At 44.1% G+C, this 71,764-nt stretch overlaps 2 protein-coding genes across 14 annotated transcripts in view; both read left to right on the top strand.

Annotated features, from left to right (window-relative positions):
* The window catches only part of Carmil1 (capping protein regulator and myosin 1 linker 1), a 289,003-nt gene extending 283,163 nt beyond the window's left edge, over positions 1 to 5,840 (top strand). For 11 of the 13 annotated variants that reach the window (XM_036189086.1, XM_036189080.1, XM_036189081.1 and 8 more), the window contains one exon: positions 4,827 to 5,840. Coding sequence is in view for 10 of the 13 variants with exons in the window: in XM_036189080.1 (XP_036044973.1) it covers positions 4,827 to 4,963 (137 nt within the window). In the remaining 3 variants the exon portion in view is untranslated. The remainder of the gene's footprint in view (positions 1 to 4,826) is intronic. The other 2 variants (XR_004945061.1, XM_036189084.1) reach the window with 2 other exon arrangements.
* A 20,037-nt stretch (positions 5,841 to 25,877) lies between these two features.
* Positions 25,878 to 65,344, top strand: Scgn (secretagogin, EF-hand calcium binding protein). Its single transcript, XM_036188452.1, has 11 exons — positions 25,878 to 26,153; positions 27,328 to 27,398; positions 33,746 to 33,838; positions 36,362 to 36,451; positions 39,729 to 39,785; positions 40,408 to 40,485; positions 49,995 to 50,050; positions 56,697 to 56,742; positions 57,367 to 57,426; positions 59,796 to 59,864; positions 64,801 to 65,344. Exons 1-11 carry the CDS (start codon positions 26,072 to 26,074, stop codon positions 64,927 to 64,929), a joined length of 831 nt encoding a protein of 276 aa, XP_036044345.1. The 5' UTR covers positions 25,878 to 26,071; the 3' UTR covers positions 64,930 to 65,344.
* Positions 65,345 to 71,764: the final 6,420 nt, after the last annotated feature.

The raw sequence follows: 71,764 nt of genomic DNA, 5'->3' as shown, positions 1-71,764 counted from the left end.
AGGCTCTCTACTTACTGCTCAGCTACACTCCATACCTGTGCTTTACTTTCAACTGGTTCCCTATGTTGTACATGCATCTTTATCACAGAGCTGTAAAAATACTTCCCTTTATAAGAAATGTAGTCGGATGTTAACAAACAAAACCAAAACCCAACTCTTGATTTCAATCAGAGGAAAGTTAGTGAACAGCTATGAAATTTGTGAAGAACAAGAGTTATTTTTTGAGACTCAGTAGGACAAAATCTCTATTGTCTCTTTCATTAAGTACAAGTGAGATTACATGGATGTTTCTAGGTCCTGGAAATATACATTTTCAACTATTAGAGCCACTGACTTGCATCTTTTACTAACAAGGCACCTTGGTGCAAAAATAAGAACCACCAAAAGCACTTACACAGCACACAGGATGCCCACCCCTGGGACACATCTACCCACCAATAAGATGTAGAGTCAAAAGGGATGCTTGCAGGGATAGACCAGCTCTTAGAACGCAGTGAGAAGAACCCCTGTGTCTTTCTCTGACTTCCCCCCGACCTCAGTAGTTTACTATTCTCCTTATGATGGGTTGGGTCAAATTTTGGTAGGATTAAATGGGACCATCTTGTATTAGCTTCTCTAGCTTGATTTGTGGAAATAGGGAACCCCAGAATTTTCACAGGTGCTTCAATTAAAGTCATTTCCGTCTAATACGTTTGTTTTGTTTTGTTAGTGCCTATTCTTCTCATGGTACCTTTACCTTTGAGAACGACACAGCCTCTGCTTTTTGAATAGTTTTTAATGTGTTTAGCAAAGCAATTGACAGAACCATGGTGTGCACTCTCAAGTCTTCTAAGAGCAATCTTGGAACACTAAACCAGCTTTCTGAATTTCCCAAGCCTTATATTCATGAAACAAATGGTAGCTGTTGTTCTCAAAGCACGCTGCACATTTGATCATGTTGACATGGTCGAATTGTGTGGCTATTTTGAGACTGATTTTGTGTCCTTTCCTCTCTGGTTATAAGATGTGATATTTTTGTTAGCAAATGTCCTATTTTCTTGAGGAAAATAGTTGCTTTTGTTCGGCTTCGTTTGTGTCGCAGAGCTTTCTGTTTGTGCCATCTGATTCTGGGAGTCCCTTCCTGTATCCCTTGCTGCTTCCATAATCCAGCCTGCAGCCACGGACACTTGCCTGGGCTCACAGTCTGTGAGCCAGTGCTCAGCTCAACTCCTTCCCCTGGATCCAGATCAGGTTCCACTTCCTGTGTAAGAATTCTGCAAGATCAGATCATTGTAGTGGTGTACACCTACTGCCCCAGCACTTAGCAGGTAGAGGCAGGAGGGTCTAGAGTTCAAGGTCATGTTCAGCTACAGAGGGAGTTGAGAATAACATAAAATGCTATCTCAAAACAGTAAACACAATTCTTCAGGGAAAATTTAGCAGTTGCTTGAGATTTTCCAACTACTGCTAGAAAGAATTTTCAAAAAGCAGGGCCAACTACAGAGTATTATTTTAAGGAAATGCCCTGTTTTCTCTTGGTAGATATATATATCTCCCTGGAGTTTATGATGGGGGAATCATTTCCAAGTTTGCATCTGAATCTCTAGTTCCAAGTCTGTCCATGTAGTTCAGAAGGCTTAAAGTTTGCATATATATATATATATATATATATATATATATATATATATATATATATATATATGCATATGCAAAGTTGAATCGTCTTCAAGAACAGAAGACCTTGTGCTTGAGGCTCTCTGCACCACTTATTTTCACCTCAGATAATATGTAAAGATGCAAGCCACTATTTCCACCTACCAAGTTAATGTTTGGTCCATATCCTTGAATATCTTTTATTCATCAATAGCACATGGGATGATAATAATACATGTATAAATGGATAGACTCGTCCACCAGGACCCCCTGACATTCTTAACCAAATTGCGTTGGAGAAGTTTAATCAAACATTGTGGTTTTTCTTTTTACCTGGTATTAAATCAAGGTTAGGAAGAAGTCTGGGTAATTAGTGGAAGTGTAAATTTTATATTTTTTAAAAATTAATTCTGGACTTTTAAGTTTCAAGCAGACATAATCCTATTTAGACCTTCCTTTAATGGAAGCCTGACAAAAACTAGTTCCATATAGTTGTAATTAGCATCTTAATTACATGCAATCAAATAGATGTTCCCTATAGGCTGGAAATGGACTCAACAGATATCATTCTTTATACAAAGTTGTTTGCATCAAGGATCAGGACTAAACAGGCTAGAAGACCAGCAGAGTGCTGAGCTCGGTTCAAGTGTTAGGGGAGGTTCTTTCTGCCACTCTCCAATACAATATGCCAGCTGCCACTAGGATACTTATCCCATGCAATCATATTTTAATCAATGACGGTGAATGTGCTTAGAATGAACTTTACCCTGAGGTAAAGTGGTCCTGAGGATCAAACCCAAGACCTCCCTCAAGCTCCACCTCTGTTATAAAATGTAATTTTGATGTTCTTACCATAGTGAGATGTATTCATAGCCTTCTTGAAATTAGGATATTTTCCCTCTTAGTCACTATGTTGATTAAATGCAGTTCTTACTTTTGTGGCTAAGTCTGACTGTGTTATCAACTAGAAAGGAGCAGATTAGCTTGGTGAGGTTTGCTCTTCCCTCCTCTCCACTGCCCCATTTTGCTGCCCACCACAGCCCCCTAACCTGGAGGACTTGGAAGGTCATGCCTTGCTGGAGATGAGAAGACAGCCTGCCTTTTCCGAGAAGATCCCCATATTGTGTCCCTCTAGATGTCCTCCATTCTTGCTGTTGTGGCCTTGATCTATAAGGCTACTTCTGTTTTTACCTATGACGTAAACTTTTGGCTGCATGAATGTCTCCATATTTAGAAAGTATTTTTGTGTCATCTCATACAAGGTGGATTTGGCCTGGGTTTCCTGGAAGGTAAGATTATTATCTTAATCTAGGGACTCAAATGTGTTTTTCTCTGATGACAGATGAGCACCCCCACTCTTTATTTTCCCTTGAATCTCTCACTGCATTATTAGACATTTCTTCCCGTTCATCTGTGTGTAGAGAAACAAGGTTTTGTTAGAATGCAGAAGTTCTAGGAGACAGCACAGGTCCCCTTTACTTTTGGGGTTGGATTTCTTGCCAAGTATCCTTGGATAATATTATAAGTCTTCTCTGCTCCCCCTGTCCTTAGCACACACTCAGCCTGAAGGATTAAAAGACTCTGGATATGAGCACCAAATTGGTTTTTTGATGAAGGGCAAAATATTTAGAGACATTTATCTTTTTTCTCCAAATCTGGCTTATCAACAGCTTCCAAAGGACCAATCACACAAGTACATTTCCCCCCTCTTAATAAGAGCTTTAAAATGCAACTGTATCCATTTCTTATGTCCCAACCTTCTCTGAGAACTTGCCCCAAACTACTGGCATAAAGAAATCAGAATTTTAAGGGACTGGAAAAATGGCTTAGTATGTTCAGTATTGTAGAGGACAAGAGTTTGGTTACTAGGGCTAGAGAGATGGCTCAGAGGTTAAAAGCACCAACTGCTCTCTCAGAGGTCCTGAGTTCAAATCCCAGCAACCACATGGTATCTCACAACCATCTGTAATGAGCTCTGGTGCCCTCTTCTGTATACATAATAAATAAATCTTTAAAAACAAAAAAAGTTTGGTGACTAAATCCAGCCTCTGTGGGTACCTGCAGACACACACACACACACACACACACACACACACACACACCCCAAATCTTTATAATTTAATTGCCTAATTTTATAATGAGATTGAAAAGGTTGTTTGTGGGTCTCCCCCGCTTCAGGATTTGGGGTAATTTTAATTTAATGTTATTAACTGAAAATCAAAATGCTTATTGTTAAAAGCTAGACTCCAATCATGGCAACTAAATTTACAGGAGAACCTTGACATGTTTGCGTATAGGTTTCGTAAATTCTGCCTTCTTGAAATGGCAGTCATTTAAACTGCAGGCTCCTGACAGGATGAGGTTTTTTTTTTTTTTTTTTTTTTTTTTTGGTTTGTTTAACATAATGTGAAAATCCAAGTGACCAGAAGCATCACATCAGCCCTCTGTCTTTCCCAGGACTGCAGACTCTGTTCTGGGGTTTGAGTGACAGGATGGCTGTGCTTTTTGTTTAAACTGCTCTCCAAATGGCATGGGCTTGGTAGTTTTAGCTCAGGTAGCATCTCTTCAGTAGGCATGGGAGTAATATTTAATAGCTTGATTAAATATCACGCAGGTTTAGACTCTGAACTGAATTTTTCGCTGGTATGGTGGCAGAGGAACCAGGATGTAGGCAGAAAGACCATAGGCTTTAAAGAGGAAAATAGACAAAGCTGCCTGTGTGATTAGGAGGGACACCTGGATGTATGACAAAAGTCCAGGTCCAACTGTCACTGTGAACCCTTCCAGATTACCTGGTACCAGTCAGAAGAGGCCACAGGAGGGAGTACTTTACCTGCAGGGTTGAATCTGTCACATGGCTCAGAGCAGCCTCGGTGACCCCTGATGATTTCTCCCTTGACCTGTCTACCATCTCCCACCTCCGGTTCTCGTCCACATCTATGCTGGGTTCACCCCATCATAGACTGGTCTTGTGTGTGTGTGTGTGTTTGCTTGTGTCCACTTGTTTGTGGCTGCGCTGGTTTGTCCTTGACATCTGTCCAGAGAGTCTCTAAGTGCAATAGCCATTTGTTTCTCAAAAAGTCCATCATGACCACTCCCATCCCCACTCCTCAGGCTCCCTCAGCCCACTGTTGGCCAGGTCCTATTATTACCTTGTCACTTAAACTGTCCTCTTCCTTATCTTCTGGTTTCAGTCTCAAGGAGAAGCTGGGGTCCACAGGCCCAGGAGTGTCAAGAACAAAAACAGCGGTCCTCCGGCAAAGACGGTCACCAGGGGAGCAAATCCAGTGACTCCGGAGAAGAGGCAGAGAAAGAGTTTATTTTTGTGTAATGGTGCCCACCCCAAGCCTTCCCATGCAGGGTGCTCTCCTCAGCCCTCAGAGAGGAGCCACGGGCAGTGCGTCTTCTCCTTCTCTGGTGCTTTCTTCTTTCTCTCCTTTCCTTCTTTTTCTATATATATATCAAAAGTCCACTTCTTGGTTATCAAAGCACATTTTTGGTCTTCCCCATTCTCAGCATTTGATTTCTAAACATTGTTTCTTATGCCTTCTACAAAAAGCCAGCAATTACTCCACGGGCCCTACTTGAATTTCTCTGAGGCAGCTACACATTGCCCTGCATGGTGAGATTTTTGGAAATTAGTGAAGTAACTGGACTCACACCCAAGTAACTGCCCAGGAGACGCTGGGATGCTGCAGGGTGTATTTGCGTTAGACCCACACATGACTCGATATAGCAATTTATTCTTGATGTATGCAATTGCACATTGTAATTATATTAACAGAGCACACTAATAAATAATTTGTATAAATTATATATATTAGATCTTGGGCATTGTTCTTATATTCTTCCATGGGCGGGCACATCCTTCCCCATGGAGAAGTGTACATTTAAATCTTGGTTGGTAACCTTTGTAGACCATCAGCAGCCACAGCTAAGAACAGAGTGTGAGAAGCCCAGATTCGTGTATATAGTTGATTGGAATGAGGTCTTATGAATATTCATGTTTTTGAAGGCTTTTAATTTCTCTCTGCTTATTAGCTTTTAATGTGCGGTTTTTAAGAGAAAATTTTGGCACCTGTAAAAAAAAAAAGATGTCTAAATACTACTCTTTATAAAACATCTCACAAATATTCACTTACATTACAGGCTGAAAGTATTTTATTCATATGTATATTTATACCAATAAAATGATTTTCCAAGTGGAACTGTTGCTTTCTCCAATTCTTTTGTTAGGATCGGCTTGGGTGGTGAGCCTGTGCCTAGTTTCTAAAATTGAGAATAATCACAGTCCACAGATAATCATATCATCTAGAAATCATTACTTTCAAAATAAATACAATTTGATAATCCCATGGTCTGCTCTTCCCACTGGAACACAGATAGAATTTACTAGGTCACAGAATTCATCATCTGCTCTGTACCCAGCTCCATGGAAGTCATGAAAGTGAGGGGTGCTGGCAAGAGTCGGGTAGTGTGCTCACCAGCTAGGAAAACCAGCACAAATGTGGCTTGTGTAGTGTCACTTTGTCCCCTCCTCTTGTCACCCATGGGTGGCTGACCTGGGAGGGAATGCCAGTCCTAAAGGCCGGACCACTTGCTGATGACCTCACGGCAACAGACATGGAAGATTATGTTCTTTAGGTGTGGCTCTGCCGTCAGTTCAGACATGACTATGATGGTGCCAGAGTTGGAGAAGAGTAAGACAGAGATGGATGTGGCAGACCCACAGTTGAGCCCACACTTGGAATAAGCAGTACTATGGAAGGTGTCTTTCCCCTCAACCCCCAAGATGCTCTCGAAGTCTTTGTACAAGGCTTTGAAGCCATACCTTCATAAGTACGAGGACTGTGCCTGATTCTTTAGTATACTGTATTATTATTATTTTTTTAAGTGTGAGGACAATTTTATTAGCTTTTAAAAGAAAAGCTACTGAGCAGGAAGCTGAACATCTTGGCAGCTGCCACAGGAGGGAGATGGAGAAGAGAGAAAGCCATGTCTTTGAGTTTGACATGGACGCTCAGCAAGCAGCTACCTGGCAAAAGGGATGTAGCTTTAGGGAAATTGTGAAAACATCCAAAGTACCAGAGAAAGCATACATCAGCTCAGGCAGGCAGACAAAACAAAACCTCCTGGGGACTCCACAGTGGCTCTGGCTACTCCCTTAGAACGTATATGGCATCAGATGGAGTCACAAGGTAGTGAGGAGGTGCACAAAGAGCTTTGTCAACAGTGATCAAGTTCACATGTACTTAGAATCTTATGTGACATAGGGGGTGCCTGCTGCCCATTATACACTTGGGGTTTCAGAGTAGGAGAAGGCCAGGCTGTGAATAGCCTTGGTGTTTGATCAAGGCCACTGGAGCTTGCCTCTGCAACAGGAACCACTGAGTTTTCAAACAGTGACGAGATCAGAGCAAGGAGCTGTAACCCTGGGAACTGCAGGCAAGTCCTAGGAGAAATGGACAAGCAAGAACTAACTATGCTTCTCTATGGGACAGAAGAAGCCTGATCCTCCTATCATCACAAGGGTAACATGCTGACATGCAAGGCTGACAGCCCACACTGGCCAGCCCCTAGCTTGGCTGAGATGGCCATGCAAAGGACAGCCCTCTACTGGCCTGGCCTGGACCTTTTTTAGATTTTCCCTGGATGTTTTCCTGCTCAAGTCTCCATTGCTCCGTCCTGCTCCTTTCACGGTGATCATCAGCCTGTAAATGTGGACTCCAAGTGTCTCCTGCCTCCTGTTCCCTCCCCTGCAAAGCTTTGCAGCAGTGGTTCTCAACCTTCCTAATGCCGAGACTAATGTTGTGGTGACCCCTGACCACAAAATTATTTGTATTGCTACTTCTTACCTGCAATTTTGCTACTGTTACAAATCGCAATGTCAATGTTTTTGGAGATAGAGGTTTGCCGAAAGGGTTGCAACCCACAGGTTGAGAACCGTTGCTTTACAGGCTTCCCGAAAAGGAAATCTGCAGGCCCATCCCATCTCGAAGAGTATGGATTGATACATTCCTGCAAAACGTGTCACCTTTCATCAGGTCCCACAACAGCATAGGAGAAAGGTCTCGAGTAGCACCTGTGAGCAGAAGCCGTCTGCCTTCATTACTGAAGCTCTTGCCAAGTGCAGTGACGTGGAGAGCAGCGGTCTTCAGCTGGAAACATGGTGAGGGCAAATGCTGGGAGAGCAGGTCTTCAGCTGCAGGACCCAGATCGGGAGCCTGGGGGAAATCAGGCTTCTACAGTCACAAGGCCTCTGAGAGGAGCAAAGACCCGGAGGAGGAGCCTGGGCTTGGAGAGCTGTGCTGAGCTGCACGAGTTTTATTTTGTTCTGTTTGTGCGATGTGCAAAGCCTGAGCTGAGGGGAGATGGAGGGTCACATCCATCTCAGTTGTGTGAAACGGGAGCAGAATAAACAGGAATCGCCTTATTTGGGGATGCTTCCATCGTGTGGCTTTATTGGAAACTAGCTTTCCAATTTTTCCTTTTGGTTTACTGTTGTCAGTTTGGGTCAATTTTCAGTCATGCAAGTGATGTGAATCTCCAATTAAAAATTGGCAACTGAAACCCTGAAGAGGATCCTGGATACCAGGCTCATCAGGAAGAACAATATGGGAGAGACAAGATATGTACATGACTTCGGTCCTTTCCTGTGGTCAGCTCATCTCACTGGTGATTTGTCTTAAAGCTCCATTTACTATCCAGCCCTGGGTTCTAAGAGAAAAGATTTTGCAGAGAAGAAATACAACAGGAAACCTCAGGCCCCAGCATGGCCATGATAGTTCAGAGAAGTCACCTGGTCTCAGTTCACCTGTCAGGAGAGGTTCGGAAAGATGGGTTCTGCTCACTTTTCACTTACTGGATTGGAAGCTCTGCCAAGGCGGGTCTGCAGTGATAGCCATGTGGCCTTCATTCATGGAGACAATGCCTTATGTAACTTATGAAGACACCCCCGAATCCTGTTTAGAAAGCTGCTGACTTGTGATGCTGACCATATCTGCTTTCACAGACCCTCCACTGATGTCCCCTCCATGGCTTTAGACCTGTCCTTTATTATCCCAACAGAAGCATATTTTCTGAAAGGTTTGGGGTTTGGGCTAAACAGGACACCAAGGTGGTTCGCCCTTTTGAGTAAGAGACTTATTAGTGTCATTAAGGCCATGAACACACAGATAGCAATGTACTGGGGATTCTGATTACAGTGTAGGCCCCACTGTATATGTGAACAGCATGCTAAGGGCTCTGATCAGAGTTCAGGCACTCTAGGCAAAGTGGGGTTTCTTTATAGGTCCAAGGAAAGGGAGGTTTTATGCCACATGGTTGATGAATAGCCCATAGCATGAGCTTGCAGTGAGGCTGTCCCTTGGGGGCAGGATGGGAGGAATGGAGTCCTGAATTGGCAAATCCATGACTGAAGATATGGAGGAAGGGAGGAAGATGAGCGTATATGGCTGTGGCCCATTACAAAGTTAGCTTGCTGGTCTCTGAAGTCAGGCAGTCTGAGCCTGTAAACTTCCTCGGACAATGAAAATAGCGGCAGCCGTTCTGGAATCCAGGTATCTCAGAGTCCCAGGCAGGCTCTTGGTAGAGAGCTTGTCATTTCCTCCTCAGCAGCAGCAAGACGGAGGCTACAGGGAGCCTGAGAAGTAGTCTTGTCTGTATTCTAACACCTCTACATGTTTTGAACCCAGAACCCAAGCTTTAGCCAAACTGCTAAAGCAGAGGAGACATCAGTGTGAAGAAGAGCCAGAGCTCTTCTGTTTGCCCATTGTCAACAGGGTCACATTTCCTTTGTCAGCAGTGTCTCAGGGTTAGGCCAGGTGTGGTAATGCACTCCTGTGAGTCCAGTACTCAGGAGGTGGAGTTCAAGGTTATGCTTCACTCCACAGTGTCTTTGAGCTAGCCTGAGCTACATACTCACCCACCCCCTGGCTCAGAAAAAAAAAGAAAAGAAATTTCTCAAAATCAGAAGAAATGGATTGTGTTGCCCGAGACCACTTTTCTTGTTGTCACAGGCTGGTGACAGATTTCAAGGGAGTAGGAAAGTCTAGCTAAGCTTCATCGTTATGGCCTGCACTAGGTCCAGCTGAGCAGGCTGCTGTATCACAGGCCCCGCTGAAGTGGAGGCCTGTTTCAGGCTTCCACACCTAAGCTCTCATACCTCTGCTTCTTCTTTGGGGTGCAGTGATCGTGGGGAGTCTCCATCGACAGTAAAACTATTCCGCTGAACTTCATGTCTGGAGTGAGAAGGCATTCTGAGGGGGAAGACACTCGAGTTGTCCCCCAAGTGACTGGAGGGTGAGGCAGACAGAGAAACCTGCTGGGAAGATGAGCGTGAGCTCCCAGAAACTGAACCGCTGCAAAGATTCACAATAAAAACGCATGAATCTTGCATGCCGGAGGGTTTTAACCACGGTAGTAACCCTGGGGAGGGGACCCTGCAGAAGGGGAAACTCATGGGAGGGGCATTCCTAGACCAGTCCTGGGAAGTCAGCAGGCCTGCTCTTCCCTCAGGAGTGGGCATTAAACACTGGCTACTTACCTCTCCCCAAGAGTGTATGCTCTGCGGCCTGCTGTCTCTCCAGCAGCACCACTCACTCAGAGGCCCTGGCATTCTTCTTTGTAGTCAGGTCACTTAGAGCTTGCTGTTTCTCATTTTTACTGATGTCTCCTGGTCTTCCTGCTGCTCAATGCCAATTCTATAAAATCAGGGCAACTCATGGGCTTTGGAAACTCCCTGGGCCCAGTACAGAAGATCCATGAGTATATAGTGATCCCACACCATTGCCCATGAATGACACACTATCTAGAGATCTCTCTGGGGCTCAAGAGACTCATGCTTCACTGCCAGAAAGGGCCAGAACCACCTCATTCTTTCATCCCTAGAGACAAGGACAGAACCGCCATGGCCTTGCAGCTCTAGAGACAGAGTCACTGTGCTGAAGTTCCTCCCATACATGGGCCTTTATTGTTCAACTGCAGAAGAAGCAGGTGGCCGAGAGGTCAGGGCAGACATCTTTGCCATCAAAGACGATCTGAGGGCCTCTGAGCCACAGCCAGCCCCACTGTGGCCCAAGCAAGCATACTTGGCCGAAGACAACTTTACTGGTGACTTTACTGGTGACTTTAAAGCTCTAGCCGGGGCCCATTGGTAGTCCACAGTCTAAGGACAAGTTGGGGCATTTGAGAGCTTAATTCTCCAAACCAGAAACTGTGATCTTGCTGAACTTCATTCAATACTTAGTGTTCCTTTTTTTTTTTTTTTTTTGGTTTTTCGAGACAAGGTTTCTCTGTGTAGCTTTGTGCCTGTCCTGGAACTCGCTTTGGAGACCAGGCTGGCCTCGAACTCACAAAGATCTGCCTGCCTCTGCCTCCCGAGTGCTGGGATTACAGGCATGCGCCACCACCGCCCAAAGTCTCTGACAGAGATTCATTCCAGAATTCCATGCCCATGGATACCAAAATCTATAGGTTTACCTAAATCCTTTACCTAAATGGACCATATTTGTGTATAACTTATCCACATCTCCTATATTGTAAGAATCTCTAGATTACTTATAATACCTAATAAAGTGTAAATACTATGGAAATAGAATCTATGCTGTGCTGTTTATGAAATAGTGATGTGAAGGTTTATATACATCTTCAGTACCCTGTTCTTATTCAGACAGAGTCTAACAATGTACCCCAGCCTGGCCTCAAACTCTCCATGTAGCCCAGGTTGTCCTTGGACTCAGGATCCTTCTACCTTTACCTCCTAAGTGCCAGGATTGCAGGCATGTTCTACCAATTCCAGCATGTATTTTAAATTTTTCCTAATAATTCATTCTTCATATACTGAATACATAGAAGCAGAAGGCTGACTGTATATGCCACAAACTATGTTATTTGTGCAAGTGTTACAGCTTTGGAGGGAAAGGTACCCTGACTATCTGAAGTCAGGCTGTACCTACATCTGTGAAGGGAAGTTATCCTGACTGTGGGGAAGTCAGGCAGCTGTGAAGGGAAGGTATCCTGGATACTTACAGCTCTGAGGAAAGGTATCCTGACTGTCGGAAGTCAGGCTATACCTACAGCTGTGAAGAGAAATGTACCCTAATTGTTGAAAGTCAAGCTGTACCTATAGCTGTGAAGGGAAGGTATCCTGGATGTAGGTTAAAAGGGCCAGCCAAAGCTAACACCTCTGCTGGGTAACTCCCTTAGGGGAGCGGTGTAAGGAAAAGGGGTTAGTGAAAGAACCCACCCTGGCCCTGAGACCCGAGCCAGTGAAAGAAACACTTCAGCCCTGCACCCAGAAGCAAAGAAACACACCCTGACCCTGAAACCAGAGCCAAAGAAACGCACTTTGGCCCTAGATGTACAGCCAGTGAAAGAAATATGTCCTGGCCCTAAAACCAGAGCCAAAAGGCTAATAAGGGCCAGTGAAAGAAACACACTTTGGCCCCGAAACCAGAGCTAACTCTGTTCCTGACCAATGAATGAAACCAACCAATTCCTGAGCAGGAAACCCAAGCAATCCCTGAGCAGAAAAATCTTCTGCCTGGAGAAACTCCACCCCTAAGAAGCCCTACATAAGCCCCTCAGCCTGTTTGGTTGTGGGCTGTCCTTCTCCACCCTGGCGGAAGCAGCTACTCTCCTGGACTCCTCCTTCCCAAATAAATCTCCTTCTTATAGGATTTTTGGGTGAATATCTTCTTTTGCTGGTGCAGAACAGAAGGACCTTGTGGAGAGGTTGCCTTGGGGGTGGGGGAGGGGTTGAGCAGAAAAAAGTAACAACTTTTGGCCAGAGCTGGAGGAGTTTGCTACATTTCTGCAGGGGTTTTCCCCTTTAGTGCATCCATTTCTAAAATAGTTTCTCCATATATATACCCCCAGGCATGCCCGTATGTGCATGCACTATTGCTAAGCCATATTCCAAGCCCCCCTTTAAAACATTTTAAATTATGTCTCAGCATAGTTATTTGTTTTTGTAAGTCTCTCCTCTATTTTATTCATATTGAACCTTAATTCTTAGCAGTTCCTAAGCTTCACTTGATGTCCCAGAGGGTGATGGACAAACGTTACAGCCAACTCAAAGGCTTCTACTCAGGTCCAGCAGAGCAGGACATGTGTGCTCTCTCAGATGTCCCTGGAAAGAAATTGAAAAAGTCTTGTATGAGCGTATGGCTCTTTCTGCCTTCTGTGTACCAGGTATTCCCTGGAAAATTTTCTCATTGGGTTGTGAAGATGTGTCAAATTTAAGTCCACAGCTATTTAGGAGGCGAAACTGGCTTTCAAAGATGGAGCAGGGGTGCAGACTTCAGAATCTGCTGTCATCTCGAAGGCTCTCAGGAGGCAGGGTGAGTCACCTCTGTGTGCCTGCCGGCCCTGGCCAGACACTAGAGAAATTGCTTTCCTGTGTCCAAAGGAACACTGAAGGCATTCTGTCTTCCTAGAGAGGGCCTCGGAGGGTGATGTCATGTAGTTTCTTTTGCTGGGTGTGGCGAGACTAGCAGAGGGAAGCCACTAAGGAGATCGTTGGTGGCACATACTAAAACTTAAAGATGTTAGAGGTTGTTAGAAAAGAAGCTACCACAAGCTTACCCTTCAAAGGACCTTTATTTTTAGCATCAAGGTCACAGGTAGCCGTGAAGGGGCCCTGAAGAGGGAGAGAACAAGCCATAGGGTCAGAAAAAGCTTCATTAGGATAGCTGTCAGGGATAGTGCGATGCGTCCTAAAGAGAGAGAGAAATCCTTCAGTCTGGAGAGCAAAGCAGGGGTTTCTTGCTCTTAGACATTTGGGAGAATGAGAGTGTTAGTTCTAGCCTCTGCCTCAGGAGTCACAGGACACTGATGAAAGCAAGGAACGTTTCTGTGTTGTCCTGGGCCTGGGAGGAGGCCGTGGTATGTGTGCAGGTGCAGGAGGGCTGCAAGGCACTGTGTGCTTGTTTACCAACTGTCTGGGGAGGGGAGAGGACCACAGCGGTGATTGCTGGAAGAGAAAGCAGCTAGAAGATCTGTGACCCAACAGTTCATGCCTCCAGGAGGCTGAAGCAGGAGGATCGCCATGAGTTTAAGGCCATCTTGAGATATATAACAAATACCAGGCCAGTTAAGGCTATAGAGTAAGACCCTATCTCACAAGAAGGGAGACTGAGGGACAGGGAGGAGGAGGCGGAAGAGAGAGACTGCTTCACAGTTAAGTGGGCAGCCTTCACTGTGCAAGGCCATGTGGGAATAGCAAGTTTGGTCAGGCACGGGAGGGAACAAGGGAAATATGTAGACAGGACTGTGCATTGAACTTTCTGCAAGAAGGTTCAGTGAAGCAGGGTGTTATAAAAGTAATGTGAGATGCAAAGCTCGTGGTACTGTATGGGGAGGTTGGTAAGGTGGTCACTACAAGTGGTCACATGACAGTCATAGCCCAGCTCGGCTTCCAATCTCACTCCTGCCTTTTGTCCACTGCCATGTGGAGAAGTGGCCACCAGTGTTCCCCGTGCCGTGGACCAAGCTACCCTACTTGTCTTCCTCACCGTGATGGATTGACAGCCTTCTGAAACCGTTAGTCAAGTAAACATCACTCCCTTAAACTGCTTCTGCCAGCTACTTCATCCCAGTGCTGATGAAAACAGTGCATAGGGCACCCAGGCTTGGGATCGGCTCATGTAAATAATTTCAGTGGACCCTGTGGTAGAGTGGCTGACCTGGCTTCTCATTTAGGAGTGTTCTTTATTAATTCATTAAAGAACATCATGGAGTAAAGAGTCCTTTAACTACCATGACTGTGCAGTATTTGTGTGTGTGGATGCTTTGTAAAGCATTAGACAGAATTGTCTGGTTTTCTAATACCTGATCCTGAAGGTGAATAGAGCAAGGGAAGAGTTCCCCAGAGCACGAGGGCCACTTGACTCAGGAGGCTGTGGTGAGCAGGAGGTTGGGGGCATGAGGCTGGGGAGGTCTAGAGGCCAGGAGGCTGTGAGGGCCCGGAGGCTAAGGAGGAAGGTCAGGGGCGGGAATGCGGCACATAAGACAAAGAAAGTCGAAAGACTGCAGGCAGGGGTTACAGGCATAAGAGGCGGGAGGTTCCGGGAGGTAGGAGGCAAGAGGCTGGAGACCAAAGACAGGAGACTCGCTGCCATGTGGGCTTTAATGTCTCCAGGGACTGGCCAGCTTTGGGAGGAGAGTCCCTCCACTGTCAGCAAAGCATCAGAATTACAGAAAATCAAAGGTCCTGGTGACTGCAGAAGCCATCCAGATGCCTGGATGAAGGAGGGTATGCTCTTCACAGCTCATCTTCCACTAGGAGCCACCTGAGCCCCTGGGCACACCCCGTTCTTCATCTTTCAGCATCACAACCTCTTCCGTCCCTACCACAAACCCCATGTCCTCCTGGCAGACCAGCGGGTGTGAAAGAACTCAGCTTTCCTAACTTTGTGGGTCCTAAGCACCTCTGTTGTTTGAGCTGAGGAATAGAGAGCTAGAGGCCAGCCAAATGAGCATGTCTGGGAATAAAGCAAGCTTCTGGTCTGGAAGTAGCTGGCCCAGAGAAAACTGGTCCAATGGACTAAGGCTACCTAGCAGAGACGCCACCACCCAGCCTTGCTGCTAAACGTCCATCACCCTGGTACGTCACTGAAAGAATGGCTTCTAAGCCTGGCCTGCAAACCACTCTGGTCTCCCAGCAATGTAAAAACAAAACAAACTCATCTGTTACTGACAAGTTCAGCTGACACTGGGAGATGAGAGAGAGAGAGAGAAAGAGAGACAGATAGAAGAGGCAGAGACAGAGAGGCAGACAGAGACACAGAGAGACAGAGATAGAGCGAGCGCCTGGGGAACACAGACAGGGTAGGTAATTTGATGAATTCTTCTGGAAAGGGCAGGAGGAAGAAACTTGCATCTCTCTAAATCTGATTTCCCCTAACAGAATACTGACATCTTGCTCTCTAGTTGCTTGTCACAGAAGGCTGTGAGGTAAATGTGGGGTGTCACTCAGTCTGGATGCCTGGTTCCCCCTGCACTGTCAGCATTAGTGCAAAAGGAGTTGAAAACCCACACAGATGGAGATTTCTAGAAAAATGCACCCTGCTTTTGGGATTCTAAGTGTTGGGGGACCAGGGAGCAAGCATGCACGCTTCTGCCTCCCCCTGCCTCTTACACCCTCTAACCTCCTGTCTTGCCCCCTCTGCTCCCGAGTTCACTGGCAGACAATGTGAGCTCCCCAAAGGGCTTGCTCATAGTTGCACCCCTTTCCCTGGGCACCTCAAATGGCTGAGTAAAGGAGGAATGTGAAAGTCCAACCCCTCCACAACACAGCTGTGGAAGGTCAACCTATCTTCCCAATGCTGCTTCAGGCAGACTGAGGCTTCTTCCACTGTGACGGCACCCCACTCATTGTTCTCTCTGCTCACCCGAAGAGCTTGACCCCAAGTGGGACTTCGGAAACTCAGACTTAATCTCAGCATTGGCTTTCTGAAGAATAAAGCCCAGGGCAACTAAAACAAAGTGACTTTAAATTGGTTCAAGTCTATGCTAATGATATCTAACAGGACTGATTTCCTTGGTGTAGCTTGCTGTGGAACAATCTTTTTGTATACTGTGAAGATGTGTCTTTGCCAAAGCACATTCTGATTGGTTTAATAAAAGCTCAATGGCCAATAACTAGACAGGAAGAGTTTAGGCAAGACTTCCAGGAAGAGAGAGGGAGGAAGAGGAATGAAACCAGAGGCCCAGAGAGACGCCAGAGAATATGGAGAGGAAGCAGGAGATGCAAGATGGTAGAGACATAAAAAGCCATGAGGCAAAACATAGATTAATGTAACTGGGTTAACTTAAGTTATAAGAGCCAGTGAGATAAGTCTCCACGCCCTTTTTCTTGAGCTGGTGGCCCAAGGAAAAATCCACTACAGTAGCTGACTTACAATGGGCAGGTGTCATAGACACTCAGGTCTCCCAAGTGAAACCCTCATGTCCCTTCCCAGCACACACTGCCGGACTCTTCCTTTGAGGACCATGCGATCCAGCTGTAAGGCATTTCCTCAATTAATAATGAATGGGAGAGGGCCCAGCCCATGGTGGGTGTTGCCATTCCCGGGCTGGTGGTCCTGAGTTCTATAAGAAAGCAAGCTGAGAAAACCAGTAAGCGGGAACATGGCCTCTGCATCAGTTTCTGCCTTCAATATCCTGCCCTGCTTGATTTCCTGTCCTGACTTCTTTCAGAGGTGAACAGCAATGCCTAAGTGTAAGCCAAATAAACAGTTTCCTTCCCAACTTGCTCTTTGTTCATGGTGTGTCAATACAGCAGTAGAAACCCTAAGACAAGCCCGGAAGGAATTCTTTTCCCCTTTGGCTTGGTTGCTGGCTCTCAAGCTCGCTAGCACTAGGCAGCCACTGACCTGCTCCCCAACTCTGTGAACCTTTCATGAGTGTCTTCCAAGTGGAATGAAACAATGTAACCCATTTTCCCCCCACGGCTTTCACTCAAAGTTTTCAAGTTTCTCCCATATTGTAGTACGTACCATTCCTGTCTTTTTTAGTAGCTGGAATTCTATGGCATTATATGAATAAATTGTGTTTTATTTTTCCATTTTTCCTGTCCATTTGCTTTTTTCCTCTTCTTATCATGAAAAACACTGTCAAAATCTGTGTAACCCTTTTTGTAGATGGGTTGTATTTTGAAAACTCAGCTATATTATATAACATATAATCTAAAAATAAAAAATAAAACTGATATATATATATATGTATATATATACATATACATATATATATATATGGCTATAAAACTAGACTTGAACTTGTGGTACATTTTTGGCTTAGCCTTCCCAATGCTAGAAGTATAGGTGTGTATTACTATACCTGGAACTCTTTTTTTCCCCTTATTTTTTTCTCACAGCTTTTCTTTCTGTATTTAAAAATATTTTGTTTAATATCTATACATGTACATAATGCACTTTGATCAAATCCATCCTAACTTCTCTTCTTCAGTTCCCCCCACAACGTTTCCTTCCAAACTTGATGTGTTCTTCATTTTCAATGCCCACTGAGTCCTTTTACTGCTGCCTATGTGTGCATGGATGTGGGACCATCTGCTGGAGCTGAATAGCCTCCCAGGGCCCAAATCCCCGAGGAAAGTGGCCTCTCAGTCCCCAGAAGCTATCAGTTGCCCCTCCCTGATCCATGCAGGAATTTTAAGCTGGCTTGATTTTATGTATGTGGTCCCCACTGTTGTGAGTCCTTCTGTGTAAGTGCACTGTCCTGGTCAACATACAGAGAAAAGGAGACTGGGGCAATCCTTTTCTGTTCCTTTTTTTAGGATTCATCCTGTGTGGTCAGAGTCACTTGCATCATGGGAAGACGCTGTCATCAGAGTTCTCATTCCAGGCCACCATTCTCTGCTGCCTGACACAGTTCTAATCTCTATATCCTGCAGGAGCATTGTATATATGATGCTTCTGCCTTCCCTAGAGGAAGCCTTAAATTCAGATCACCACACACCTAGAATAATCTTATTGGAGGATACAATTCTCAAGAATTACTGTTTGTAAATGTACCCATGCTCCATCCCCCATCACCACAGAAAGCTCAACCTGTGTCTCAGGACCTTGGACTTTGCTATAATATAGCTGGAAAGTGTAGGAGAGCTTGATGGAGCAGGTACCCAGGGTTCACCCTAGCGCCACAGCTAGTCTCCTTCCTAACTGTTCTGTGCCTATGCCACACCCAGCACCAAACATCCGCAATCATCCTGCTGTTTAGATCTTCACCTGCCTGGCTCTGTGACTTACTTCTCAACCAGGGAAAGAAAATGGTGCTGTTGAATGGATCTTTCCTGGGATAGGAGCGGCAGCTAGAAGTATGACATGCCATTTCCAGTCTGTGCTTTGTTTCCTTCTGTCCATCTGTGTGCCTTTAGTTAACCCCAACAACTTCAGGCCTTGGCATAAAATTAATTCATGCTTGGAGTGCAGAGCCACCTATTAGCCACTTGGCATGCGGGTTCGCCATTTTCATCCAAGGAAATGTCAGACCAGGGGACATCAGACCAGTCTGAAATCTCTGCGTAAATATTGACATATCAGAGCTTCCTGCAAATAAAGTAGCCATTAGCCCCATGAGGTGTGTTCTGTTCAGTTGAGAAGCAGGATTACCAGATAAGGAAAGAATCCTCGATTGTTCTGTTTGTGGGCTTTCCTAAGCCAGACCTCTGATAGAGGTCTGGGTGGGTTCCTAGAAAAATATTTACTTTTCTGAAAAGAGGCTCCTCTCAACCCATCTCCCTCTACTGTATCCCCTGGGAAAACTACTGTTCCTCTGATCTGAAGTTACCCATCTTCCAGACCGAGCAGGAACTCAGGCCCATACTGTGATATAGAGCCACACCTAGATTTTCTCAATATGTACCCCATCTGTACTCAAAGCCACTTTCTTGTTGCCAAATGGAAAAGTGCCGCTACCCGAGCATAATCCTGGACAGGCATTTCCATGAGCAGCAGCAGACACTACAGGCCAGGGTTGGTTTTGAGCTCAGGAGGCTCCCAGTTTGAAGGAGGCAGGAACTTGAAGAAAACAAGCAACCCAGAGACCCTGCAGACCTTCACCTTCCAGCCTGAGGACTTGGGAACTTGTAGTCTCTTCTGCTTGATTCTTAAAATGTTCCCGCAGAAGATGCACTCCCTAAGGCCTCTCTGTTGCTCTCCTCACTCAGTGCATGCCCAGAGCAGCCATTGCTCATGGACAATGAGATGAAGGCCATGTGAGGTATACTCTTCTGCTCACCCTTCTGTGCTTGTCAATGGAGGATACAGACACTGGCCTGTGTCTCATTCTCCTCTTGTCCTCTAGATAATCAGTGTCATCCAAATCTTAGGGGACACTAGAAGCTCCTATAAGTAGCCTTTCAAAATCCCACTTTCAGCAAGCATGGGGGCCATGTCTATAGTCCCAGCACTCTAGAGGCTGAGTCAGGGGGATTGCTAATTTGAGGCTTGCCTAGGCTGTGCAATGAGCTTTTTGTCTCAAAACAAACAAGCAAGATACATAGAGCGCTGAACAATATAATTACTGTATCATTGAAATTGATAAATTCCATTTTCAAGCACAAGTGAAATGTTTATGGAAATTTACTTTATAAAGACCCATTCAGCAAGCTCAATTTATTTGTAAATGTGATTACTATAGATCACATTCTCCATCTACAATGGGATTAGGCTAAACATCAACCAAAAAAACTTATTTAGAAAACATACACACATACATAAGAAGCAGGTTATCTCATATATGAGTCAAAGGAAATCAGAAAGTAATTAGGAAAAAAAGTGTAATTCAACAAAACTGATAGGCTGTACCTAAAACAACAGTTGGAGGAGATTTGTAGCTTTTAAAGAAGTATATTGAAAAGAAAGAAATTTGCAAATCAGTGAGTGGGTCAAGTGCTCATACTATCAGGTTAAGAAAAAATGCCTCCTGAAATAGCAGTGTTTTGTGGACAAAGTTTAAAGTCAGTTTGGAAGGAAGATGGCTGAGTCCTGTCCCATATGCTCACGGAAATTTAACTTTGGCTTCCATTGATTTAGGAAATACTGTGCATCAGCCATGATCCCTAGTGTTACCAAATATCTGTGTAATTGCAGAACATACATAGAACCAGAGGGGAAAAAGTGAAGAAGAAAAAATTAAGGCCTATGCTATGTTTGAATAATTAAATTAGTCTGTGTAGGTATGTGTGTATATCAGTGCATATAAATATGGGTACATACACGTGCAGGAAACATGTGGAGGTCAGAGGACAATCTTGGCCATCAGTCCTCACCTCTTACTTTTTCTGAGAGAGTCTCTTGTTCAACACTGCATATGGCTGGCTGGCGGGCCCTTGAATTTCTGGGGATTCTCCTGTATTCGTCTCCTATCTCTCAGCAGGAGCACTGGGATTACAGCTGCATGCTACTGCACCCAGCTTTATGAGCTTTCTGGGACTCAAACTCAGTTCCTCATGCTTATGCAACAAGTACTTATCCACTGAGACCTTTCTCCAGCCACATATACTGTTATTGTATTATTAAATGTGGGATAAGATGCTGTATGAGTAGCTGGAAAAACAATTCAAGTTTCTTCTCATGTTAACAGGCCTGAAGGTTTAGGAAATGGTGTTGAATGTTAGCTTATGTTATCAGTCTCCTGCTATGACTTAGTGATGTGTAACTCATTAAGAAAACGTACATTCCATTAGGATGATATAGAAAGACTGAACAGTGAAAGTGTGCATAAGGGATTTTGGAGAGACATGTGTATGTTACAAACTTGACCTCTTTAAAAATATATATTCCACCTCTTTAAAAGTCAAACAAACTCTAAATAGTCACCATGAAATTATCCACAACAACTACTTTAGAATGCATGGCATTTGAGGCTTTTTTGTTCTTGCTTAGCACAGCAGGAAGGTCTTTTTTTCACCTTTACTGGGAGTAGAAAATCGTGGTCAAGATGAGAAGCCATTCTCAACCATATGCGTTAAAGATTTCAAATGTTAGATGGTGTTCTGTCCAGCACTTGTTTGTAATTATATACTGAGAAAATAATTATGAGTGAACAAAGTCAGTGGATCGTGAAAACTGGGAGACAAATCAGGACTTAAATTATAATTTACTACTGAGATGACTCCATAGGAAATATTTAATAACATGACTCATGGCATTCACTGAGACAGCCAATGGCAGCTGAACAACCCCATTTTGGTGCGTATACAAAGGCCTGCGAGGTCACATACCTGTATGTTAATATTATTGGCTATATTTGGGAGTTGAAATTATGAACAAGTTTTCTCCCTATTTGGTTTCTGAACTCTATTACTTTAAAGAATGTGTACTACTTGTATGATTGTAAAGGACACAACAATGGAAATATTAACAAACATTAGCTCTATATCCAGTGATTAAAATTTTCTTATACAGTAAATATTGTCTCATGAAGTTGACTCCTCCGTGAAGATGACCCCTTTGAATTCTAAGTCGACTGTGCAGCCTGTGAGGCATCTACTGGGCGTGAATGTTCAGTAATGACCAGGAGATGATGCCAGAGAATGCTCAATTGGTGTTTCCAGTTCAAAATATTGAGTTTATAAAATGATGCAGATATTTCTACCTAGAATTGAATGCATGCTTCAAGGTTAATTAGCAATGCTTCAAATTACAGACTACAGCTGCTTCTTGTGCATCTAACCACTTATTAGCTATGCAAATGAGGAAGGCAGGAAATGATTACCGAAGAAAAAACACATCAGTTGGGGAAAAGAGAAAAGGACTTCATTGTAGACCTGAGTTTCAACCACTGATAGTTACAACAAAACTAACCAGAGTGACTTAAAGTGTAGATATATTTCAAAGTTGAGGTAGTAATAAAAAAATTACTTATACATTTGTTTTCTTTTGAGAATATCCTTCCAAAAAGCCATATCAAAATATCATAACAAAATGACCAAACTGTAAACAAAAGAAAACCAGAGGGGAAAATGTGGTCATTGTTTGCAATACGATCCCCAGGGGAGGTCCTAAAATGCCTCTTAGAGTTGCCCTGTAAGCTACCTAATCTGGGGTCTTGCCGAGAGGAACTGAACCCACCAATAAACCACATGCTGCTTCTTCAGCTGACTCCCTGCTTTTGAGCATTTGGGTTTCTGTAAAGTCTCTGATTAGTAGATAAGTCAGGGAAATCCTACCAGGTAACTTTCAACCTCCCCCTAATAGCTCCCTCTGTGGAGAATTTGGGTGATTTTCTCAGAAGAAAACTTTACAGGAGTGGTAGATACTCAGACAGAATTTATCTAGTGCCATGACAGATGATTGCATTAAAAAGAATGTGTCCCCGGGGCTGGCAAGATGGCCTAGTGAGTAAAGGCACTTGCTGCCGGCCAGATGACCTGCTTTCTCCAAGTTTAATCCCTGGGATCCATATAGAAAGAGAGAACTGACTACTCTGATTGATCTCTTTGCTCACTTTGGCATGTGTCTACAGAGAGAGAGGGAGGGAGGGAGAGAGGGAGGGAGGGAGGGAGGGAGAGAGGGAGAGGGAGAGAGAGAGAGAGAGAGAGAGAGAGAGAGAGAGAGAGAGAGAGAGAGAGAGAATAATGTAATAAAATTTAAATGTAGCTCATGGGAGAAAGCAGCCACTATAAAGAAGCTCCAGATGCCAGGTGCCGCTAGGAACTTGCTGGTTCCTTTGCTTTCCAGTCTTAAACGGCCCCTAAACTGCTTTCTCTTTCTTGCTCCGTATGGAAGCATGCTTCTCTTGTCTCATAGTATTGATCTGACTGTATGTACACTGTTGCAAATTGCATTTTAGTATTGACCTTATTCTGTTGAGACTTTTTTTTTTTTTTTTTTTTTTTTTGAGATAATGGTCTCTTTGTGTAGCTCAGGCTGGTCTGGAACCTATAATCCTCCTTCCTCAGCCTCCTAAATCCTGGAATTACAGATGTGTCACCATGCCTGGCTTCTGAGAAATGCTCTGTGACATAAGTTTTCTGTGTAGGCAGCAAATGCCATCATGGAGATGCACCCCATGGAGATGTAACTACCTGCCTGATTTAGCTCTCCACCACTGCTTTTGGCCTTCGCCTGGCTTTTCCTTTTTCTATTACTGATCAGAAAACAAGACCAGTCAACAACATGGTGAGTTCACACAGGTTAGTGTCCCTTAGTGATGTTTGCGATTGTATCCCACAATTTCCCAGGGCCATATGTGATCCCTATGGATACTAAGCCCTTTCCCCTTCCCTACATGCTTCTCCAATTTGTGTATCCAGCACTTTCTCCACAAGTGATGATATTATTTTTCTTCCCTTTATCTAAACAATACTCCACCAAACTCTTAAAATTTATTTCACCAATAAGTTTCTATGGAAGATTAATCATTCTAGTGTCTAATTTGAATTGTTTGGTATATACTGTGCTAAGAATTTATAGCATCATGTATTTAACATTATGACAACCATGCAAGGCAAATGCTATTATGGTCTCATTTTATAGTTAAGCTAAAAAAAATGATAAAACAAAAGCAAAACAACCTGTTTCTAAATAACTTATCCACTGTCACATAACTAGTAAGTTGCAAAGTTGCATTCTGAACCCAAGGCTATCTTCTGCTAACCTATTTTAATTATTATTTGCTGAAATCCATCTTTATTTAAAATTTTAAACATCATATTTAACATCATGTCACACTAGGCTTCTCTTGGTTGTAAATTTTTCCAAACTTTCCATTTTTTCTCCAAATCCTTTTTAAAGAATAGAGTCTCTCTGTCATCAGGCACTATGTGCTAGCCATGATTTACTGGGCATTTCCACATGTATCTCCGACTCTCGCAGCAGCCCTCCAAGGCAGATACCACACTTTTCAGTTTGAAATTTGCAAACTGAGGCTTAGAGAGCTAGAAACTGTGATCCATCACAGAGCTACCATTTAGTTCAGCACAATAGTGAGCCAGAACTATCGGAAGAATCTCACGCTCCTGTTACTACTGAAGTTAAATAGCTTACATCTGTGTGCTTTTAAGGAGTAATTTGGATGCTAATAGCAAAGTAGGCAGGCCACAGAGAAAGGGTATTCCTGGTCCAACTTTTACCAATTTTTGTTCATTCTCTTTCTCTCTTTCTCTGTCTCTCCTTTTTCCTCCCTCCCTCCCTCCTTCCCCCTTTCTTTCTCTCTCTCTCCTTCCTTCCTTCCTTCTTCCTTCCTTCCTTCCTTCCTTCCTTCCTTCCTTCCTTCCTTCCTTCCTTCCTTCTTTCTTTCTCTCTTTCTGAGTTTCACATGGCATTCCAGGCTAACCTGGAAATCATAGTGCTCCTCAGACTCTGAGTCCTGAATTGTAGATGTAAGCTACCACGTCTAGCCCAACTCTTCCCCAACACCCAAACACTTACTGATCCTCCAAGAAAATGTTAAGTCAAAGGCCACCAGTGTGGTTCCATCACTGTCTGGGCGGTCAACTGGTCAAACAGTTCCGATCACTAGGAAATGTACTCTCTAAATGGTGGCTGGCTTTTGGTCTGAAAGTGGCTCCAGGGAGCCAAATGCAAGCCTTTAGCATATGTCTGGGTAGATTTTTTTTTTTTTGATACAATGTGGCTAGGTTTGTCTTTGTTTGGGCATTCTTAGCATTTTTCTTTTTGTGGTTTCTTGAGACAAGATGTCACTTTGTAACTCGGGCTGCCCTAGAATTCATTATGTGTCACAGCAATCCTCTTTCAGACTCCTCTGAGTGCAGGGACTACAGATGTGTGCCACTGGTGTCTGGCTCCCTTCAGCATCTTAATGAAGACACTTTAAACCACAGTTGTTGTGGAATATTAGTTGAAGGTGTGTTACATTTGTTTATGCTGTGGAACATTTCTTTAATGATGCAAAGATGTCTTGCATTATTTTATGTTACATTTGTTTAACTCTATGAAGCTGTGTTACTTTGCCTGCCTAAAACACCTGATTGGTCTAATAAAGAGTTGAATGGTCAATACCTAGGCAGGAAAGAGAAATGGCCAGAGCTGCTAGGCAGAGAGAAGGAGGAAGAAGAGGGAGGAGTGAGAAAGGAGGAGAGAAGGACACCAGGGGCCAGTCACCTAATCACACAACTAGTCACAGGGTAAGAAGGAAAGAAAGGAATAGAGAATAGAGAAAGGTAAAAGCCAAGAGGCAAAAGGAGTAATTAAAAAAAAAAACTGGCTAGAAACAAGCCAAGCTAGGGCTGGGCATTTATAAGTATTTGGGAGTTGGGTGGCATGCCCCTCAAAAGAGTAAAGAGTAAAAACAAAACAAAAGAAACCAAAAACCAGCTACAGTCTGCAGTAGCAAGTTCCTACATTACAATACAGCAATGTGTGTGTCCTCTGCTGACCCACTCTTCTGTCAAAGGGCACCTGTGGGCACCTTCATCCTTCTTTCCCACCACAGTATGTGTCCTTCTCATCAGATCCGAAGGATGCCAGCGCTGACACCTCTTCCAACTCTTTACACGAACTGCCCTTTCCAGAAAACCCCTTGAGACATTAGTTTGAAAGGTGAGTCAAACTGAGGGGAATGTTTTTGTGAGTTTGACAAACAACATAAACCGGAAGGCAGTGAGCCGTGGACAGGAGAGACAGCTCCTTTCTGTCTGATTTCCCCCAGCCCCACCTCCCCAACCCACCCATCCACACCCACCCCGACACACCACCACTACCACCAGCGCTTCAAGCAGGAGCCCTGCTGCGATCTGCTAGGCGCGCAGGGCGGGGCAGGAGGATGCCAGCGGTGGGGCGGGCTCCCTGGCTGCTTCGTAGTGCCTGCCATCCAGGCTGCAGAGTGCTCAGCGACACCCAGAAGCTGGGCGCCCTCGAGCCTGCCCTGCCCACTGGTACCTAGCCACAGAGTGAGGAAACCCGCAAACGAGTTGGGAAATATTACGGGCGACCTTACCGCCGTCAGCACCATGGACAACGCACGCGGACAGCCCTGGGCGCGTCTGGACGCCGCTGGCTTCTGGCAGATCTGGCAGCGCTTCGACAAGGAAGGTGAGTGAGTCCCTTTGGCACTTTGAGCACTTAGCTTAGACACTAACTGGAGTCTCTCCTAAGTGTCTTTCCCTGTGGGAAAAGTTGACTATTGCGTGCCTGATAGAGTACACCCAGCGCAGTCGGCTTGTTATGCTGGTTTTACACATCAAGAAAGCTTCTGAAAATTCTGTGTGGACTGAGGGATTTTACTTTGCAACCCATGGGTGTGTGTAATGACATGCAATTGACATATTAATAAATATCATTGCAGACATATTTCAAGCTGTTGGGCCAAGACTAAGAAATCTCTGGTGTGTCCGTAAATGTGACAGATTTTCATTAGTGACTATCATAATTGCCCATCCTCCACTCTCTACAAAGAAGGATGAATTTTAGCAACATTCAGATTTACTTCCCTCTACCTCTAAACATGTTCTTGAAAATAAAACATATCTGCTTGTCATTTGGTTTTGTTTTACTAGTAATTAAAGAAACACAAAGAAAATATCTGAAAGGCATGTTTACACACAGCAGCTAGGATTCAGTATTTACCCCTATCAAGATACTAGTGGGGGGTAGGGATTTAGCTCAGTGCTTGCCTAGCAAGTGCAAGGCCCTGGGTTCGGTCCTCAGCTCCAGAAAAAGAAAAAAAAAAAGCTATTAGTGGGCAACTATTAAAATAACAAAAGTGTGGGGGCTAGAGAGGTGGCTCAGCCATGAATACCACGTGCTACTCTTTCAGAAGACTCAGGTTTGGTCCCAGAACCTATGTTGGGCAGCTCACAACCACCTGTAACCCAACTCCAGGGGATCTGATGCTCATCTTTGGTTTCTGAGGGCACCTACACTGACTTACACCACCCCCTACATACACACAATTAAAATAAAATACAAATCTTAAAAAACAAAAAACTTAAAAAGCATGCACAGGGAATATAAAACCCAGACTAAACCCAAATCTACATGACAAGTTGTGGCACATGCCTATGATCCCAGCACTTGAGAGGTGGAGGCAGGAGAATCAGGAGTTCAAAGTCTTCCTCAACTACATAGCAAATTTGAGGCCAGCCTCGGCTCTGTACAACAAACACTGTTTCAAGCCTCCCTCACACCTACAATATTCTTTTAGACAAACACTGTCACATTTATTCTATATTGGTGACTATTATTTATGTTTATCTTCTTGCACTAGAAAAAGGCTACATAAGAGAGACAGAGCTGGATGCCTTCTTTGACCATTTGCTGGCAAAATCTGGTGCTGAGGTAAGTACTCACAGCACAGAGCACAGAGGATGTGTCTCCCAGCAAAATGCAAGCCTCAGAGTCTTGTGCTGATTTGAACCTATAATCCCACCTGACCTCATTTCTTCTTTGCATGTAACATCTTCCCTTCCCCAGCAACCTAAAGAGGTTTAGGCAGATTTTATAAAAGGTACCGTCATATTAGACATGCTGGCCACTGATTTTCATTGAAACATCTGTCATGCAATTAGAGTGCCTATCTCTTGTGGACTCAGTCAACTCTAATTTGAATGTTTCCTTGGTTACATCTCTGCTAATTGATTTCAACAAGAGGTAGGGTATTGCTTCGATCAAACCACAGAAGAATAGAGAAGATATTATGAGCTTTAAGGTCCCATGGTCACACATGGCAAACAAACCATTAAAAAAATAATTTCCCCATGATCTGTTTGATTCAAGGTTGTAGATTTCTCATGAACTGCTAAACCAGACAAACTCAACCTTCTCAGAGTCAGATATAAATGTAAAGCCGTTTACTCAAATGGTAAATCTGGCCTGGAGAGATGTGGATTAATTGTAGAAGGTTCCTGTTCCAAAAAGAGGATAACGAAATAACAGAAACACCAAGGCCAGGCCGCTCTGTGTGTTGACATGGAGAGAATTCCTTTTGGTAGGTGCTCATCCCAGGAGGAAAGAATCTGGCACAGCCGTGTTTACACGAACTGTCCATCACTAGTTTTTAGTTCTTTACCTGGAGGAACATTGAGGAGTACTTAGTCCCACTTCAGAGCCATGGCCATGGGTGTCCACCCTAAAAGAGTGCAGGACAGAGGTTAGAGGGTGGGGCAGGCAGCTGAGGAATGAAAACAGTACAACAGACCCCTCTTGGTCTCCCCCCCCCCCCCCCGCCCCGTGTGCCTCTCCTACTTTGCACGGCTTTTTGTCTCTAGTATTCTGCCCACGTCTGTGTTCACCTCAATGCCTCCTCTCTCCAACCTCACTGTCTCGTGTGCCCGATCTTTGTGCGTTGTTTCTCACCCTCTTCTTCAGTTCCCCTCTGCCTTTCTCTCTTTCCTCTCGCTCTTCAAAGTTTTCTTTTGACTCTCCTACCCCCCAGGTCCTTTATTTCTCCTTTTCTATCTCTTTCCTGTCTCTTTGTCTCAACTCTTCCTGCTGTTTAGTTTTTACTTATAAGTTTCTCCTTCCAACTCTTGGTCTCCAAGTCTCTCCTTTCTTATTGTCCAGCTACTCTCTTCATGCTCTTTGCAGTCTGTGAGGCGGAGGGTGGCAGGTAAGAGACATGGGGCCATGGACTCCTTCTGTTTTCTGCTCTGGCCTCTGAACGCTTCTCTCCAGCCTTCATTATTGCCTGTGCACTCGCCCTGGGTCTTGCTGAGGAAGCATCCAGCAGCTGAGAGTCCCATGGCCACTTTGTCACCCAGTCTGCCATGCCAGCAGCCCACTCTGAAGCCTCCGAGCCTTGCATCTGTAAATGCTCAGGCTATGGTTTCACAGGAATCCATGATTCAGGTACCATTTACTCAACTCTGGATGGGAGATACTTTAAGAAAGCAAACAGAGGAAGTTAAAATCATTCACAGGCCTCAAACTCTAAGACAGGATGATCACTTCCAAAAATAAACATCACAGGGATCCCCTAGGAAGGATTTTGATGGCTGGGGTAGTTCAGTTGCTATAGGGCTAGCCTAAAATGTATAAAGCCCTGGGTTTTACATCTTGTGTTGCATAAGCCAGGCATGGTAGCAAACACCTGCAATCCCAGCCCTGGGGAAGTGGAGGCAGTGGGATCAGCAGTTCAAGATCGTCTTCAGCTGCATATCAACTTTGAGGTCAGGTTGGGCTACATGAGACCCCATTTCAAATAAACCACACACACACACACACACACACACACACACACACACACGCACGCACGCACACACACACACACACACGCACACACACGTACATAAATAAAGTATTTATTTATTCTGAGAGGATTCTGGGGTTTCCAACAGAGAGCTATTTGCTCATCAATCTCACTGAGCACTCAGCCTCCACGTAGGTGCCTGTTCCATAATAGGCCATCTGCTGTCACACTGCTCTTGTTACTCCAAGCTTACTTTGTGCATGGTGATGACCTGGAACCCTAGCAACCTGACTAAGGGTGGTGAGTGACTGAAGAGAGGAGAGATACACAGATGTGCGTACAGGAAAGCTGGGGTCAGGTGGGCTGTATGCCCTTTGATGGAGTCCACACCTGGTTATGCAGTGCCAACTTGGACTCTCTGTGTTTTCATTAGGTCCAGCACAGGGCGAGGTGTTAGTCTCGGTAGAAGGTGTCTGTAGGTGAACAGACTGTAAACATCGAGAGAAGGAAGCTGTTGCTGCTCAGTTTTGCATACCCTGCTAACATTTGTACTCAGATCAGAGCAATGCTTTGCCGTTTCTCTGAGCTTTACCATAGGAGGGAGCTTTGCCAGTTTCCCACGGGTCTGACGCATTTCTCTTTGACATGGTCATGACCGTGTCAACAGTACACATTCAGTCAGCACTTCATCCACTCTTTACATGTTCATTCAGGGTTTCCTTGGCTCTCCACACGCCTTTTCTTTTTACATGCTGAGAATTGACCACCATCACCCAGACAAACACATGACCTGTGAGACTAAGACCAGACAGGGTACTCTACATTTAGTATTTTGACACAGCAGGTTGACAGGACATCTTGGAAACAAATGGAACCCTCTTCACCTTCCACAGAAAGAGAAAACGTTTTTGTCTCTGACAGTGCACTTCAGAGAAGCCTCATGGTGTGAGGGAAAGATAGCCATATGTGTAGACAGAGTCTAATATTTATTGTACACCCCAGACCTGTAGCTGGGACCAGTATGCCATTGAAACACTCCAGTTCTGGATTTTATTGTCCACAAAGCGTGAATAATCGTCTTAGCCTTCCTGTTTCACAAGGAGCCAGCATAAGTGGAAAGTGCGTTCCTGTAGCTGAAGCACCTGCTGTGCACATGCTCTCCTTGGGATGCCATGATGTCTCCTTGGGACCTTATCTTTCCCACCTTTATGATGCAGCCCCTTTGCCTAACAGTCACCAATGGGTAACTGAAAATATGCTTTTTAATCCTTAGATGCCTCTAAGATCTAAAACCAACTCTGGAGACTGCTAGCTTGTAAGACTTGGAGACAAACCTTTGAGCGAATTTTCCAAAGTCCCAGCAGCCTTTGAACACTGGTTCTGAGAGTAAGAAAGACACTGAAGGAGAGAAGGTGACTTGCCCGGAGTCACCACAGGAGCTCACAATATTTGCTCAGTGTGACACGATGGTCCAGGCAATGTTTCCCATTTTGCCACTGGAGGCTTGCATCTCAATTCGCTAATGTCCCTTCCCACACTTGTCATTTGGTGTGGGCTCACTTAGGAACATATTTAATTTTTTAAACAAGGCCCTTCACCATTCCTCATTTACAATCCTCAAATGAATACATTTGGTTGATGTATTTACAGACTTAATCTGTCCAAGTCCACTTATTTTAATCATTACTTTAATCATTCTAAATATTAGACCAAAACCATCAGCCTAGCAGATGGCTTTGCTGTGGCTACAGTATACAAATCCATTTGATTGATAGGTTGTCTTGATATAAATAATAGTGGTTCTGCTTTGGCTTAAAAATGAAAATAACTGCTATTTTTATTCAATTTTTAGTTTTTGCTAATAAAGCTTTTCATTCTTGGTAGAGTCTTATCTCTGTGAAGCTTATTCCAAATGAAACAGATTTTGCACTTGCAGGTGGGGACTTGCTGAGACATTGATTCACCTGCCTTTTTCCTGTGCATGCATGTCAATGAGCCTCTGTGTTTGAATCTCCTCCTCCCAAAGTCATGGTTCCCAACATTCCTAATGCTGGGACCTTTTGATATAGTCCCTCATGCTGTGGTGACCCTCAACCATAAAGTTATTTTCATTGCTACTTCATAACTGTAATTTTACTAGTTATGAATCACAATGTAAATATCTGATATGCAGGATATTTGATATGTGATCCCCAAAGGGTTCATGACCCACAGGTTGAGAACTGCTATAAGTAAAAAGTAGAGAACATTGAGATATAATTTCATTTAAAAATTATTTTATTTATTTGTATGTGACAGGCGTTTTGTCTGCATGAATATATACCACATGCCCTTAGAGGTCAGAAGAGGGAGTCAGATCCCTTAGAACTGGAGTTACAGATGGTTGTGAGACACCATGTGAGTGCTGGGAAGTGAACAGCACTTGTAAGAACAGCAAGTGTTGTTAATGGCTGAATCATCTCTCCATCTCCACAACTCCGTTTCTATACTTGTTGCTAAGTTTGCTCAATATTAAACAGGGAAGAGGTAAATATTGATCAATTGACACAAAACTCAGTGCCCCCCCCATATTTCTGGTGTCCACTGCAGTCCTAGAGGCATGGGAATGACCATGGTCTTGGTTTTTTCCAGAATGGAATGTTTTGCCTCCTTTTAGAACATCCTAAGTCTTATGGAGCTTCCTTCCAAGATGGAAGGTTTAATCTGGGTTGCTACATAACACACCCCAGTCTTTCCACACCACCTATGCCACTTTCCAAAAGTCTCCCTAGCTAAGTATTGTGCCAAGGCTGGCATGCCTCCCATCTCTGCCCAAATACACTTACCCCAGATAGACATAGCAGGATCTTAAAGAATCCAATAGCTCAAAACATCAAGGCTTTCTACCTTGTTTATAACTCAATAAACACATGATCTGTACCTTCTTCCTGCAACTAGTGAGTCAGGACTGCAGTGCCAGGGGCCAATTCTTAAAGTGGTGTCTGGGTCTTCCCTAGCACGAAGTTGATTCTATTGACCAAAGTACCTGGACTTCCAAGGACTGGCGTTTAAGCTTCGGCATCTTACACTGTTTAGAGCTGAGCAAGGATGTCCATGGGCTGCCTGAACTCAAAGGTAGTAATAAGTAAGGTCCAACCAAAGTTGTAAACTTAGTTAAAACATGAGATTGCTGTTCTTGGTAATTTGATTACATGGTTCTCCACTGTGAACTTTGTAGATGACAATATCTTGCTAAAATGTCAAAAGGTTGGATACACCTGAGAGAGAATCATGTTGTTCAACTAATTGTTAGAAGCTATCTTGAAAAACTATCAAAGCAAGCCATCCAATTGTCCCTGGATTGTTTGAATAATTTCTCATTTATAAACCACAGGATTCTAGGCTTTAATAGTACTGCTGGACTCTCTCTGTTCTATTTGAGGTAACAATGTTTGTTTGAGTACACTCCTCAAAGTGCCAAGCCTGGCTGTATCGGCCAGTGCCCAGCTGGTCAAATCACTCTTTCTCCCTGTTTCCTGGTGTGCAAAGGGAAACAGCAGGCTTCCAAATCCCGAGGCCATGGTGCCTCAGATGCTCTGATGCTTTTCTTCCTCACTCTTCAAAATCAGCAAGACTGATCTGGGAGGAACATACACTGTGACATCTGAGGGTAACAATAGAGAGTGGTCATCTGAGGGTGGCGATAGAGCAGTGTCACCTGAGGGTGGTGATAGAGCAGTGTCACCTGAGGGTGGTGATAGAGCAGTGTCACCTGAGGGTGGTGATAGAGCAGTGTCACCTGAGGGTGGCGATAGAGCACTGTCACCTGAGGGTGGTGATAGAGCAGTGTCACCTGAGGGTGGTGATAGAGCAGTGTCACCTGAGGGTGGTGATAGAGCAGTGTCACCTGAAGGTGGCGATAGAGCACTGTCACCTGAGGGTGGCGATAGAGCAGTGTCACCTGAGGGTGGTGATAGAGCAGTGTCACCTGAGGGTGGCGATAGAGCAGTGTCACCTGAGGGTGGCGATAGAGCAGTGTCACCTGAGGGTGGCGATAGAGCAGTGTCACCTGAGGGTGGCGATAGAGCAGTGTCACCTGAGGGTGGCGATAGAGCAGTGTCACCTGAGGGTGGCGATAGAGCAGTGTCACCTGAGGATGGTGATAGAGCAGTGTCATCTGAGGATGGCGATAGAGCAGTGTCATCTGAGGGTGGCGATAGAGCAGTGTCATCTGAGGGTGGCGATAGAGCAGTGTCACCTGAGGGTGGCGATAGAGCAGTGTCACCTGAGGATGGTGATAGAGCAGTGGTCATCTGAGGGTGGTGATAGAGCAGTGTCATCTGAGGGTGGTGATAGAGCAGTGTCACCTGAGGATGGTGATAGAGCAGTGGTCATCTGAGGGTGGCGATAGAGCAGTGTCACCTGAGGGTGGTGATAGGGTAACATGGTGATCAGGCTACGTGCTTTGAATGCTTGGGGTCCTGGTGGCTTTAACATAGTTACACTTGGCTTGTTTCAGGACACTCTTATGGAAGAAAATGTGCAGAGGGTGAAGCAACAGTTAAAGACTGTCCACAGTGTCTCTAAAGAAGGCGGCATTCGCATGCAAGAGGTAGGCCCATGACTACACACCCCATGTCCTTATATTCATGCAGCCATTTCCTTTAAAAGACAATGGAAGTCAGACATGAGTAACCATGTCTGGCATCCCATCACTCAGGATGCTGAAGCAGGAGGCTTGCTGCAATTTCAAAACCAGCCTGGGTTACAGAGCGAGTTCCAGGCTAGCCTGGGTTACAGAGTGACACCTTGCTTCAAAACAACACAACCCGAAGAGCATCAGCAGAAAGGACAGGGAAAACTTGCTTTCAACTGAGAAATTAGAATTTTCTGCAAGGCTGTTGGCCCAGATAATATTTTTATCTAGAATTATCTCTCCTTTGTTGTCTGCTTAAAAACAAAGAGTCTTTCCACCTCCTACTCATGAAATTGGATCTCATGTAGCCCAGGCTGGCTTGGATCTCACTATATAGCTGAGGTTGGCTTTGAATTCTGGATCTTCCTCTTCCACCTTTCAGGTGCTGGGACAACAGGTGTGTGTCACCAAGTGCAGCTGTGTGACTCTTACATCAACATTTACACCTGTTCTGGCCTTGGAGCATTCCTGACCCAACATTTCTCTGTATATCACCTCATGCAAATTGAATCTTGACAATTAAGAAACATTTACTGAGCACGAATCTAAACCTCAGCATCAGCTCCCAGGGAAGGTTGGAAACATCTCTCACTGAAGATCATTATTCCAGCTTTCAAGAGGCAGAGGCAGAGGCAGAGGCAGACAGATCACTGAGTTCGAGGCCAGGTTGGCCTACAGAGCAAGTTCTAGGAGAACCAGGGCTACATAGAAGAACTGTCTCAAAAAAACAAACAAACAAAACCAAAAACAAAAAATGAACCAAACAAAGAAAGAACAAAACAGAAAGGCTGGGCATGTAGCTCATGGCAGGTGTAGAGCCCCGAGTTTGATTCCCAATAATGCAACAAACGCCCACCAGCAAATCCCTTTGTTTACTTCAACTCAACCCCCTTTTATTAAGCACTCCTAAAGCAAGCTGCTGTCTTAGCCACGCAGTGCCCGCCTACCACAGTCCCCTCTCACCGACTGTTCCTCCTCCAGTTAGAAGGTTTACTGTTCAGAAAGAGTCTCCACCTACAGTCACACACCCTTATCCCTTAGGATCACCGGGAGACACTGACGGTTAGGGATTTGTTGTTGTGTAACTTCAGAGAGCATGCTTGCAAGACTTAGGTGGCACAAGCCAGTCACTCAATATGGCTGTCATTCAATCAAGGGACGTGGTAATCCTGAGATGGATGAGGCCGCTGCCGCTATAAAACAGTTTACAACTGTACAGCAATTGTGTGTTTGTGTCGCGTCTGTACTGTGTGGTGTATATGGCGTATACATGTATGTGAATATGTATGTGTGCCCATGAGCATTCATATGGAAGTCAGAGAGGGTGTTGAGTGCCTTTCTCAACTGTACTCCATCTTACTTCCTTCAGACAGAGTCTCTCACTGAACCGGAAGCTTGCTGTCTACCTAGGATGACTGACCATCAGGCTCCTAGGATCTGTCTGTCTCTGCCCCTCGACACTAGGGTTACAGGCACACGGTCACTATACCTGGCTTTTACAGAGGTGCTAAGAATTTGAACTCAGGTCCTCAGGCTTCATTTGCATGGTGTCCAGTGAGTCATCCCTCCAACTTTGTAATTAAAAAGACAGACTACACACTAAAATGACGAAGAACCTATTGTAGTAAATACATAAACCAGAAACGTATTGATACAAATTATTATAAAGACTTCTGTACTGTAAATGATTGGATGTGCTACACCTTTGTATGTTTGGAGCACAGTGGGCTTGTCACACCACAAGCATGTGAGCCACTGGTACATTCTGGACTCACTCTGTGACATATCCTAAGACCCACAGGAAATCACCTTTACTTGTGACAATTAGAAAAAAATACTAGTAATGGTATGTGTGTGTGTGTGTGTGTGTGTGTGTGTGTGTGTGTGTGTGTGTATGTGCATGTGCCTTATAGCTGCTTGTTAAGATTATTTGAATTTAACCAGGTGTGGTTTCATAATTCCAGCACTTGAGACACTGAGGCAGGAGAATCTCATAAGTGCAAGGCTGTTCCTGGCCATAGATTAGGACTCTGCCTTAAAAAGCAACAAAAAAATAAATAAATAAAATAAACCAGAAATGACTGAATTAGCATGTATGAACCTTAGAGCTACACTTTCTAATGTCAGTAGATGAACCACCAATTCAATGGCAGAGGTGCTTAGAGAAGCATGTAGAGCAAATTAAATGATAAATCCAGCAGCATCACCATTGCCACTGTTATTTTTTCTACTGTGAGGATCCACAGTTCTTATCTAAAGGAATATAGTACTTTTTGAAAGAGCCAATAATTAAGGAATGACTATCAAGGGCTCAGAGCTGAGCTAGGCTTTCTAGGCCGGGAGCTCTGTAAACACCCGCTATAACATGTGCATTGCATGGTTTACTTCTCAAGAGGACCCTGGTAAGAGTTCGTAGTTACTCCTCTTTGTTTCCTGTAGCTTGCCAGTATGTTCTTATCTGAGGATGAACATTTCCTCCTGTTCTTTCGCCTGGAAACTCCCTTGGATAACAGCGTGGAGTTCATGCAGGTGAGCGCTTGTTGTCTCTCTGGAGAAAGAGGATGGGACTGCCCTCCATTCCTCTGTCTGGTCCCTAAGACCCTATCAGTATGTCTGTCTGTCTATCATCCATCCATCCATCTATCTATCTATCTATCTATCTATCTATCTATCTATCTATCTATCTACTTACTTTTGTAATAAAGTCTCTTACTGAATATATAATCTTCCTGTCTCCACCTCTCAGAGCTGGGATTACAAGAGCATGCCATCACATACAGATCTTTCCCATAGGTGCCAGGGTATTGTTGTTTATTTTTGCTCTTTTGGGGGGCCCTCCACCCAGCTCCTAAATAAGTCAACATGTAGGTTTATTCTTAATTATGAATGCCCAGGCTTAGCTTGGCTTAGTTTCTTGTCAGCTTTCCTTGACTTAAATTATTCATCTACCTTTGGCCTCTGGGCTTTTCCCATTCTCTTACTTCTGTACATCTTACTCTTACTCTGTGGCTTGCTGCGTAGCTGGGTGGCTGGCCCCCATAGCCCTCTTCCTTCTCTGGCTGCTAGATTTTTTTCCAATCTCCAGTTTTCTCCTTCTATATATACTCTCTGTCTGCCAGCCCCACCTTTCCTTTCTTCTGCCTTGCTATTGGCCATTCAGATCTTTATTAGACCATCAGGTGTTTTACACAGGCACAGTAACACAGATTCACGGAGTTAAACAAATGCAACATAAACAAAAGTAACACACCTTAAATTATTCTACTACACTAAGGAAGAGCACTCAGCAGGTCTGAATGCGGCAACCACTCTGCCCACAGAACCATTTTCCTAGCCCTTTTATTGCATCTTAAATGTCCTTCTTTGTGTTCCTCCTTTTTTCTAAGATGCAACCTTTCCTATGAGTCTGCTGGCAATATGCTTTTTTCTGTTTGCCTGGACATCCTTTTCCTTTGTGCTCTTAAAGATGGGCTTACTGAATATTCACACAAAATCTTTAGTCTCCGGTGGCTCGGAGGCAATATTACTATAAGATCATTAAGTGAAGACTGCTTAGAGACAGCAGCTCAACAGACATGCCTAGGACACATTTTGTTCCTGTCATTTCTTACTTCCTGTAACCCATGTTTCTTAAAATTACTTGTCATTTTCATCATTGCGGTATACTTACTTATAAAAGTTAGAATGTGGATCACATTTAATACATAGATTTTGTGAGCCTGGCTAAATCAGTTACAAATGACACAGACTGAAAGGAGAGACATTTCTGACTAGTTCTCACTAAACATCAGTTTCAGGACTAGTGTCTCACATTAGCCCTGCAAGGTCTACAATCCCATTGTGTCTAGAAATGAAGACCCTGGCAGTTAGTATATTCATTATTTTCCTGTTGATATGGCACAATCTCCAACAAAAGCAAATTTAGGAAGGGTTTGTTTTGGTTTATAGTTTGACAGTACGATCCATCATAGTGAGGGTGCATAGTGAGGTGGCCGGGGTGACAGGCACATACGTGGTCACGCTATGTCTGTAGTCAGGGGGCATAGAAAGAAGGATGCGAATGTTCAGCTGGCTCTTCCTTTATTTAGTTGGGGCCCTGTCCATGAGCTGGTCCTGCTCATGCTCATGGAGTTTCTTCCATCCTGTTAAACCTGCCTAGAAAGACTCTCAGACACACAAAGAAGTGTGTCTCTTAGGTGATTCTAAACCAGTAAAGTTGGCAATGAAGATTAACAATTCTGATTGATAACAGACACCCTAGGTATAAAAGAAGGATAATTTTGTCTACTAAAAATCAAAACAAAGCAAAGCCAAACCCCAAAAGTTTCATGATGCTTTTCATATCATGCCTGTACAGAATAATCAGAGGTAATCAAAGTAATAGCACTGGACAAACATGGCTGTCTGCAGGGTCACTCACAGATGCTGTCTTCCAGTTCAGTATGCACCTGTCTCTTCAGTGCATCGGTGCTGGCCTCACCCATCAAGAGGGATGGCTTGCCACTGGGAAGTGTCTGTGGTAATTTGTCCCTTCTTCCCAGAGTCGAGGTTACACAGGCAAAAGTCCTTAGGAAATTTTTCACAGTCTGTCTGTTTTCTCCGTCATTGCTTTTAGGCTTTTTGAGACAGGGTCTCTATGTGGCCCACACAGGCCTTGAACTTGTAATTCCCCCTGCACTACTCTCCAAAGCTCTGGGATTATAAACATGTGCCGTCAGAGCCAATTGTTTGTTTGGTGTTTTCTTTGGCAGGTCATGCTGTGTAATCCAGGTTGGTCCTATACTCAGGGCAATGCCCTTGCCTTGGCCTCCCTGGTGCTAGGGTTGCACAAGCAACCTTGTCTTGCTCTTAGCTTCTTTATTGCCCATGGAGTTCATCCTTTCACCAATATATTGCTCTTTAGAGTTTCCATTGTAAACAGGTAGCAATCAGATTTTCCACTTTGTGTTGTCTCAGATTTGTCCCCCAGGAGCACAGTTCTCTGAGTGCACTTGTCTGTGTGGTCAGAGCTCAACAAACATGCCTAGGACACGTTTAGTTCCTGTCATTTCTTACTTCCTGGAACTGGGTTCTTTGTCCTGTGGGGTCTCTTAGAACTCTCACATTTGTGACAGCTCAGCTCTATATTTAAAGAAGATTTGCATAGTATCTTTCATTTTTAGACTTTTTAATGCAAAGAAGAAATTTCTGCTTTATGTACTGTTCCCAGTAGAAGTCTCTTGTTTTCAGTTTCTATTTTGAGTTTTCCAAAGGAGGCATGGTCCTCTGGAGTGGCTCTGAGACATCTCAGTGATGCATCTTCATCTCTGCTGAGTTCTACCCAAGCAACTGCTGCCCCCGAAGCATGTCTTGAACTCCCTGGAAAATGTCTATTTGTATCCAGGTAGTGACCATTTTCAGCTGCCGACCCACAGGAACCCAGTATAAGTCAACTCTGAACTATCTGAGGATGTACAGTGATGTGGCTTGAATGTGAGATGTCCTCCCTAGGTTCATAGGTTTGAACACTTGGTCCCTTCTGGTGACATTGTTTGGGAGGTAGAGCCTGACTGGAGGAAGTGGAGCACTGGGCCTGGGACTTGAAGTTTCATAGCCTGGCCCTGTAATTTGTCCATTCTCTGCTTCCTGACTGTTGATATAATGTGACCATCTGCTTTGAGCTCCCACAGCCAAACCCTCCCCACTAAAAAAGATTGTGTTCTCTTGACCTGTGAGCTGAAATAAACCCTCCATTAGGCTGCTCCTTGTCAGATAACAAGAAGTCGGGCAGCTGAGGCTTGAGATGAAAGGCTTTTGTGTGTTTCAGATTTGGCGCAAATATGACGCAGACAGCAGCGGCTTCATATCAGCTGCCGAGCTTTGCGTAAGTGTCAGTGGGAGGTAACACTGGGTGAAGGGTGGGTTTGTTTGGGAAGTATATACATGAGTTTGATTTCTGTGGGCCCAAGACACATGGCTTTGAATTTATTGCTTAAAAAAAGAGCATATTTTATGTTAAGATTTAGAAAGTGGCTCAGCCAGGAAAGGCAAAAGCCTAATGACCCAAGTTCAATCCTTGGAGTCACATAGAGATGAAAGGAGAAAAACAACTCCACAGAGTTGTCCTCTGATTTTCCACTCTTGCACACCCCTGCATGTTATATGCATGTGTCTGTGTGCACACACATACAGCACAATAATAAAAATTTTTGAGAAAGTGAATAAATAAATGAGAAAATAAATAAAGCTTTAGAAATTGCTTGTCATGCTGCTGTCCCTGGGAAAGAGGTGAATGGAGCTTGTATGATATGGTTTGTGCTTGGAGTTCCTATCCAGCTTCCAAGAGCTCCTTCAATGGCAGCTCTCCACGCTTATGCTTAATGCTTATTTAACAGCATTTTATTTCCTCCACGAAACAGATCACAACCCCCACCCCAACAGAAAGGACCTTAGACATGTCTGTATCTTATTTGCTCACTATGTTCACTCTTCTCTTGGTGTCGCAGAACTTTCTCCGGGATCTTTTCCTCCACCACAAAAAGGCTATTTCCGAGGCTGAACTGGAAGAGTACACCAGTACCATGGTGAGTGAAGGAGCGTGGGCCAGTGGGGGAGCCTGCCCTGGCCTCCTCATTTCCCCAGGAAATGTTTGCTGATGGATGGGTGCCTGGGAAGAGCCTGGCTCTGCAACAGTGACTGAAACGGAGCTGTTGTAGCCTCTGTCTTGGAAACAGATACATGCATTTGAGAGAGAGGGCTGCTCAGCTGTCTTTGGGGAGACCAGGAATGTCCGGAAGACACTAGATTTTTAAGCTCCTTGCTAGCAAACTCAATGGCCATCAAAGGAACACAGAGACAAGTAGACATGAACCTGTGCCATCAGGACCCAACAGGGGGACATGGCCTCCCACCACAGTGGTGGTGATTCATTCATTGAGCCTGTGGGCTCAGAGCAGAGGAAATGCAGATGGAAATACACATGTTTCCTGTGGCCATGACCTGGGAAAGTGATAAACTGGTGCCTGAGTATGTCAGGGCAAAGAGAGTTGATGCTGTTGAAGCACTATGCATTCATTCCATGGAGAGCACAGGTGCCCTGGAGTTGTCGGATCTTAGTGCAGGTCATGCCATTATTTCACACTCTTCTTAAGGAATTCTTGGCCTAAATAACCATGAGATGATTTCAGGTCAAGCTCCTTGGAAACTTAGTAGATGTGGAAAAGTTGCCTCTGGTGGGGTCATCATTTTGTTCTCTTTCAGTGTTCACTAAATGCTCTCAACAGTTCATGCTGAATTGTACCTGTTGCCATGCCAGCCTCTTCATGTCTCCAGGGCTGTGTTCCTTTCTCATTACATCTGCAGATTTCTTAATTAGTAAGCAAATGACTTACAGACAGTCTTAGTTGTGTATTGTAAAAGTGTCACATTTATTTTATATTTTAAATTTAATGCTTTTTAGAATTTCAGACATGAATACTGTATTACATCACTTTTCTTTTTTTAACCAGTGTCTCCACGTTACATTTATATTCATACAAACAATTCTTGAGCAAAGCTTATAAGAAGTTGGAGCATATCCGACTGACAATAGTATGATGGTTTCTAAAATGTGGGCTACTGTGTGTGTGTGTGTGTGTGTGTGTGTGTGTGTGTGTGTGTGTCTGTGCCTGGGGTGGAGGCATGCATAGGCATGTGAAGGCATGAGGTGTCATTCCTCAGGAACCATCACATAAAAATGGGGATCTCTCACTGACCTGAGGTCTGTTGGTTAGTTGGCTAAGCTGATTGACTAGTCATCCCAGGGATCCTCAAGTTTGTTTTCCCAGTGTTAGGATTGCACACATGCTACCACCCCTGTCTTTTAAAATGAAGGTTCTAGGGATTAAACTCAGGTCCTTGTATTGCAGAAGCACTTTACTCACTGATCTGTCTTCCTGGCTCTGTGTTTAGGCTTTTAATTGGGTTGCTCAAATACTGAAACTTACTTCAAAAGTCAGCTAACTGAAAACCAAGTTTCTCAGCCAAAGGCACCATAAGCTCAGCTTCCTAGATGTCAGCCCTGGACCCCTCCAGAACATCACTCTCTCTGCCTTGGCTACTCTGAGTGCTGGCCTGGGGCAAGCGAGTCTTCCCAGGGAAAAATGAAAGCTACCTTGACCATGATAACCTGTAAGCAAGAAAAGATGATGTTCAAGAGAGAACCAGACCCCAGACAGGATGTCTAGGAAGCATTTGGCTTATTTGTTCTAACTGAATGCAGGATGATATTGGGAATCCTGAGCAAACACGGGCTCAGTACTGGGAGGGTGGAGATCTCCCAGGGGCAGGAAGCAGGTGCCCTATTCAAGAGGCTCTGAGATCCTTCTGACCCAAGCACCAGTGAAAATCTGTCATGGAATAAACACGAAAAAAAGAACTAGTATGCATCTTTCAGGGGGCCAGACTAGGAGGCCTTGAACATATTTAAAACATCAGTTGAACAGAATGTTAGCCTGTCTGTTGTTATCTCAATTTAATTAATTTGTAAAACATGAACTACACAATGAATATATTTGCATTTTAAATCTCTAGCAGCTTTCTGGCATTTCTTCCAGCTTGAAGCTGTTTGAGCAGAGGGCTCTGGTCCACCTCTAGCTAACAATTCCAATCTCTTTCTGACTCGTTATATAGCTCGGCTATTCTTTGTCTACATTTCTCCCCCTCCCCTGTTTCATGCACATCCTTCAGGATTCAGTTAGATGTTATCTTTTCCTAGGAAATCCTTACAACCTCCTTTCACATTGAGCCCAGTACAACTCTCTGTCTAGCCTATTGTGCATGTCCCCACCGTAACATCATGGTCATTCGCCTAAGTCATCCAGCAAATGATCATTAAGTGATTATCATGCCCCAGGCAGGAGTCTAGACACTGGGGAGTCAACAGTGAGAAAAATGGAAAAAGGAACTTGGCAGTAAACAACACATAAAATAAACAATAAATTATATTGTAGATGAAATTCTAAACAGTCTTAGTAAATAAGAAACACAGAGCCAAATACAGAGGTAAATAGCCAAAGAGATCAGAGAATCATGACTACCTTGTCTTATCACCTCACTGCCATCGCTTCCCCATAGAGAGTTTCTTCCTGCCTACCTTTTGTTTTTTATTACCTTTCTGTTCTGCCTTCTCACTGGCTCTAACCCCAACCACTTGACTTCCTCATCACGGCCTGTCTATACAGACCTCCAGGTCTCTATGGTTGGTACTGGGATTAAAGGCTTGTCTCACCATGTTTGGCTGTGTCCTTGACCACACACAGACTCTGCCTGCCATCTGATCTGATGAAGGGCATGGGCTACCACCGCCTGACTGCTGTTCCTGGCTTGCTATGACCTCTGATCTCCAGGCAAACTTTATTTATTAACATACAAATAAAATCACATTTCAGCACAAATAAAACATCACAATATGATATTGCATGAGAGAGCAGAAAAGTAGAGCCAGTACAGTAGAGAGCCAAGGGTACCCTAGCCTTTTTTATGTTGCTGTGATAAAATGTCCTAACAAAAGGACAGTTAGTGGAGAAAGGGACTTATTTCAGCTTAAAATTTAAGATTACAGACTATCTTGTGGGGCAGTCAAGGCAGGAACTTTAAAATGCTAGTCACATCACCTCCACAGTCAAGGGCAGAGAGAGATGACTGTGCTTCTATGCTTGCTTGCTTGTGCCTAGCTTGTTTTCTCTTAAATGAAACTCAGACTTCTTTATTATTGACAAAACAGGTTAGTTTGTTTACCATTTTGTTTGTTTTTGTTTACTGTTGAAGCACCATGGCACACTATGGCTGGCGCCACTTTCTGTACTTTTATACAGGCTAGGAACCCCTGCCTAGGGAATGGTACCACTCACAGTGAGCTGGGTCTTTCCATATTAATTAAGATAGTGCCCCATGGATATGCCCCAGGCCAGCCCAAAAGTTGATAATTCCTCACTGAGACCCTTCCCAGGTGATTCTAGGCTGTATCAAGTTGACAATTAAAGCTCACCATCACATAGCATCACTATAGCCCACACAGCAGCATCTTATCTCCGAGTTCCTGCCCTCACAGAAGTCTGACACTCATCAGGCTGCTTGAACTGGATTTTCAGTTGTTCTCTAAGAATGAGCTATGACTGAACTATGATAGAATAGTGATGATTCTCTTGGGGCCCCTCCTACATCCCTTGCTTGTATAGTCCCTCATGACCCTGCACATTTCATGTGGAGGATGCTTTCCTAAGCATAGTCCTATGTCTCAAGTTTTTCCCTTCCCTTAAACTTAAAGCTCCAGGGCCAAGTAGACATGTCACCTGGCAGGTCCAAATTCCACGATTTATGACTCTTGCTGGGGTCCTTTACTGCAGAAAGATTCTCAAGCAGAAGAATCCTGAGCACTGGTTATGAACCCTGATGACTTCCTCGGGCAGGGCTGGCTACAAAGAAAGGGCTAAGGACATGTCCTGGTGGACCAGGATTCACGTCACATTTTGTTCCCTTAAACTGAGTCTCTGCTCTTCTCTTTGGGCTATGCGTGTGTGATCTTCACAGTCAAGTTGCAATAGACATGGGAAGAATGCTGCCAGAGATGAAAACACTATGGGAAGGCATATGAGATGTTAAAGGGAGAGGAAGGTGGGCACATAGTATTCATATAGGGCTGTATAGGATACCTTGAATCCATCCACAGGGGAAGGCCTTGTGATATCATTACCTTAACTTACTCTGTCCCTTGTGCCCACCTACCAAGGAACAGATGACTTCATATCCTGACAGATAATTCTCATTTGTAGTTAGCTTTCTTGTTGGACTATCTTTGGATTGCCAGCTCCCAAACAATGACATGGAGACTTCTTACTGATTATGAAAGCTTGGCCTTTAGCTTAAGCTTGTCCTTAACTAGCTTTTATAACTTAAATTAACCTGCTTCTACTAATCCACATTTTTTACCTCTTCTCTACTCTTTATGTCTGACTTGGTCTGTGTCTCTCTGGCATTTCAGTGCACCTAGATTCTAACCCTGAGTTAATCTCTGCCAGGAAGTCCCACCTATTCTCTCCTGCCTAGCTATTGGCCATTCAGCTCTTTATTAAACCAATCAGAAGTTGCCTTAGGCAAAGATACATCTTCACAGTATACAAAACGATTAGTATACAAAAAGAACACTTGTTTGCTTCATCCCCCAAACATTAAAGGGAGTCTATGGCCCTCTCTGGTCTCTGCCAATATTCATTGTTGTATTGAATATCAAGAATTTTGGGAATGGCAATGGGGTGTTTCAGGGCCATGGTGTTAAATGTCCTCCTTTCCTCAATGATCATGCAGCCCTCAAAGTGACCCAGAAGATGCCCTTTTCAACTGAGGAAAGCCACTCTGCTGATGTTTCCCCTTATGGTTAAATTTGATCTGGTAAATGAGTTCATGCAAAGATGTGTGTTCTGCCACTGACGTATTTAGGGAGGAGCTGAGAAGGAAGATGCAGCCCCTGCCTCAGCCTTTGTCAGGGGAAATCTGGAGAGGCAGAGGAGAGGACCAGAATGCTCTGGTTATTCCTGTTGTTCCCACTGTGAATGTCACCACCACAAAGTAAGAGGAGTTGAATTTGAGTTTCCTGTTCATCCTTCAATGCTAGTTTCACCTGGAGTCCCAAGTCTAGGAAATGCGTACCTCCTGAGAGCTGAGTGATTCTCCACAAGTGAATCACATTTCTGCTGCTTTAATGCCTTTTTATTGAGCAATGAACACAATCATTGCGAAGCTGCTCTGAAGATTTTCTTGCGAGGTTTAGCATGAAATGCTTTGCTTAAGAGATGTATCCTATCAGATGACTTCAAATTGACCCTAATGAGAATGGCCTCATTGGACAGCTGTGTGAAGCATGGCTAACAAATGAGCTGAGGGTAACAACCAATCACAAGGGAAAGGCTCAGACCTGTACACTGTGTCCTGTCTGGATTCCTAATTAATGTTCTGAGGGAGGAAGGGAGGAAAGGATGCTACCAGCTCCAGGCAAAGAGAGACCGTGCATCTAGATACAATATCATTAGATGACATTTAATTTTGGTAAATGAAAACTAATGACTCTGACAATTACTATCACAAAACACCAAGTGAAATTCTGACACTGTGATCGACAGAGAAATTTCTATGAGGTTAAGCTGGCCTTATGACTTGCACGAAGTCAGTCTAATCTGAGACCCTCTGAACTCATTTATGGGATATTTTCTCAGCCTGTTTCTACTCTCTACATGCTGATGGTGCTAACCAGTTTAAAATGCAAGCTAATGCCAGACAACATTATGTCTTTGACTCAAACCATTTTTTCTGAACTTCTTGGGCACACGTGGACATGTGTCTCAACTTTTATACCCAACATCTCAAACTTAGCATGTCCAAAATTGAAATTCTGACATTGTCTCATCAACTTCCTCTGCTGGTGGTTCCCTTCATCTTGATTGATGTGTCGAGACAATCAGTCTTGATGCCTTCTCTGCCACTCTACATCTAATTAGCAAAGTCTTATGGACTACTATATATGTCACTATTAGCAACATATTTGAAGCACAGTGGTATGAAAATAAAAGAGGTTTATTTACAGTTTGGGGGCGCTGAATCTAAGGTTGACTAGTCCTCGCCTCTTTGGTTGGCTTCTGGTGAGGAAATCATGGCAGATGCATCCCAGTGGCAGGAAAAGTGTATGTGAAACAGAGCACAGTGAGACAGAAGCAGGACACCCCAAGGCCACGCTCAGTCTTCTGCCACCAACTCACTCTTCCTGGATCCTAGTCACAAAAGACCTACATGAAGCCCTCGGAATGAGCTAACCACTTTCCTGGGTCCCACCTCATAAACTTTCCTTCCCTCAACACTGGTTCACTGGAGATCAAGCTAAACTTTCCCATCTCTATGTCGCCCCCTGGAGACTAAGAACACTAAGACAGCATGTGTTCTTTTAAGGGAAACTCACTACATAATAGCAGCTATATTCAAATGACGTCATGAACCTGGCCATTCCCACCCTGTTCTAAGCCATAATGATGGGTGAAGGAAGAGGTTTCCTTCGCTCTCACCTTCTCTGCTCTGGGTTGAACAGAGCAGCCTGTGATCCCACCATGCTGTAGCCAGATCACAGTTCAGCTTAAACCCTCCAATGACTACCGTATTTCAGAGAAAATGACAAGGCATTGCTACCTGCTTATTTACCAAGCCACTTTTTATCCACCTCCATATGTTGTGTGATAGACTCTCCCTGGGGAGACAAAACACACATGTCTACTCACTCCAGAAAGGGAACCCTGGCAGGCCAAGTAACAATTGCATGAGTGTCCAACCTGGTTATCCAGTGAGTTTTTATATGAACAGAGTATAGGTGAGGGGCTGCTTACCAGGAGCAGGGATGACTCAAAGACAGCTGCATCACTGAAGAGCCCACTCCAACACGGGGATGACTCACAAAAGCCACAACCCCCAAGCTCTCTGTACAGTTTACAGGCAATTCCAAAGTCTAAGACTGTCCTCTGCAGCACGGCTGCTCTAGGAGTCTAGGTGGCTTGGCTAGTCTGAGAGTGTCTCTCAGCATCCTCCTGCTTGCATAAACTTGAGGAAAGATGGGCCCAGTGAATCTAGTCAGTTTCCAGGGCGTTCTGAAGCTCTTGAGTTGTTGCTCCTTAGTTTTAAGGAGCTTCCTGCAGAATGGAATGTTTTGCCTCCTTTTAGAACATCATGAGTCTTTAAGAGCTTTCTTCCAAGATGGAAGGCTTGATCTGGGAGGACGGTGTTGTGTAATGCCACCCGGGTCTTTCCACACTACTGCCAATTCCACTTTCTAGTAGGCTCGCCGGCTAAATATTGTGCCACAGTTTGCATGACTTCCATCTCTGCCCTTCACCCAAATGTGCATACTACTTTCATCCACTTCTTCCCAACCTTTGCTCAAAAAGCTGTCTTCTCACTAAGGGTGTCCATTATCATGAGATGGTTGATCACCGTCAACTTACCATCACCTACAAGGCAAGTCTCTGAGAGTGTCTGTGTGTTTTACATCTAATGTGTATGTGGTGTGTGTGTGGGAGGGGAAGTGTGTGTGTGGGAGGGCAGGTGTACGCGTGTATGTGCATATGCAGGCTTCTTAGTGTGTAACTGCAGGTACTCCCATGACATTGCACTCATAAGAAGGTCACAGGATAACTTCCAGTGTCAGGTCCCCACCTTCCACCCTGTGGAGGCAAGGTCCTTTGTTGTCCACATCTGCATATGCTAGGCTAGCCAGCTGACAAGCTACTGAGTATTCTGTGTCTGCTGCCTCCCAGGCCTGAATGAGCACTGGGGTTACAGATGTGTGTACCCACAGCCCAGCTTTGACATGGGTGCTGGAGGGCGAATCCAGGCCCTCATGCTTATACAATAGGCACTTTGTTGATTGAGTTCTCCAATTCTGATTTGAAGTGCCTGGAAGGCAGTGTTCAGATGGTGGGTGTCTAACTGACCACACTGGTGTCCACTTCTTCCTCAAGCACTTCTCAGCCGAGAAAGTTTTCCTTTTGAGTTTCCCAGCAATGGAGTCAGGCTTATGTCTTTCAAGATGAGGTTGCTGTTTTCTTAGGGGTCGATCTAATCTTGCTTTCTATTAGAACCCCCCATAATGGCAGCATCACAAAGGGTGAGCTGTGGGCCACCCTCAGAAAGTGTCATCATTTGACTGGGTATAGTGTTTATATTTAAAGGATATAGTAGGACATGTAAGAAGTCCCAAGATATGCCTGGGCCACCTGTTTTTGCTTTATGAGATAGAGTCTTACTATGTAGCCCAGGTTGGCCTTGAATTTGCCCCAATCCTCCTGCATCAGACTCCTAAGTGTAGGCATTACAGGAATGTACCATTATAAGTTTGCTCCTGTTTCAGTAGGTTCTATAATAGACTATTTTTTTATGCCAAAAGTTGGGGAGAATAGACTTTCAAATTAATATCAAATACTAAAAAAAAAACTGAACTTGGAGGAGAAAGGATCTAAAACTAATATATATTCCAGTGAGCTCATGCCTCCTTTGCCTGCACAGGCTCCTCATAAGATATGTCCACAGATACTCTGGAGCACTAGAATCTGAAGTCACATTCCCACTCCTTTATGTAAAGAAGTGTATCCCCTCTATATGCCTAAACTCTGAGAGTTTTCAAAGAAGGTTTTTACCTCTTAATACTACCTTACCTAAAGTTTTGTACAGGCTAATAGTGCGAATGGGCTCTTTGGACAATGCTGGATGTCTTTTGCCCTCTGCTGTACTCGATGAGGCATCCTCTCTAAGATGCCCTCATGCGAGGCTTGGTTGCTGAGATGCCGTAGGTGAATATAAAATACTTAAATAAAACCCCGACTCAAAAGAAGCGCAACACCAGATTTTAAGCTGTCCTCACTGTGCAGTCTTAGTCCCCTCCTGGAAACTCAGCAGTTATTGCTGCCATCCCCCAGATAACTACATCTCTCCATCCAAGCACATGGCAGGGCTGACTGCTCTACTCCTTTGAATTTAGATGTGCCCAGTAGCTTGCTTTGGAATAATGAAATTTTAATCAGTAAATGAGCTGTCATTTTATTTCTACCGTGGCAACCAGGAATGTTGCCATAGATTAGCTGCTGTGAGGGAGAGCCGCCAGCTAGCCTTGGATCTCTGTCACAGGGACAAGACAGGGATCTGTATTGTGATAACACACTGAGGACTGGTCACTGTGACCTATCCCAACTAGAAGCTGAGCTGCCAGTCATTTGGTGGCCAAAACTCATTTCCCCCAGATAGGTGTGTTCTTCAACTCAGCTGCTTTCGAGGGGTGCCTCAAAAACTTTGAGGATCACTGGGTGGTGGTAGTGCAAGCCTCTAATCTCAGCTCTTCTAAGGCAGAGGCTGGCCAATCTCTGTGAGTTCCAGGCCAGCCTGGTCTACAGAACAAGATCTGGTTCTCTGGGATGCCAGGGCTATACAGAGAGACCCTGTTTGGGGTGGGGGGGGGGCGGGAAGAACTGTCAAGATCAATTCCTGGTACAAACATTTGTCACATTCCTTGTTCCTTTTTGCCTTTCAGATGAAGATCTTTGACAAAAACAAAGATGGCCGTTTGGATCTTAATGACTTGGCAAGGTGAGTGGTGCCGAAATGGTGGCAAACTCAGACGTTCCTGTCCAAGGGTCTGGTGGCAACACACTCCTTTGAAATCTGAGATACCCTCCAGCCTGGAGTTTGAGAGACCAGGTTCATCGCATCAAACCACTGTGGTGCTTCTGAAGCACTTTGGGAAACAGATTCTTTCGTGAAGATAATCAAAGCTCCATCCTGCCTACATGCCCAAGGCATACAATTCAAGTTTTTTGGTTTTGTTTTTTTAATTTCCTGGATATATCATGAGTGATTTTGCCCACAAAGGCCAGGCATTCACAGTCCACATTGGGATCCTAGGACCAAATTAAAAATTTCCCCCTCCAAACCCCAACTCTAACAAAAGCAGTGATGATAATGATGGTGATGGTGATGGTGATGGTGATGATGATGATGATGATGATGATGATGATGAAGATGATGATGATGGTGATAAATGAAAGAAAGAAGGAATCTTGAAGCTATTCACTGACTTTGGGAATGTTGAATTGTTAATTCAGAACAAAAGTAACAGCTGATTGGACTTCAGTAGGATTAGCTTTCTGCTGGCCTTTGAGGGTTGACTACTCCCGCTAGTACCCAAAGGCTAGCAGGGGAGGAGGGGAGTATGAGAATGTCTGTGAGTCTTGCAGGCGACTTGGGATTGATGGGTCACCATGTGTATTGTTATGCAGCTTTCCATAACTATAATGAGATGTCAGAGGTAGGCTAAAAGATAAAGAAAAAAACCATTCAATTATTTTACCATTTCAGAGGCTGCATATCAAAAAAGCATGACATAACTTCTAGAAAGAATTTCTTGGCTGTGTTACATCATGGTACTGTGTGTCTCTTGTTTGTGTGGTTCTCTACCCCTTTCTTGTTCTTGACATTGAACCCATGGCTTTGTACATGCTGGGCCCAGTGCCTGGTTCTGAAGGTTGTCTGTGAAGAGACGTACTAGGAAGACTCATCAGTCCTCACCCTGACATTGACTCTGAAACACTAGATGGATTTCTGTGTTCCCGAGGAGCAGTGTCTTCCTAAGTGACTCTCCCCAGACCTTCATCCTAACTTTTAGTGACTTTGATGAAGAGGGACACCGAGAGACCAGTCAAAGAGGAATACAGTGCTTCTCCCCACAGAGCCCGGCAAGGGGACCTCAACCTGAATATTTTGTTTCTGCTCCCTCCACTTCACACTTGATAAACTGAGGCAGAATTCTTACCTCAACCCCAAGAAGAGGTCAGAAACATTTGTTCAGAATTTTTATTCTGAATTCCTCCTCAGAATAAAAGTCAGTGTCCAAAAGATTCATTGAAATCAAGGAAATATGGGTGACAATGAGAGCTTTTAATCTTGTTATTCCCTCCACTGACATCTCCCTGTTTTCAGCCTTTCACGTAAATGGAATCAGGGGAGGTAGCTCAGTGTACAGGGCCTTGGTGCCCAGCATGCCAAGACTGTAAGTTCCGTTACACACATGCGCATACACACCCAGAGAGACATGAATATAAGTGGATCATGCATGCACTTTTTATATCTAGCTATATTACTTGCCATACCACTTTGAAAGGCGTGCCTGTTGTGACTGACCACTGACGCAGTCATTTCTGGTTGTGGCTAGGTACTCTGCTGCACACACCCATATGTTGTCCCTCATCACCTGACATACATTTGGGTTGTTTCTACTCCTCAGATACTATGAACAGTTTCCTATGTGAGTGCGATGAGCTTTCCCCTTGGTTACATTCTTGGAAGTAGAATTTTGGTTCACATGGTAATTCTATATTTAATTTCCATGACACTGCCAAATGGAAATATTGGTTTCTATACTTTCCTGATTGATTGCTGGATATTTGTAGTAAGTTTTAAAAGTGTTGAATTCTCCAATCTTGTTCTTTTTAAAGATTGCTCTGGCTACTCTGGGTCCATTTGCATATCTTGATATAATTTTAGGATTAGATAGTCAGCTTCTGCATAAAGGCAATGCAGATTTGCATGGGTTTTGTTCTGAATCTGCTGTTCAAAATGGGAAATACTGTCACCCTAGCAATATTGTCTTCAAGTTTACAAACAACAGCTGTCTTTCCATCTTCTCAGGTCTTCAGTTTCTCTAGAAGATACTTTGATGTTTTCAGTCTATGAGTTGAGCCTATTCTTGTCCAGTTTATGGTCAATCATTTTCTTCTTTTGGATGATGTCATACATGGAATGGTGCTTTGGAGTCTTAGCTCTTGTTGGTTGCTGTGTTAGAACACCCAAAAGCAGCTTAAGAAAGGGTTTATTTGGCTTTCAGCTCCAGGGAGATAGAGTCTACAATGGCGGGGGAGGCTCAGCGGCAGGAGGCTGCCTGGTCACATGACATGCACACATAGGAAGGAGTGAGGGAACTGCAGGTGTGGTGAGGCTACAAGATCCTCAAAACACACCTTCAGTGTTCCTCTAGCAAGGCTGTACCTCCTAAAGGTTCCTCAGTGGACCCCCAAACAGGACCATTAACTGGGGACCAAGTGTTCAAACACATGAGCCCGGGGTGGGAGTGGGGGGGATGGGGAGTGGGGGGGAGGAATTTCTCATTCAAATCACCACAGTTCTGTTTTGCTTTCCTTTTCTCCCCTCCCTCCTTCCCTTCTCCCCTCCCTCCTTCCCTTCCTCCCCCCCTGTTCCTTTCCCTCCTCCTCCCCACTCCTTCCCTCCCTCCCTCCATCCCCCTTCTTTACTTCCTGATGTTTTTTTTCCCTCTTCCCTCTTTTGGGTTTGGATGCAGGGTCTCTCTATGTAGTCCAGGCAGGCTGGCCCTGAGCTATGGCTGCCTCAACCTCCAGATGGCCGGGCTTACCCATGTGCATCTTTGCTTTGGTGGTTTCTAGTGAACAACAATGCACTGACCGGTCTCTGTGGACTGTGTCTCCTGTAACTGTGCTGGCTTGTTTATTAGCTTGAATAGGGTTTTGTTTGGTTCTTTGGATTTTGTTGAAGATTATACCACTTGCAAATAGCAATAATCTGTTTCTTCCTTTACATTTTGCTAATCTCTGTTTCTAATGGAGCTATTAACCCATATATGTTTAATGTGATTGCTGATGATGTAAGATTTTTTGTTTGCTGTTTTATCTGTGTTACTATAGTGCATTCCTGCTGAGCTCCCGACCTGGTTCCAGAGAGCAGCCCCTAGCCCTAATCCTTCCTTTGTTTAACCACACCTTTTGTTTCTCTTATCGCCCTATGTGAATCTTGTCTGAGAGTCAAGGATCAGAGAGTCCCCCAGGGATCAAAGGCCTATGTAAAACTTGGTTCAGGAAACCCAGAAAACCGAGGTACCTGGTAAATCAAGTAATTTGCACTTGGCATTTGGTCTCTGGGAACTCCTATTATGGTGCTTTGAAAGTACGAAATTAACTGGCTAAACTGTAATAGAGAGAAAATAAAAAACGCCCTGGGCAAAGGGAAAGTGCTCAGTCCTTGGGGCTGGACCCCTTGCAGCTGTGAAAGGCTGGATTCATTCTTAAGATGCCTCTGAGTCTTCATTCCAGGACCTGCGTGAACCCACACCCGGGTTGTGACCCACAGTTACATGTTACTTTTGTTGTAGCTCCTTTCCATCTCATGCTAAAGAAATATTCTATAGTGAACTATTTTCCTTCTCTTATGGTTTCTTTCACCATTAATATTTTTTGGTGCCAGGGGCCAGTCCCAACGGTTAACAGGTTCCAGAGAGGAGGCAAGCAGTAGTGGAGGGAAGGAGTGAGCCAGGTCATTGGTGGTGGCAGCCTGACTGACTAGCAGCCAGAGTGCTTCTTTATTTATATAGAATTTAGTAAGCAGGAATAGATTCATGTTGTTCCAAAAACATAGATCATATCATTTCTTGTATCCAGACATGTATTTAACTTTTTCTCTTGCACATCTGGGGCCACAACTTTATTCATCATTGATGAACCATGACAGAACAGAGTTTTCTTTTATAATCATTTTTACTCATCAACCCCATAGCCCAATTTTTGAGAATTTTAGAAGCATATGACAGCCTATTTTCAGGCTGGTAGCTCTTGTAACTTTAAGGATGCTAGAGAGAAAGAAAATTTCCAAGCTAGCCTGGGCAGTTTGTCATGTCCCAAACAGTGTATTATTAACCCTTAATGGTCAGTGCCAATTGTCAAATAGGTCCAAGAAAAATCCTCAGGCCAAAGATGCTGCAGTTATTATCCAATTTCTGACATAATCCAATGTTTGCGTTTATATCTTTATAGAATTTATTTATATGTCTAATCCTGAATTCTTCTGTTCTTTGGTCATATGACATCACAGTGGCTCCGAGTGAGCTAACTTTTCTAAGAAAGGGAGGTCCTGCCATCTCATTCTTTTTATCATCTTTCCACACCAGTCTGTCCATCAATAGAAGTTCCTGTGTAGGGCAGAGGTAACTTCAGCTAATCTAACTTTGTTGCTGTATATGCCACGTAATCATCTGTAGAGCAGGAAGAGGCTTGCAAGCTGATCTGTTGCCAACTTCTCTCTAAATCCTGTTGACCTTTTAAGTTTACTTTGCTCTGATTATCTTTTTCCCAAGTACAGGGGCAGCTATATTAGAGCCTTATAAAGAGATCTCTAGAGTCTTTATGTGAGTCACAACTTTCAAGGCATAAGGAAGACCTCCAAGTAGATAAGGATATCTCCCTCAAAGTGGGAAGGGTAGTGTGTTCAGGACTCTCCTGGGGGAAGCTTAGAAGCAGCATTCCTGGGAGAAGGCATACATGATTCACAAGAAAATTTCCATCAATCCAATATCCCCAAATTGTACAAATATTAAAAGGCCCCAAGCATGTAATACACAGAGATCAAAACCCAGACTGTCACAGTGGCCATCATGTGGCTCAGCTTTGCTGATCTTTGTTAAGCAGCCGTGTTGACTTTATGACTTTTGCCATTCCCATCAGATACAGCTGTGTCATTTTGGGTTATATTCTTAGTGGTTCTCTGGGGGATTACCATTAACAAATTGGATTAATAGCAGCTTAATTCAATATTATAATAAATCTGTGCTTGTTTACATTTCCAATGTACTGTTAAATCCCCCATGTTCTTTATGTTCTCCAAATCACATCATTATATGCTGTGTACCCATCAACACCTATTTATTTTCTTTCTTTCTCTATTCTTTCTTTTTTTCTTCCTACCTTCCTCCCTCCCTCCTTCCCTCCCTCCCTCCCTCCCTCCAACCCATCCTTCCTTCCTTCCTTCCTTCCTTCCTTCCTTCCTTCCTTCCTTCCTTCCTTCCTTTCCTCAACAGGCTATGTTGTGTTGTCTAGCCTGGCCTTGAACTACTATGTTCAAAGGACCCTCCTGCCTCACTCTTCTGAGAAACTGGAAGTATATCAGGTGCCTGGGGCATACACTTTGAATAATTGCTTGATGAGGCTAAAACATTATAAATAACAACAATGACATTAACCCTGCCTCTTCTTAAAAATGTGTGTGTATGGATGTTTTGGCTGCATGTATGTCTGTGCACCACTTGCATGCCTGGTGCCTTTGAAAGCTGGGGGAGGGCACCAGCACCTCAGAAACTGGAGTGGTGGAGTTGTGAGCTGCTGTGTCCTTACAGTTGAAAGTGGATCCTCTACCAGAGCAGCCGATGCTGTCTCCCCAGCCCCTCCTGCTGCTTTTTATAATTGCTCTGTGCTTACCATTGCTGGTCCTTTTGGTTCTTCACATGGATTCAAGTTTCTGCCTAGTGTCCTCTCATTTCAGACCAAGGACTCCATTCACTTTTCCCCATAGGACACAGTTGTTGGTGATGATGCTTTGGTTGTTCATTCGTTTGGTGGCATTTCCGAACGAGTTCCATACAGTCTGACTTCTTCATTGTATGTATCCACTGAAGTCTCTTCTTGGGTAGCTGCATGGTTAATTTGTGGCCAGAAAGAGGTGGCTTTTGTTTTGTTGTGGATGAAATGGGAGCCAGGCAAGCAGCCAAAGCTTTGCCCATGTGAGACTAGTCCTCTACCACTAAGCATATTCCCAGTCCAAGGCTTCCTCAAATGTCTGGAACAATGAATCCCCAGTACATGTGGGGAAACAGAATGCTACATTTCTTCTTCTTGCCAACACGTAGCTGGCTTTTCTTAGTTTTGTTTTTGTCTTATTTTGATTCCTTGAACAATGTCTTGAAGCCCGGGTGGCTTCAGACCCAAAAGTTTCCTGCCTCAGTGTCCAGAGTGCTGAGCCTACAGACCTGTACCACCACACCATGCTGATCCCACTGTTTTTACAGAAGAAGCCCTCCCCAGACTGCTGAAGGCTTTAAATGATTTTTTTCAGAGTTTTACAAACCTTGCTCTGACCATTCTTTCCAATATTCTCATTGCTCTTGAGGGCGAACTTTCAGAAGTCTAGAATTCCTACCAGGAAGAGTCATTAAAGCTTTGTGTCGTGAAGGGGATCACTGGAAAAGTTTGCCCATCACTGTCCTTGCATTTATGATGTAGGAATTCCTGTATTTCAAGCTTCTGTACAGTTCTTCAGGGTAACATGGAAACCATCCACCTTTTCCTCTGCCCAGAGCTGTGCATTTGCCCATTTGCCAACTGATGGGAGAGTTTACAGAGGGTCACGTGGATTTTATTTTATTTTATTTTTTCCCATTTAGGATTCTGGCTCTTCAGGAAAACTTCCTTCTCCAATTTAAAATGGATGTAAGTGATGACATTTCTCTTGATGGGTTTCTGCTACCCTTTTTTTCTTTGTGTATCTGGAAAGAAGGAAAGAAAGGAAGGTAAATTAGTTATTTTTCTTGTTGCTAAGGTAAAAAAATCTGCCAAGAAGGGAGGGAAGATGTATATTGGCTCACAGTTATAGAGATACAGTCCATCATGGCTGTCATGGTAGGGGAGGCATGAAGGCAGGAGCAGCCTGTAGCTGTGAAAATGGGAGCTTGCTTACATCTGAGTAGATCAGGAAGCAGAGGACCCAGTAGGAAGTAGGGCTGTGCTATAAAACCTAAAGACTTGCTACTTGGTGACTCACTTTCTCCAGCAAGGCCCATCTCCTAACAGTTCTACAACTTCCCCAAACAGCGCCACCAGCTGGCAACAAACTGCAAATGCATGAGCCTGTGGAGGACATTTCCCATTGAAACTATAACAAAAGACATGCATTTGTCTTTTAACTCTTTTAGAGACTGACAATGCTCAAGGTAGAATCAAAGAACTTTAAGGGTCATTAATTCAAAGTTTATAAGGGTTGCCCAACACCCTATGGGAATTACACACCAGTGGCTATGCATTGCTGGATTGACATAATGTTTTCTTCACACCCAGGCTTCTTCTACAGAAGAGAGGAAGAGGGACTTTGAGAAAATCTTTGCCCATTATGATGTTGTAAGTGCTCTTCATGCTTTGAAGCCATCTTTAGGTAGAAAGCTCACTTTGTTCCTGTTTGGCACCACCCTAGCGACAAGGTCTAAACTGAGACAGTGAATGGTGCTTCCCTGTGTGTGTTGTTAGGTTAAGGTGTCTGAACATCTTTATATAACATCAGATGGCTAGAGAATGGGCGAAGCAGAACAGAGAGGTATTCATAATGCTGTTTTGGCTTGTAAAACTATGAAAGGCTCCCCTTATAAGATCAGACATCTATTTATTGTGCGTGCCAAAAGAAATGAACAAACAGAAAAATCCTCCCCATCCCACCAAAGGATCCAGAGAAAGTCAGTCCTGCCTAGTGTAAAGTGGTTTCTCTTGTGGAGTGATTGTACAACCACTCCTTAGGTGGTGTCTCGGCTGGTTGCCTGTGTCAACTTAACACAGGCTAGAGTCTGCAGAGAGAAGGGAGCCTCAGTTGAGGAAATGCCTCTGTGAGCTCCAGCTGTAATGCATTTTCTTAGTTAGTGATTGGTGGGGGATGGCCCAGCCTATTGGGAGTGGTGCCTTCCTGGGCTGGTGGTCCTGGGGTCTATAAGAAAGGCTGAGGAACCAGGGGAAGAAAGCCAGTAAGCAGCTCTCCTTCATGGCTTCTGCATCAGCCCCTGCTCCAGGACTCAGCCTTTCTTGAGTTCCTGTTCTGACTTCCTCCAATGATGGATTATGATCTGGAAGGGTAAGACAAATAAACCCTTTCCTCCCCAACTTGCTCTTTGGTCATGGTGTTTCATCACAGCAATAGGAACCCCAAGACAGGTGGGAACAATCATTCTAGAACACCAAGCTGAATTTCTGGAGAGCACGGTAGGATAATGTGAGAAAGGGAAAATGAACAAAAAGGTGTGTGTGTGTGGGGGGGGGGGGTGTCCTAAGAACTCTCTCCATGAAATTAATATCCCAGAACACCTGGGCTGCATTTTGAGCAGAAGCACTGTGCCTGGGCAAGGCAGCACTTCGGTACTTAACTTCATCGGTTGTCCAGCTTTCCACCTGGATTTGTCAGTCATGTGACGTGGACTAGTACCTCAATTTCTTTATTCTTCCTGCCCCTTTGCAACAGTGTTTCTTGTGTAGCCCTGGCTGTCCTGGAACTCACTCTGTAGCCCAGGCTGGCCTCGAATTCACAGAGATCCGCCTGCTTCTGTCTCCTGAGTGCTGGGATTAAAGGTGTGGTCATCACTGCCTGGCTTCTCCCTGCCTTTTCCCCTATCTGTAAGCTAGGGAGATCAAGATAAGAATGAACCTGATGGAACTGTGCGAGCTGTGTGAACTGCATTTGTGAAGCGTTTACGGAGGAGTTTGGTATGCAGCATGACCCGCTAATGAATCCAGGAAAGAAAGCCGTTTCAAAATAACATGTTAAAGGATGAGAGGAAACATGGGGAGAATAGATGAGATTCAGGGGTGCTGGTTCATGCCTGGAATCCCAGAACTCAGGAGCCTGAGGCAGAAGGATTTGTTGTGAGTTCAAGATTAGGGTGGATTACAGAGTGAGATCTTGTCTCTAAAATAAGAAGCAGGGAGGGGCTAGAGAGATGGCCCAGTAGTTAACAGCAATAGCTGCCCTTCTGGGAGACCCATGTTCAATTCCCAGCACCCACATGACAGCTCACAATAGTCTGCAACTCTAGTTCTAGGGGATCTGACACCCTCTTCCAGCCACCAAGGGCACAGACACACACATGGTGCACAGAGATACAGGCAGGCAGAACACCTATATACATGAAATAAAAATCAATACATCTTTAACAACATTGTGAGGTGGAAGGCATTATTATAACAGGTACTTTAGGAAAAATGGACATATTTGATTGTCTATACTTCATTTTACTTTCATGTTTACATAGATTACAGAATGAGTAGGAAAAATGTCTTGTATACAGAAAAACAATGTTTCATATACTGATTCATTATAACCTCTCTCTATTTAACGTTTACACTTTCAGTAGTGACCAAATAATTGCTCAGTTATAAAGCAAACATTTTAAATGTCCAACCTGTATTCTAAGGGTGATTGCTGTGCAGTTGACATGTCCCTGAACAGAAGCCAGTACGTGGGAAGCAGACATCAGTAAGTTTCATGTCAGCGCTGTTTACTGAGGAGCTCAGAGTGATGCTTCCTTGTTTAGGGGCAGGAAGCTGTTGGTGAGGGATTCTTTTAGTTCATGCAGGGCACTCAAACCCCTCAAGAATAAAAAACAGAGCACATTTCTAAATTGGTTGGCAGTTACAAATGAACACTGATCAGTCAATTTGTCAAATGTGTTCTTTAGCTTTTTGAATTAAGAAAATGATATTTGAGTGACTGGATCTTTTTTATCCTTCAGAGTAAAACTGGAGCCCTGGAAGGCCCCGAGGTGGATGGATTTGTCAAAGACATGATGGAGCTGGTCCAGGTGAGTCCACGAGGCTGGAAGGGTTATTCCCATCATGCACTGGGGTTGACATTGTGATGAATTGCATTGTTTATTTCTAGGAATGAGTGAGGCTGAAGATTAATACTAGAGAGAAAGATCTGGAGACATTTCCTACTTCATAGCCATTGAGATTCTGTGAGACTCAACACATCTTTTTCACTTTTTAAAGATCACATGAGTTAAAATAGCACATAATCAACACAGAAGTGTGTTAACCATCTTTTTAAAGTCATGTACTTTTCCCAAATAGCCCAGTGTTACTGTATATTTTACTGTTTTATTTTTCAGTTTCCTGGAGTATTTTCTCCACTCTATTTGCCTCTCAGACTTCATTATTACAGTATCTACAATTTTAAATTTAATCTCATACAGCACTTTTTTTTTTTTTTAACCAAGGGGTTTTTCAAACATCCAGCCTAGGAAGGATATATATTGTTATGACACTGCTGAGTCTTGGGCTGAGGCGATTTAGGTTTTATTATATCACATGGCTGTTTTCTGTAGGGCAGACAATGTTTCTAAAATGACAATCGCCTCCTTTTGAACTTTATTCTCTAAACTTGTTTATAATCTCCTTACACAGAAATTTCAGTTTCTCTTTCTCCAGGGAGTGGTGTAGATAGTGGATTTAATAATCTATGTACTTAGGGATTACTTTGAAGTACATTATTCGATGCACAATGATTACATACTGGCTGTCCTAGACAGCAACAAATTAGAGGAACAGTTATTAATTACTTCTGAAGTCTCAGAATTATTTGCAAATATGATTAAAACTAGGAAACCTTGCAAAAAAAGACCAGTTATCCTTTTTTTTTTTTTTTTTTTTTTTTTTTACACACATCTCTAGGAAGTTGGCATTCTGTAGCTGAGCAGACACAGTTCTGTCTGATGTTCAGTCAGGATCACTGGCACATCTTCTGTGTCTCCCTACTTATCATTCTCATCCCAGTGACCCCCCAACTGTTCTCTCTTTGTCCGGTGGCTCTCACTTCCTTCCCCTTGCTCTGTGGCTCCTTCTGAAGACACCACAGGCATTCTCCACCAGAATAAGTGACAGATACTTGCATGGCATTTCCCTTTGAATTGCTGGTTAAAGGACAATCCCATTTTGTCCACTTCCTCTTTAACAGCTTGGGTAATAGAAATGAAGAAATCATCTCGAGGATATTAAAGTTTCATGGCAGATGGACAGGCCCAAATGGAGTTTTAGTTTGCGCTGATAGATTGAATGGGAAAGCAAGCTGCCTGGTTTCCTCTGAGTCATAGGACCTGAGTTCTGACAGAGCATAGGCCTCGGGCTTCCATATTCAGACAGAGCGCTTACTCTGTTAATCCTCCCATGATCCCCACACAAGGCTGGACATCACATGTGGAAACCTAACTAGAGCCACGCTAAAATCCTCTACTGTGTAGAACTTGGAAAGCACTCTACAGACACTCAGTGTTTGATCCTCCCTCTCCCCCATCTTCTTCTTCTCTTCCTTTCTTCTTTGCTTGGAAAATTTTCTGTCCAACATATCAGAACTATATTCCATACAGCTATTCATATGTTTTATGTCCATGGACAAGTTTCTCGAGCTTTCTGTTACCTGACTTATCACCCACAAGAGGTGCCCAATGAGACTTGCTTCCCAAGGCAAGGTGGTAATTAGGGATGTTGGAGATCTCTACCATGGTCCCTGAAGACAATATGACTTTCCAAAGTCACATTCCTTGTTACTGTTTCAGAACAAATCAGCTGTCATCTTAGAGTGCATTTCTTATCTGGAACATTACAAACATATAGGAGGGGGTTTCCCAAAAGGAATCTTTAGCTCAGTGAATGACCGACCATGTCATAGAGTATAATTCTGTCTGAAATACTAGCATGCCAAAGGCATGCAAGAAAGCCTGGAAGACAGGATGACTATGTCCAAGGGCAACTGACTCACCATAGTTTTAAAGTGTTTGCTTCCTTTTCTCATTTTAAATTATCTCTGCATGTAAAAATATTGAAGAGATGGAGAGATAGCTCAGCAATTAGGAACCATTTTTGTTCTTGCAGAAGACCAGAATGGTTACGTTGGATGGCTCACAACACCCAATCACTTGTAACTCTAGCTCCAGGGGATCTAATACCCTCTTTTGTCCTCTGTGGGTACACACACACACACACACACACACACACACATACACACACACACACAAATAATCCTTAAATGTTTTTAAAATTATCAAAAATAAACTGAAATTTAAGAAGCCAAGGAGAACATAGGCTAAGAGTTCGAGTTCTAGGCTGACTACCTAGTGTTCCAGGCACAGGTTCACCACTAGCTGGCAAGGTGATTATGGGTGTCGTTTAGCATCTACAGACCCATTTCCTCTCCTGCTTGTCTTTTGTTCCGCTTGCCACGTTGAGATCGAAAGGTTAGACCTCACATATGCTAGGCAAGCACTTTGCCACTGAGCTAACGTCCAAGCCTGTTTTAATTTCTGCTTTGAAGCAGAGTCTCACTAAGTTGGCTAGGCTGACCTTCAGCTCCATGTATAGTCCAGGCCTCTGGTGTTCATAACACACACAGGGCCTGAACACCAGGATATCTAACACAGAGACGTGGGCATGCTGGTTGATGGGCTAGACACTGGTTCCATTTTTTCAGGGGAGTTGGAATGCAGAAGGGATGGGGTATGATGAAAACCTGAAGATGACATTGAGAAACAGGATGACTCACAAATCCACAGACAGGAGGAAAAAGCACTGGCTATGAGCATGCATGGGGGTCAGGGAGTCAGCCTGAAATACCCCAATTCCCAAGACTCATGAGAGGCAGATCAGTAGTTTTCATTCAGTTGCCCTGGGCCTAGTCTCAGGTGGTCCTTTGAGGCAGTTGAGAGAAAAGGTCTACTTTTTAAATGAATGCTTACAATATGGTTCCAGGCTGCCTGTTGAATCAACTTTCTGACTCTAAGACACCTGCATGACGGTAGGCCTGTTAGACGTTCTCTCTGGGCTATAGTTTACTCACCTGTAACTAAGGAAGAAACTCTATGAACCTTCTATGTTTGTTCTGAAGATTTGAGATTATGTTTGTAGAGCCCCTAGGCCAGGAATCTAAGCACTTCTGTGTCATTGACTTGCTATTAAGACAGTCTTAAAGATGGGGGCCCCATGGCTTCTGTGTTTTGCCCTCAGTGATCCAGATATTTTTAAGTAGCAATATTCAGCTTTCCTAACTCATAGAGATATGCCTAGAATTAAAAGCACAACTTACACTGTACAGTAGAATTTCTCTTACAGCCTCCCTTCTTACTTCCCACTACTCAAAAACCCAAACATTTCTCACTTACTTGAAAGACATAATTATTCTGAAATAAAGTATATTATTCTTCAAATAGGGATAAAAAGATTAGGATAATTTGAATGAGGTAAAGACACAGGCAAATAATTCATGCTTCGGTGGAAATGTCTACCACTCCTATCTTCTCCAAGCATAAGTATTTACCGTAAGGTACTGGAACTGGGTACCACTTATTGGAGAAGTGCTATAGCAGTGGGTTACTAAAGATGCTGAGGACTAGACATCTCCACTTTGCATCTGTACAACAGATGAGTTCTTCACGGGACTTCTTGTACAGATTGCTGTAAAGACTTCTAAGCTATATGTCTTTGAGCTGCATACACAACTGCCTAGTACCAAGGACCCAGGAAACTGTGCTTTTTGAGCCCAATGAAAGGAACCTGGTAACAATGCATTTCATCTTGCCCTTGCAGCCTGATCATTAGGATGCTTCTGACAGAGGTGTGAGTGGTCCCTCGGCCCCTCCCAATCCTAGGCCAGCCTGCTGCTCCTTTAGTTTCTGCTGTTCTTTCTCCTCCTCCCGTTACAGGACAGATGCAGTGTCGGTCAGTCTGTCCTCCCTGCTAGAGTGTTGACTAGGTTCCCTGGTTGTGTCTCTCTAGTTTGGGAATGGAAGGTTTTGTCCCCTACCGAAGATCTTTCAGAGGTTTCTTTGGAAGTGAAGAAAGCTTGAGGCAGGGTTGGGGGTGGGGATGGGAAGTGCTTCCCAGGGGCTCAGAAGTCTCTGGAAGGAAGCTGCCCTTTTTCTCCTCACTCAAGTAATTAAGAAGAATGGACGTCAGATTCACTGATTTCTTCTCTTTGGATATCAGTTTTGCAGGTTCGATCCATCCCCCTTCCCCAGCTTTTTCTAGAGCTGTGTGAGGTGGAGCCAGAGCTCGGTCAGCCAGGAGACCTGGCATCAAAACTTCAGCTTTCTCCCCTGGAAAGAAGGCTGAGTTCTCCCGAGCCTCTTCCCTAGTCTGGGCGAAGGCGGTCACTATTTCCCTCCTGGGCAGCTGTGAGGATGGGGTGACATGTGTGTCAGGAGTCACTCTGGCACTGTGGAGTGTGGAAACTTGGAATGCTTCCCCGGCGTGCAGGTAGAACTGGCCCTCCTTAGTCTGGAAGCGCACCTGGAATAAAGCCTCAGTTGCTACTTTGCTATCGAACACGGACGCTGGATTTTCCTTGTGTATGAACCCTCTGTAAACTAGAGACACTAAACATCCCAGGGACAATAGTAAAACATGTCTTCTCTCATTGGCACACATCAAAGGCCCCTGTCACAGTTCTCTGCTTGGGGCAAAATGCCTTCAAGCCAGTTGCTTATAAGGCAGGCTTTTCTGAAACAACTGTGGGAAGTGATGTGGAAATAAGACTTCAAAAATGTTTATTTACCTTGCCTAAAGGTGCAGGCTAAGAAATCAGGCCACTGCCAGCAGACATTAGGGATGATGGGTGGCATAAAAAGGCAGTGGCTGTCTTGGGCTCCTCATGGCCCCTCATCTGCCCTACCCTCACGTTCTCAGTGCTTAGGGGCCTCAGGGAGTTTGACACTGGCCTTCTGAATGACTATGTCCTCTCGTCCTCAGCCCAGCATCAGCGGTGTGGATCTTGATAAGTTCCGGGAGATTCTGCTTCGCCATTGTGATGTGAACAAGGATGGAAAGATCCAGAAGTCTGAGCTGGCACTGTGTCTGGGGCTGAAAATGAACCCCTGATCCCCGGCTGCTCTGCTCTCTGCTTACGTGTCTGTGCTCTTGCCATGAGAAATGTGTTTGTGCTTTGCTCTCGGGGACCCAGTCAGCAAACCTTCTCACTGATGGGCAGAGGGAGGGACCCTAAGGTACTGCTTCCAGAGGCAGCCATGATCCTGCCCCACGAGAAGCCCCCATGCAGCTTCTTCTGTCTTCTCTCCTTGACCTTGGCCTGTCTCCTCTAGAGCCTCAGTTTACCTGCTGGTCTTGCTCTGCTCCACTGCCCCCTTCACCTGGTGGATAGGGGTAGCCTAAGCTACCTGTTTGCCCTTGAGCTTTCTACTCAGAGTATCACCTGTGCTCTGCTGTCACCTCTACAAGTATGTCTTCATGTGGAAGTAACTCTGTAGTCAAGAATAAAGATGTGTTTGAGTCAGAAGCTTTACAACGTCTTGATGGTTTGGTGGGAGCCTTAGCCAGGTGTCAGGGGTGTCATCCTGAAGCAGCTATTAGCTGCAGGGTGCTGGCAGTTACCCCAAATAATTTTTTTAATTGGATGGGAGCAGAACATCCTGGGTCAGGTTTCGTTGTTTTGTTTATTTCTTTGAGACAGTGATTTGCTGTGTAGCTTGGGCTAGCCTACATCTTGCTCTACAGCACAGACTGGACTCCAACTAACATCCATCTGTAGGGTAAAAGGGCCAGCCAAAGAAACTCACCCCGGCCCTGAAACCAGAGCTAGTGAAAGAAACACACTTTGGCCCTAGAACCGGAGCCAACTGCCCAACAAAACCAACCAATCCCTAAGCAGGAAAACTGACCAATCCCTGAGCAGGAAACCAACCAATCCCTGAGCATGAATTCTAGTACCCTGAGCCTGAACCCAGAGCCAATGAAAGAAACACACCCTGACTTTGAACCTAGAGCCAGTGAAAGAAACACTTTAGCCCTGAACTCAGAACCTAAGAAACACACCCTGACCCTGAAACCAGAGCCAAAGAAACAGACTTTGGCCCTAGAACCAGAGCCAGTGAAAGAAATATGCCCTGGCCCTAAAACTATAGCCAAAAGGCTAAAAAGGGCCAGTGAAAGAAACACACTTTGGCCTTAAAACCAGAGCCAATTCTGTCCTGATTAACTGACCAACAAAATCAACCAATCCCTAAGCAGGAAAACTAACCAATCCCTGAGCAGGAAACCAACCAATCCCTGAGCAGGAAAACTAACCAATCCCTGAGAAGAAAATCTTCTCCCTGGAAAAACTCTGCCCCTAAGAAGCCCTACATAAGTCTCTGCCTGTTCAGTTGTGAGCTGTCCTCCAGCCTGGCAGGAGCAGCCACTCTCCTGTACTCCTCTTTCCCAAATAAATCTTTTCTTTCTTTCTTTCTTTCTTTCTTCTTTTCTTTCTTTCTTTCTTTCTTTCTTTCTTTCTTTCTTCCTCTCTCTCTCTCTCTCTCTCTCTCTCTCTCTCTCTCTCTCTCTCTCTCTCCTTTTCCCAGAGACAGGGTTTCTCTGTGTAGCTTTGTGCCTTTCCTGGAACTCACTCTGTAGACCAGGCTGGCTTCGAACTCACAGAGATCCTCCTGCCTCTGCCTCCCGAATGCTGGGATTAAAGAGTGTGTGCCACCACTGCCCAGCAAATCTCTTTCTTAAAAGAGTTTTGAATAAAGATTTTTCTTTTGCTGGTGCAGAACAGAAGAACCTTTGCTGAGACATTCCCTTAGTGGGGCTGAGCAGAAAAAAGTAACAACTTTTCCTCAGAGACAGAGGAGATTGCTACATTTCTGCGGGGCTGGTGGGTGGTGGTGGGTGGTAGTGGGGGGTGGTGGTGGGTGGTGGTGGTGGGTGGTGGTGGGGGTGGTGGTGGTGGGTGGTGGTGGGTGGTGGTGGGTGGTGGTGGTAGTGGTGGTAGTGGTGGTGGGGTGGTGGTTTCCCCTTTAGCAGAGTGAAGCAGAAAAAACAACATCTTGGTCCTCAGAGCTCTGATGGGAAGGCCCCTTAAACCCAGCAAAGCTCCGCTGTGATGGCTCTGTAGGAGAGGAGCAGGGTTGTTACATCCTGTAGGGAGACCATTCCCCTCTGTACCCCAGCTTCAGGTATAGCCTGACTTCTCAAGTCAGGATGCCTTTCCCTCCAGAGCTGTAACACTCACACCGCCCTCCTGCTTCTACTTCCCGAGGAGTACTGGACTTTTAGACATGTAGATGACCATCTTGGTTTTGTTTTTGGTCTACTACTTTGCTTTCTGTTGCTTGATAAACACCATGACCAAAAGGAACTTGGGTGGAAAGGGTTTACTTGGCTTATATGTTCCAATCACACATCTCGATCACAGTCTATCCATGAGGAAGCCAGAGCAGGAACTTAAGCAGGACAGGAACCAGTAGGCAGGAACTGAGGCAGAAAACAGGAATGCTGTTTACTGATTTGCTTTCCAGGCTCTTGTTGAGATATCTTTCTTTTACTTAACAGGACAACTTTCCCAGATATGGCCCTGCCCACAGTGGACTGAGCCCTCCCACATTAATTATTGAAAATATCCCATAGACTTGACTAAAGCCCAATCTGATGGAAGCATTTTCTCAAACAAGATTCCATCTTCCTAGATGACCCTACCTTGTGTCAAGCTGACAAAACAAAACAAAACAAAACAAAACAAAAACATAAAACAAAAAAACCCAAACCAAACCAAAACCAAAACAAAAAACCTGGTACAAAAAGATCTTCAAGAAATCCAGATAAAATGTATCTGTGGTTACACAAACATCTTGTCCTTTTCCAACAGTATCTTCCAGAAAATTTGGGACCCTCTAGATTTTTATACTCCAGTGCCTTTCATGGGCACCTCTGGATATGCCCATCCCACTGTAATGGTTCATCTCAGTTGTTTTGATGAGCTCTAGAATCATCTGAAAGACAAGCCTCTGGGTATGCCTGTGAGGTGTTATCTTGGTCGGCTTACCTGAGGCAGGAAGATGGTGGCAGCCTTCCCTGACTGGGGTCCTGGGGTACATAAATGAAGAAGGGAAGTGGGAAGTACACAGCATGCACCATTCCTGTTTCCTGATTGTGGGTACACTGAACTATGCCCTTGAAGTTGAGTTAAAATAAATCCTTGCTTTTGTCAAAGTATTTTTTTTTTATTACAGAGACTGGAAAAGTAGCCTAGACACCCTTTTAACACTTCTCTGATGTCTCCCTTCCTCTCTTGCACTCCTGGCTCCTTGCAGAGCATCAAATGTCCTTATCAGTGAAGACAGTAGTCTGTAGGCTGGCAGAGCACCAGCCTCAGCATTGCAGATATGAGCTGTGGGGAAGACTGGCTGATGTTCCCCTTTGATATTTTAATCATGAATATCACTGATTAAAATCACTTCTAATATTAGTGACCATTCCCCCAAAGAAACTTTAAAGCTGGAAGGTTCTTCTGTGAACTAAAGTGCTTTCTGGGGTGAAACACATGCTCAAGTCAGTAGGATAGTCCCCCTGGAAGAAGGGACCCAGTCTACAGAGGTTCCTGTGCTAGTGGAGCTATGGATCCCAAAGCATGAAAATCTCCTTTGGAATCCAGGCTGTGGACAGGAAAGGCTCTGGTGTAAAGAGGGACTGGCTCCAGAGACTCCACCTGCTGCTGACAGTGTATCATTGGCAGATTTCCTTAGTTTCATCCTTTTTTTTTTTTCTATAAAATTATAACACTGATACAGAAAAACTGGAGAGATACTGAGAAAAATTTTCTCTTTATCTTGGCCAAACTGTAAACAAATTATCAATTTCTTATGCCTAATTGATTTTAAGAGGTGGTAAGTTTTTGAATGTAAGTGCCTCCAAAGGTAGGCCATTGGGTCAAACGAATGCATTCAGTATTTTAAAAGCTCTTGGCTATTTCCAGTTCAAAGGTACATGTTATAGGAAGCAAAGCAAAACAAAAACAATATAAATGGGAAGAAAAATATCTGATCTTAGAACTAGGAGCCCTGGTTAAATTCTGAGCCCACTATACATCAGTTTTATAATAATGGTATCTTTATCTCATTCATGTATACTTACGTAAAATCTTTCTTTTTTTTCTTTCTTTCCTTTTTTTTTTGTTTTTTGTTTTTTGTTTTTGCTTTTGTTTTTGTTTTTCAAGACAGGGTTTCCCTGTGTAGCTTTGTGCCTTTCCTGGAACTCACTTGGTAGCCCATGCTGGCCTCAAACTCACAGAGATCCGCCTGCCTCTGCCTCCCGAGTGCTGGGATCAAAGGTGTGCACCACCACTGCCCGGCTAAAATAATGTATTTACTTTTATTTCAATTGCATTGGTATTTTGCCTGCATGTATGTCTGCGTGAGAGTGCCAGATCTTGAAGTTAGAGATAGTTGTGAGCTGCCATGTGGGTGCTGGGAATTGAACCCGGGTCCTCTGGAAGAGCAGTCAGTGCTCTTAACTGCTGAGCCATCTCTCCAGCCCCTTCATGTAAAATCTTTTAAGGTCAATTCATTTTTAGAAACAGAAATAGGCTGGGTGTGGTGGTGGTTCAGCTGATAGAGTATTTGCTGTGTAAGCACAGGCCTTGGGTTCAGATCTCCAGCACTGTAAAAGCCAGTGAGGGAGGTGCCCTCCTATAATCCCCATGCTGGGGAGGTAGCACCGTAAAAGCCAGTCAAAGAGGCACCCTCCTATAATCCCCATATCTAGGGGCTGCTGACCAGCTAATCCAGTTAATGGATGAACTCCAGGTACAGTGAGAAACCCTGCCTCAAAAAATAAGGTGGAGGGGATAGAGGAAGAAATCCACACTGACCTCTGGCCTCCATGCGCACATGTACCCACAAGTGCACATACGCAGAAACAGTAAGTCATCATGGTTAGTGGAAGGCTGTATGATTTGCCAGGCGAATGTGTGAGTATTTCATAAATGTAATGCTCTACACAAACGTCGGGTGAGAAAGTGGCAGGAAAAGGAGTGTGGCTTTGATCTACTACCATCTTGCTCTCTTGCTCCATCCCAGCTTCAAAAAACCTTGGGTGTTCTTCCCTGCTATTTCCAGCAGCTCCTCATGGGGAAACATTCTTCTTGGCTGAGGCCTGACTTCATATGTTTGTGGTCAGCTCAGAATTCATTCTTGTGTTTAACTCATTTATCTTTGAGGCACATTTCTTATTGCAAAGCTTAAAAGAGTAGTGAATCTTTCCAGCTTCTCCTTGAGACCTTCATTTTGCACTAGAAATCTGGGATAGAGGATGTACATGCATCCAAACATGTCAAAGAAAACTCAGAGGGCAAGAAGACTCAGATATTATCAACACAGTTCATCACACCATTATCAATGTCAAAGTTGTCATTGTCGTCTTCATCATCATCATCATCACCTCAGACTTTACTTCACTTCTCTTTTAGGCTGGTTCTTATTCCCAAATTAGAAAGAAAGAGTAGTACGTTTTCCAGGTTTCTCATGACACTTGCATTTAAAGGAATCCAGGGATGGCTGGGACATGCTCTTGTGTAGCAACTGTAGAAAAAGCCTGTCAGTCATGTTGAAGAACTGCATTCTCAGCAAAGGAAGGGCTGTGCTGAAGATGCTGTTACTATTTCTGTTTTATAAACTAGAACATTTGGGATGAAGACAGTAAGCAGACATCTAAGGTCTCCTACCTAGGAAGAGACCCAGCTCACCTCTGGGTTTTGATGCAGGGCTCAAATGGCTTTGACAAAATGGCTTAAACATTCTTTGTTTCATCAAGGAGGTAAATGTGGTATTTTTTTTTTAACACTAGTAACTTCTAGCTAGGACAGGGACTATTGTGGAGCAAGTTGACATACTCCAGGGGCAAAGGCTGAGGACCACAAGGAACCACTTCTAGAATAAAGAACACTTGAGTCAGGGTTGGCAATGCAGGAATGCAATCCCAGATACTCAGAATATTGAGGTAGGGGGATTGCAAGTTCAAGGCCTGCCTGGGCTATGTAACAAGTTTAAGGTCAATCTTAGAAACTCAAGAACACTGTGTCTCAAAATAAAATTTAAGACAGGGCTGAAGATGTAGCACAGTGGTAGAATATTTGCCTAGCATATGTTGAAGCCCTGAGTTCTATACCATAGAAAGAACACAGACCACCAACTAACTAAGCAAACAAGAAAATCTTAATGCAATATTTAAGTAAGTCACAATGTACAAAAACCTAGCATGGAAATCATACCAACAGGTTAACTAAAAACAGGGTCAGTGATCATGATTTTTGTTTCAGGCTCCATGAGGTGGGTTTGCCTTTGGTGACAAGTGCTTATTATGAATTTCACTTCTAGGATACAGCTATGCATTTCCTAAGTTCTTTCTCTAAAAAAAATTTGTATTTATCATTTAATGTGTGTGTGTGTGTGTGTGTGTGTGTGAGAGAGAGAGAGAGAGAGAGAGAGAGAGAGAGAGAGAGAGAGAGAGAGAGAGAGAGAGAGGGAGAGAGAGACAGAGAGAGAGAGAGAGAGATTGGGCACATGAGGCAGTGCCCACAGAGGTCAGAAGAGGGCGTCAGATTCTCTGGATGTTAAAGGCTGGCACCTGATGTGGGTGCTGAGAATGACATTCCTTTAGTGGAGGAGTAGGTGCTCTTAAGCACAGAGCCATCTCTTCAGCTCTCTCTGCTTTACTTGTTAATCAGCAAATTATTAATTTTGCAGACTCATTGGCCCATTGCCTTGATCTACATAAATCTTCCAGAATTTTCTGTTTCAAAAGCTTAAGAATTTAGTCTGCAGAGAAGATGCAGAAGGGAGATGAGATGTGGGGGAGGAGAAAGCAGCGGATCTTGGAGGGCCAGGATGTAAGCTGAGCTCCTCTCTTCCAAATAGAACCAAAGAGCTAGACCTGACTTGAGTTA

Source organism: Onychomys torridus, chromosome 5 (assembly GCF_903995425.1).
Source record: "Onychomys torridus chromosome 5, mOncTor1.1, whole genome shotgun sequence".
NCBI classification, from domain to species: domain Eukaryota; kingdom Metazoa; phylum Chordata; class Mammalia; order Rodentia; family Cricetidae; genus Onychomys; species Onychomys torridus.
The sequence above is the reverse complement of the archived record's forward strand: the minus strand, read 5'-3'. Positions and strand labels throughout refer to the sequence as shown.

Excerpts from the sequence above, each read along its gene's own strand:
- Scgn (XM_036188452.1), top strand. The coding sequence starts at position 26,072 with ATGGACAACGCACGCGGACAGCCCTGGGCGCGTCTGGACGCCGCTGGC. Across the intron at positions 27,399-33,745 it reads TGGCAAAATCTGGTGCTGAG|GACACTCTTATGGAAGAAAA; the intron begins GTAAGTACTCAC and ends GGCTTGTTTCAG. Across the intron at positions 40,486-49,994 it reads AAGAGTACACCAGTACCATG|ATGAAGATCTTTGACAAAAA; the intron begins GTGAGTGAAGGA and ends TTTGCCTTTCAG.